The sequence below is a fragment of the Nomascus leucogenys genome, chromosome 16 (genome assembly GCF_006542625.1).
Source record: "Nomascus leucogenys isolate Asia chromosome 16, Asia_NLE_v1, whole genome shotgun sequence".
Taxonomy (NCBI): domain Eukaryota; kingdom Metazoa; phylum Chordata; class Mammalia; order Primates; family Hylobatidae; genus Nomascus; species Nomascus leucogenys.
Genome location: NC_044396.1, coordinates 21,701,408 through 21,773,496, shown reverse-complemented (window position 1 = coordinate 21,773,496; position 72,089 = coordinate 21,701,408). Strand labels below are relative to the sequence as shown.

The 72,089-nt window shown below is 38.3% G+C and overlaps 1 protein-coding gene across 2 annotated transcripts; it reads right to left on the bottom strand.

Moving 5' to 3' along the window:
* Positions 1 to 36,036: 36,036 nt before the first annotated feature.
* SLC7A13 (solute carrier family 7 member 13) lies at positions 36,037 to 52,299 on the bottom strand. 2 transcript variants are annotated; one of them, XM_004090746.3, is made up of 5 exons: positions 51,539 to 52,293; positions 44,805 to 44,936; positions 39,461 to 39,822; positions 37,550 to 37,677; positions 36,380 to 36,634 (listed from the first exon to the last, which is right to left on the bottom strand). In XM_004090746.3, exons 1-5 carry the CDS (start codon positions 52,194 to 52,196, stop codon positions 36,613 to 36,615), a joined length of 1,302 nt encoding a protein of 433 aa, XP_004090794.1. In that variant the 5' UTR covers positions 52,197 to 52,293; the 3' UTR covers positions 36,380 to 36,612. The 2 variants fall into 2 exon arrangements, with proteins under 2 accessions (XP_003268314.1, XP_004090794.1); XM_003268266.4 differs by lacking the exon at positions 37,550 to 37,677 and having other exon boundaries at positions 36,037 to 36,634; positions 51,512 to 52,299.
* Positions 52,300 to 72,089: the final 19,790 nt, after the last annotated feature.

The following is a 72,089-nucleotide window of genomic DNA, read 5'->3' as shown; positions in this document are numbered from 1 at the left end:
TTACTTTGTTAATAACCACTGGGTACGTGAGAGTTTTTATAATATTATCACTATTGTTGACAGGAAGTGGTGGAGCTGAATCAGCAGGCTGATGTGTCCTCTAAATCAGTATTAAATAATGTCTTGTGACGATATGTACAGACCTCGGGTACTGGAGATGCCAGTTGCCAAAATGCGTTACAAAACTAAGCCTTAAATTCCTTCTGATTATTAAGTATTCCACTGAGTGTGTGTGTGATAACAAAACAGTAGAGGATATTTTCTTCCCAGTGTTCTGCCAAATCTCAGCTTGAATTTAACACTTTGGCTGAGCACATTTCCCCTTTCTGTTTCATCTGGATAAATTTTGCTTTTTTGGCTTCCTGTCATAGAAGGTTATGTTTACACAAAGGCCATATCTTATAACATCTCATCTTTGGATAGAAGGGATTTCACAGTGTACCGTCAAGCTAATTAGGAAGTAAAGCTGCTTAGTGTTAGCTGCTATGGAAACATCAGATACACATACGTCAGACTATGTCATTTTAATTGGCATTGAGGAGAAGTGGACCTAACATCTAGGAACAATTGAAGCCAAAATTCTATGCTAACTTAACATGGCATTTTAAATTTGAAGTGAAAAGACTGTTTCTAGAAGGGGAAATATATGTTCTTTTATGAAAAACATGAAAAAAGGACACCTGAAATGAAAACAATATTTAAATTGAGTTCGTGTGGTTTTGTGAAAAAGAGTACAATGAATTTGCCTACCTTTGTTTCTGCTAAATCTAACCTCTTAGAAAGCTATAAAATCTGTATGCTCAAAGAGCTTCACTGTGTGCATTTATGAGAACCTAGTCATTAACCCGCAGAATAGTGAATCAGCCAATAGTGTTTGCAATCCTTCAGTATTTTTATAATTGGTGCTTTGGTTAAGATTCTTTTGTTTATAATCAAAAGAAACTGACTCTAGATCATCCTAGTGAAATAGGGGAGTGTGTGAAAAGGGCTGCTCACACAATCAAAGGAAGAGCAGTGTACATAGTCCTTACAGAGGACAGAAATGGGAGCAGATCCAGGGAAATCATCAGGGCTGGCTGCTCACAAATCCTCTCTGTAAGACACTCACATTGGATGACTCAGCTCTCAGAAACTTCCATTTCTGAAAACCTCAAGTCATTTTCAAATGCCTGTGGGGGGAATATCCTGTTGGCCCAGCTGGACTTAGAATTTCTGCTTTTGGATTAATAGCCAATGCAAAAGAAATGGGGGAAGCATAAAAGGAAGAGTGATACTGACAGGGCCATTCAGAGAATCATGTACTGAGTAGCAACCTGATTTGGGAATGCTATTTTTGATGAGCTCATAATCAGGTTCGAGATGAATTTAGTAATAAACAGAACTTTAGTTTTTTCCCAAATTTTTATCTTTATAAATTAATAATTTCAACACTTTATTAAATACCTACAGTGTACCAGGAAGAAGATGACACTCCATATATAAAAAAATAAGCTCTAGCTCAAGTCAAAAATGCAGATGTTTAACTAAAGTGATTAGCAACGTAGCACATGTAATGCAGGATTGCACCTATTTAGGTAGTTATTAGAAGTATTGAAGAAAAGCATCAATCTACATAGACCTGATGATGTCAGGGAAAATTTTATAGAGGAAAGAATGTTTGGGTTGAGTTTCAAAGGATAAGTGGGAATTTGCTATGAAATGGGAAGAGAGAAAAACTACAGAAAAACTGCATTTCAAAGCATCCCGCATCTACAAAGAGCATGGCTCAGGTGGGAGCTGCAAATGGTTCAGTGTTTTTGGAGGTTTGGAATCTGAAGAGGTTACTGAAAATGAATCTGGAGAGAGAAGCAGTACCTGAAATTTCTGTTATGCACATTAAGACATTGGACAATGGAGAGTCATTAAAAGATTTTTTATTTGGTAAAGTATCATGATTGAGTTGGTTTTAGAAAGGCAACTTTGGCCAGGCATAGTGGTTCATGTCTATAATCCAGCACTTTAGGAGGCTGAAGCACGTGGATCTCTTGAGCCTAGGAGTTTGAGACCAGCCTAGGCAAGTTGGCAAAATCTTGTCTACAAAGCATAAAAATTATCCATGCATTATGGTGCATGCCTGTAATCCCAGCTACTCTGGCAGCTGAAGTGGGGGGATTGAATCTGAAGTGAGCCGTGATCTCAGTATTGCACTCCAGTCTGGGCAACAGAATGAGACCTTGACAAAAGAAAAAAAAAAAGACAACTTTGACAGCAATGTGGAAAAGAATTTAAATAAGAGAAGACCAGCTATAAGACTGCTGCAATAGACCATTTAGGGAGGTCGAGAGAAATTCAGTCTTCTTTCTCAGGCAGCAGTTAAGATAGGGAGGTCACTAACTGATATAAGCAACTTAAGGAATGTTAAAAAGTTAAAATCATTCAGAGGCTGAGGCATACTTGGGTCTGCAGTCAGCAGAGGAGGGAAAGTCTAGAAACTTGTATTTCTGAGTCAACAACATAATATAGCAATTTTAAGTGTGAGTATTGATAAGGTTTCACATATAAAATATTTATAATATTCAGAGATCACCAGATAGAACCCTGGAGAAAAGGGATGGATCAAGGAAAATAAGTCTGAGTTAGAAAATCTAAAATAGTAGGAAGAAGACCAGTAGGGAGCAGAGTTACAGAAAGTAAACAGAGGAAAGGGAAGGGAGTTTCAAGAAAAAAGTATGTATCTGTTAGGATTATACTTAGCTGCAGGTTACAGTCCTTTCTCACATAGACTAGATGTATAGTTAGGCAGCCTACCCTAGTATGGGGCCTCTATTATCATCCAGTTCTTTCTACATTCTACTCTGCATCTTAATCATCCAAGATGGTTCCTCAAGATTCATCCCAGAAGGAAAAAGGACAGGCCGAGAAGAGCGCACCACTACCTTGAAAGACACTTACTCTACATTTTATACAACATTTCTAATTCCAATCCATTGGCAGAATTTAGCCACATGGCCACATCTGACTTCAAATGAGGCTGGGAACTGTAAATCTTATTCTAGACAGCCATAATTCCAGGTGAGAAATGGGTTCCATTTAATAAGAAAAAAAGGGGAAAAAGGATCCTGGGAAGCAATTGGAAGCCTTTGTCACATAGGAGTTAGTGAACAATGCCATAAATTGAAGACAGTTGTTGTAAGAAAAAGACTGAAGAGTGTTTATTGAACTAACTAGTGACAATCTTGGCAAAAGTAGTTTCTTGGAGTAGTGAGAATGTAGGTCAAACTGCAGTAGATGAAGAATTGACTTTAAGATAAAGAAAATGAATATGAGCTGAAAATAAGCTGGGCTGTGAAAAGGAAGGTGAGAAGGAAGAGTGTAGTTAGCTCAGCACCTTCATGAGAATAGAGCTCATGGATAAGACTTTGATGGGCCATATGCAAACTGAAGCAGAGGAAACCAGCCATCAGGAAGATGAGAATGGAGCAACCTGCTTCTCCTGGAAACTTCTTCCAAGGTCCTCCCAAAGCAGTTCCACCAACATCGGATAGAAGAATGAGAGATATCATATTTCTTGTTTTTGTTTTTGTTTTGAGATGGAGTCTTGCTCTGTTGCCCAGCCTGAAGTGAAGTGGCACAATCTCAGCTCACTGCAACCTCTGCCTCCCAGGTTCAAGCAATTCTCCTATCTCAGCCTCCTGAGTAGCTGGGACTACAGGTGCCTGCCATCACACTGGGATAATGTTTGTATTTTTTAGTAGAGACGGGGTTTCTCCATGTTGGCCAGGCTGGTCTCCAGCTCCTGATCTCAAGTGATCCACCTGCCTCACCCTCCCAAAGGGCTGGGATTACAGGCATGAGCCACTGCCCCCGGCCAAGAGATATCATGTTTCTTATATGATCCATTTCCTTGTCAGAATTAATTGGTAGTTAATCTAATCCAAATTGGTCTAAAGAATCCATACCAATGAACCACCTGAATGAATGAGGAGTGGCTAATGTACTCAAATGAGCCAGTTTCCCCACCATGGGATTTTTAGATTTTATACTGGAGAAATACCAAATCAATTTCATTTCAGTGATTGAAACTATAAACTGTAAAATTCGTTGGCAGTCATGTTTTCCATCGTGTTTTGAAAAGCAACCTGCAATAAGGAAGACAAAAATATAGAGAAATGCGAAGATGAAAGACTAACAGAAAGAAAGAAAGATAAGAGAGCTAGCAACATTTCAATCCTTACTTATTTCTGATTGTTCCTGAGACCCAGAAACGTTATTTCTCTCAAGATCTGAGATAATCAGTATTTCTATAATAAAATTTCTCTTTCTGCTTAAATAAATTGTAGCTGAGTTTCTGTCATTTACCATTAAAAATGTCTGATTAAAACTGAGAGGAACATGTTTATATGTTTAGAAAAAAGTCAGAAGAAAGGTTGAAGATACAAAAAGACTGAGAATTTGAGAGTATGTGTATCCAGGACAGCAATCCTGTTTCTGCTTCCCTCTGAGGTAACAGTCCCTGCCCCAAATCACTACTCTCTTTATACCTCAATCCCTGGACATAGCTGTTTGAATCATGAGGGGACACCTGCCTTCCTTCTACGTCCTAGATGAACTAGTCTGAGCACATTCCTCTGTGAAGTTTATAATTGAGATGTGTAGACACTAAGCTCATAAAGAATCAGGGCTAAGACTAAGATGGGTCATATGCAAGCTGATGCTGAGGAAGCCCACCCTAAGAATAGAGAATGGAGCATTCTGCAGAGAGCAGAGGTGACTGGGCCTCTAAATGGGGTGGGGGTGATCGAGGGACTAGACAATTTTTGTTTTTTTAACAGAGACAGGGTCTCACTCTGTCACCTAGGCTGGAGTGCAGTGGTATGGTATCATAGCTCACTGCAGCCGTGACCTCCTAGGATCAAGTGATCCTCCCATCTGAGCCTCCCAAGTAGCTAGGACCACAGGCATGTACCACCATACCCAGATAACTTATTTTATTTTATTTTTGTTTTAGAGACAGGGTTTTGCTATGTTGCCCAGGCTAGTCTTGAACTTCTGGCCTTAAATGATCCTCCTGCCTTGGCCTCCCAAAACACTAGGATTATAGGTGTGAGGCCAGCATGCCTGGCTCCTGGGAATAGATGCCTTGATTCTGCCAATCTGCACATCGTTCAAGGGTATGAGCTTTGGAATCACTGAAACCTATCTCAGAGCCCTGGCTCCCCTGTCAACTTGTGTGACCTTGAACAAGTTACTTAACCTCTAAAACTCATTTTTCTCATCTGTAAAATGAAGCTAAGAGTAGTATCTTTCTCACAGGATTGTTAGAATCAAAAGAAAGATGCATGTGAAGTGCAGAGCAGTGTCTCACAGTAAACTCACAGTTAATGCTAATAACATAGCATAATTACATCCAATGCTACATATAATAATTATAATCAAATACAATCACATTAAAGGTAAGCTCTTTGCAGTTCCAATTCTCATCAATCTCAGATACTGTCTTCATTTCTCAATGAAATCTGCATATCCTTGAAATATCTTTTCTTTCTATTTGCTCTGATTAGACTAAGAATTTGTTCTTGACAAACACAGTGAGAATGTTTGCATTCCAATCCCCAGAGTGAGCTTGGACAAGTTACTTCCTTACCCGACATTCAGCAACATTGCCCCCTCCATCCATCCCCAGCACTCTCTTCTCTTGGCTTCCGTGACCAAGACAAGCCAAGGAGTCTCCTGGCTTTCCTCCTACCCACTGGCCATGGTGTCCCTCTCTTCCGGCTCAGCCTCTTCTGCTTGTCTTTAAATGCTGCATATTCTCAATAATCATTCCTAAGTGTCCTCATTTTTCTCACTTTGTATTTTCTCCCTAGGCTATAATATCAGTGCATGGTATCAATTATCATGTAATTGAAACTTTGACTCCCAAAATGTTATCTTCAGCCCAAAACTTTCCTAATCTCCACATCTGCATATCTCACCACCCACTCAACATTTTACCTGGAGATCTGAAAGAAAGATTCATCAAAATCTACAAATTCAAAACTGATCTCATGATCTTCTCTAAAACTATTTCTCCCGACCCAAGGGTTTTCTATCTTGATACCACCACCCATCCACTCTTCCAGTTTTGCAAGCCAAAGACCTGTAGACATCATCCTCTGCCTTGTGTCTTAGTCCATCACTAAGACGTGTTGATTTTACCATCAAATTGTTTCTTGACTTTGTCAACTGCTTATTCTCTATTGCCATCACTCTTATTCTAGCCATCATCGTCTTTCTCTTGGACCCTCACACTGTACTCAGAAATTGTCTCATTGTATCCCATTTTAATCCATGCTATAGTCAAAGTTTTATTTAAAAAATAAAAATATGTTCAATGCAATAGCTTTCTGTTGCTCTTTAAGATAATAATCAAACTCCTTATGGCATACAAGGATCCTCCGTGATCTAGCCTCTGGGGAAGAAAAGGAATGTGTTGGATCTGGCTCATACTGGCTGGCACCTGCGTGCAGATGGTTAAATATTCCGGAATTTTGCAAGCTGGTTGCTGAATCATTGGATGTGGGGAGAGTATGTATCCTGTGGAAACTGGCAAATGCTACAAAGGGTTTTCTCCACACTTCCCCTCTCTCCTCCATGCAGGAGAACCAGTTTAACAGCACTCGGTTCTCTCTCCAGGCCTAACCATTCTTCCATTCCGTACTTTAACCACATTGACCAACTTTAAGTTTCTCTGACATGTCATAGTTCCTTATATTTAAGAACTATCAGATATATTGGCTGCCTTTCCAGGAAACTATAAACTCCAAGAAGTCAGTGACTCTCTGTTTGCCCAACATAAAATCCTCAGTGCTTTTCAGTGCCTGGCACATAGTTGGTGCTAGGTAAGTACTTATTGAATAAGTGCCTGCTCTCACATGGATTTTACAGATCTCAAACAATGTGATGTCTGTGATAATGCCCTAAAAATGATGAAATAATACATAGATATGATTATGGATATGAAAATGTTTCCAGAACAAATAGATTTTTTCTATTTTTATTAGTTTTTTCTATTTTCCACTTAAGATGGTATCACAATTTATTTTCTAAATGATGAAATGTTTGTTTCTCCAAAGCAGTCATAATTGAATCATGATATTAACATGTATTTAACTTGAATTAGATATGACTTTTGTTATAACAAAATTATGTTCCCTAGCAAGAAGACTCAGGCAAAAAAAAAAATGTTTTTAATTATGTCAGAGTAAATGAGGGTGATATTTTCAATGGAGTCCTTAAAAATTCTTCTTTCCTATTTTAATAGTTAGCTTTCCAGAAACACACACTCTATTCTTTATATGCTGATACAGCTCAAACCTAATAGTAAACTATTTTCTCACGAAGAGATTTGTTTAAATTACCAGAACTCTCTTGGAAAACACTTCCAGTAACTTATTTAACTTGAATTCTAATGAAGTGAAAATTGCATCATCATCGTAATTATTAAGATTATATCCACTGGCAAAATTTTCCATTTATATGGAAAAAATACGTTCATTGCTATATTGGTATTTTTAACCATTCATACATTTTTCATTCTTCTCTCTTCCCCTCCAGTGAATTTTTTTTGGTCTCTATGGTACTCAAGGCAAATTATATTTAGTTTAACATGTGAACTAATTAGTAAAGGCAATACTTTTTGCAAACATCATATTTTACTTGATATATCTATTTCTCCCACATTATTGCATCTTAATTTGAGGATACTAAAATTCTCCACCATGGGACAATATGGGGTAAGAGTTGCTACTATTTTCCATAATTAGTGGTGGTTGTTTTTTAATTTTTATACAAGGTGTGATTTAGTAGATATGTTTTAGATTGACATTGAGGATCTAGTCAATCTCCCATGGTTTCAAGTCCAAATTATCTCCATATTAGGCATAACAGAAACAAAGATGCTACATAGAATAATCAGACTAAGTGGTCAACTCTCAGTTCATGAGTTGGCCTCTCCCACTGGTTTTCTTATTCTTGTATCTGGATGTCATCCAGTGATGCAATGTTCCTTGCTTGTAAAATTGCACATTTATGCATCACCTTATTAAATTTGCTTGTGTGTCTATCATTCTGAAAGTGCTTCTTGTTCTTTAGTGAAGCATTGTTCTAGTTATGTGTTGTCTTTTCCTGTCAGTACACACTATTTGTTGTAATTAGTCTCTGGCTTCAAGTCTATACAAAATGAGCAGACATTTGCACAGTCTTTCAGTTTCATTTGATCATTGTGGACAATAAGCCAATGATTTAGACAAAAAATAACCTCATTCTTTTCCTTAATAAAAGAAATAGCTTGTACTTTTTGCTTGGATCTTATTTGTACTTCATCTGTCCTTATGTTTGTGTAGATAGATTTACCTTATATAAACATTTTTCTCTTTTATTTATTTATTTTGAGACAGGGTCTCACTCTGTCACCCAGGCTGGAGTGCAGTGGCGCAATCTCGGCTCACTGAAACCTCTGCCTCCCGGGTTCAAGCAATCCCCCTGCCTTAGCCTCCCAAGTAGCTGGGATTACAGGCATGCGCCACCATGCCCAGCTAATTTTTGTATTTTCAGTAGAGATGGGGTTTCACCATGTTGTCCAGGCTGGTCTCGAACTCCTGATCTCAGGTGATTCACTTGCCTCAGCCTCCCAAACTACTGGGATTACAGGTGTGAGCCACTGTGCCTGGCCTCCACCTTTTATTTTTAAACCAAGCATTATAATATAAACACTAGTAATGTTGTTCTGTTCAAAATTTAGTATTTTTCCTTTTTATATGACTTACAGCTTGTACATCTTACTAGACTTTCTCCCTCAAGCTCATGGACTACACCAGGCAGAGAAATTGATGAAGATAAGCATTTAGGTAATGGCCCTCAAAAAACAAAACTGGCTTAATGTAAAATCGTTGTTGTTGTTGCTGTTTTTTAATCTTCCCCAATTTAAATCTTTTAATTTAAAACTAAACTTTATTGTCGAAAATGCAAACTTGGGGAGGGCAGAACGATCACACACAAGGCTGCCACTTCACACCTGGAGGGTTGCAGGGCAGCCAGGCAGAGGAGCTCCTCACTTCCCAGTTGGTGCGGCAGCTGGGCAGAGGTGCTCCTCACATTTTTTTTTTAATTATCATTAGGTACATGGTTCACGTTTGTAATCCCAGCACTTTGGGAAACTGAGGCAGGAGTATCACTTGAGCCCAGGATTTCAAGAACAGCCTGGGAAACATGACAAGACCTTGTCTTTACAAAAAATTAAAAAATTAGCCAGGCATGATGACATGCACCTGTAGTCCTAGCTACTCAGGAGGCTGAGGGGAGAGGATTGCTTGAACCTAGGAGGTTGAGGCTTCAGAGAGCCATGATTGCACCACTGCACTCCAGCCTGGGTGGTAGAGTGAGACCCTCATCTCTAAAAAAAAAATTAAAAAATAAATAAATAATACATTTTCAAATACTATGTCCAACACACCTCTGGCATTTACACCACTCTTGCTTTCTCCAATATTCCCTAAGCCCCTCAGATTAGGCCAAATCTCTTCATTAAATGCTCTTTTTTTTTTTTTTTTTTTTTTTTTGAGACGGAGTCTTGCCCTGTCGCCCAGGCTGGAGTGCAGTGGCGCAATCTCGGCTCACTGCAGGCTCCGCCTCCCGGGTTCACGCCATTCTCCTGCCTCAGCCTCTCCGAGTAGCTGGGACTACAGGCACCCGCCACCACGCCCAGCTAATTTTTTTGTATTTTTAGTAGAGACAGGGTTTCACCATGGTCTCGATCTCCTGACCTCGTGATCCGCCTGCCTCGGCCTCCCAAAGTGCTGGGATTACAAGCGTGAGCCACCGCACCCGGCCTAAATGCTCTTATAATACAATTTTCTTTTCTTCTTTTTTGAGACAGTCACACCCTGTCACACAGATTAGAGTGCAGTGGCGCGATCTTGACTCACTGCAAACTCCACTTCCCAGGTTCATGTGATTCTCCTGCCTCAGCCTCCTGAGTAGCTGAGATTACAGGTGTGCACCACCATGCCTGGCTACATTTTGTATATTTAGTAGAGATGGGATTTCATCATGTTGGCCAGGCTGGTCTTGAACTCCTGGCCTCAAGCAGTCCACCCGCCTCAGCCTTCTAAAGTGTGGGCTCATGTCAGCATGAGCCACTGCGCCTGGCCCTTTACATACGTAACTTTTAACTCAGTTTGTAATTATATATTTATTTTGAGATCAGTTGATTACTAAGTTTCCCTGTAGACTGTAAGCTCAAGGAAGGCAAAGCTTGCATTAATTAAGGTACAGGCTAAAATGCTTTAACAAATAGAACTCCAAATAATGTCACTTATACAAGCTGCACATACATATTTTTTTCATATAATCTTCTAGCACTGATGGGATTGCTCTGCTGCCCTCAATATGTAGCTTCCACCTCTCAGTCAAGCTGCCAAGTTCTTGCTACCTCTTTGTCAATAAGAAGAGGAAAAGGATGAGAGGTGCACAAGTTGAATACTTTAAAAGCTGAGCTCTCTAAAGTAGCAAACACTGCTTCCACTCACATTACATTAGCCACAACTTGGTCATGAGTACACCTAATAGCAAAAGAACCTGCACACTGTAGGCTCTAGCTGGCAATTATCAATACTAGGGAAGGAAAGGAAATTAAATATAGGGAGACAGGCCAAGCACGGTGGTTCACGCCTGTAATACCAGCATTTTGGGAGGCTGAGCCAGGCAAATCACCTGAGGTCAGGAGTTCGAGACCAGCCTGGCCAACTTGGCGGAGGTTGCAGTGAGCAGAGATTATACCACTGCACTCCAGCCTGGGTGACAGGGCAAGATCCTGTCTCAAAAAATAAATACATAATATAAATATAGGGAGACAACCAGCTGTCTGCCACAGATCTGTGTCTTATTCATGAACACAGTGTCTCTGGAGCCTACCACAGTGCCTGCTCCAGAGCACCTGCTCAACAAATACTCATAAGATGGATTGATGAATGGACCTCACATCTTCATGCCATCACTGACATCACCAATACCTTATTCTCACCCCTTCCCTCTCCTCTACCCAAGGCAGCTGTGGATCCAGGAGAGCAGGAGACCCAGGAGATTTCCAGAAGCACGAGAGTAACTGTATGTACAGGTTACGTTGGCTTTCCTGCAAGGGTGAAGCTCGTGAGATTGACTAGTATCTGTGCTATGAGAATCTTTATGGGCTTTTTGTTTTTGTTTCTGTTTTTTCTTTTTTTTTCTTATTTTTGAGTTGGAATTTTGCACTTATTGCCCAGGCTGGAGTGCAATGGTGTGATCTCGGCTCACTGCAACCTCCGCCTCCGGGGTTCAAGCGATTCTCCTGCCTTAGCCGCCCAAGTAGCTGGGATTACAGGCATGCACCACCATACCCGGCTAATTTTGCATTTTTAGTAGAGATGGGGTTTCTCCATGTTGGTCAGGCTGGTCTCGAACTCCCAACCTCAGGTAATCCGGCCTGCCTCGGCCTCCCAAAGTGCTGGGATTACAGGCATGAGCCACTGTGCATGGCTGAGAATCTTTAATTCCTGAAATGAAGACTTTTCAGAAGATATCCAGGTGGGTGGGTTTTCCAGGTCCAGTCATCTTTGCCTCATCATCCACCACTCTAAGTTGAAAGTGTGGCAGTTGCCTCTTTCAGTTGAACAGAGAAGTTGTTGAAATGAAAACACACACATACCACACACATCTCCAAAAACCCAACATTAATTCTGAGTGATGGTCCTGTGCAAATTCAGAAAAAAGGGAAAAAATTTCATTTTTCACAACTGAGCTACACTTCTCATTATCAATGAAAACAGATGGGAAATAGGACAATGACTCTTCAAGGAAAATGTAATTGCAACTGTCTCTATGCCCACCTAGCACTTTCCATAGCACTTTTCACGTGGTATTATAGTTAATGACATTGTGAGATATTTGTGAACTGAAAGCATATCTTGTTTTTATTTATATTTTCCCAAGCATTGAGTAGCACATACTAGTACTCAACAAATGTCTGTTGAATGAATCAGTGAATGAATGGAGAATTAATGAATAAGTTAATGAATCTCCTGGGTTATTGTGTTAAAAATGTAACTGCGGGAATAAGAGGTAACTAGAATAAAACTTCCGCCTCCCTCCTCTTGAAAGAAACTGATCTCAGCACCTTGGCAGGGCCTTTGGGAAGAAAAGAGGTTGGCCATTGTAAGAAATATTTGGAAACAAGGGAAGAAGAAAAAACTATTTTTTTGCTTAGCCTAAAAAATGTGAAATAGTAATTCAGTTATGGATGAAAAAGATATTTCCCAACTTTCTTTTAGAACTGGAATTCACTGTCTCTCAGGATTAACAAATAGCTTTGGAAGGTGGTGTGTGTGTGTTTTGTGTGTGTGTATGTGTGTGTTTTGTCTGTGTGTATCATATGTGTTTTGTTTGTGTGTGTGTGTTTTGTCTGTGTGTATTGTTTGTGTTTTGTCTGTGTGTATTGTTTGTGTTTTGCTTGCATGTGTGTGTGTTATGTGTGGTGTGTATGTGTGTGTTTTGTGTGTTCCTCACTGCACAGTTGGAGGAATAAAGTGCCCTTCCTTCCACTTACAGTGTTCTCACAGGTTGACTTGTCCTGGGGAACTCATGACCACTCTGGATATTGCCAAGCTGTTTGGGGAGTGTCAGCACAGGTTATGGACTGCTCTGTTGACAGGGTCTTTGGCTGTCTCACTGCCCCCCACCTCAAGAACATTACTTCAAAAGCAAGGACTCAGAGTTAGGAAAATGTACTTCTGTGGAAGAGAATAGCATGGAAACAGGTCAATCTCTCTGGCTAAAAGGCATTGTCTCTGTCTTAGCCCACTTGGGCTGCTTATAACAAAATACCATGGACTGGGTGGCTTATAAACAACAGAAATGCATTTCTCACAGTTCTGGAGGCTGCGAAGTCTGAGATCAAAGCACCGGCAATTCAGTGCCTTGTGAGGGCCTGCTTCTCATTGTATCCTCATATGGTGGAAGTGGCAAGGGGTCTCTCTTGGGCCTCTTTTATAAGGGCACTAATCTTATTTACAAGGGCTCTGTCCTCATGACATAATCACCCCTCAAAGTCCTTGCCTCCCAATGCCATCACCTTGCGTGCATAGACATCAACATATGAATTTGGGAATGGGGAACATAAGCATTCAGAACATAATATTTCCCAAAACAGTTTCCCAAAAGGAGGGTAGAAATCTGCAGAGCAGAAGTCAGAAACATGACACATGGGGTGGAAGAAGCCAGATTAGGAACATGAATGAGCTCAAGAGGAGTTCCCTTATGAATGTTGTAGCTTCTTGTGTGCTGTCCCTATGGCAGAGGTCCCCCATTTTTTGGGCACCAGGGATTGGTTTTGTGGAAGACAATTTTTTCATGGACTGGGGTGGGGGTTGACAGTTTCAGGATGGTTCAAGTGCATTATGTTTATTGTGCACTTTATTTCTATTATTATTACCTTGTAGTATATAATGAAATAATTATACAACTCACCATAATGTAGAATCAATGGGAGCCTTGAGCTTGTTTTCCTGCAACTAGATGGTCCCATATGGGGGTGAGGGGAGACAGTGACTGTGTTAGTCCATTCTCATGCTGCTAAGAAGAAATACCCAAGACTGGGCAATTTATTAAGAAAAGAATTTAATTAACTCACAGTTCCACAGGGCTGGGGAGGCATCAGGAAACTTACAATCGTGGTGGAAGGGGAAGCAAACACATCCTTCTTCACATGGGCAGGAAGGAAAAGTGCCAGGCAAAGGGGGAAAAAGTCCCTTATAAAACCATCAGATCTCATGAGAACTCACTCACTGTCACGAGAACAGCATGGGGGTAACCACTGCCATGATTCAATTGCCTCCCACTTGATCCCTCTCACAACACATAGGGATTACAGGAACTACAGTTCAGGATGAGATTTAGGTGGGGACATAGCCAAATCATATTGTTCTGCGCGTGGCCTCTCCCAAATCTCATGTTCTCACATTTCAAAACGGAATCATGCCTTTCCAACAGTTCCCCAAAGTCTTAGCTCATTCACACATTAACTCAAAAGTCCAAGTCCAAAGTTTCATCTAAAACAGGGCAAGTCCCTTCTGCCTATGAGCCTGTAAAATCAAAAGCAAGTTAGTTACTTTCTAGATACAATGGGGTTACAAGCATTGGGTAAATACATTTCAAATGGGAGAAATTGGCCAAACAAAGGGTCTACAGGCCCCATGCAAGTCTGAAATCCAATAAGGCAGCCATTAAACTTTTCAAAATGCTCCTTTGATTCTATATCTCACATGCAGGTCACACTGATGGAATAGGAAGGCTCTGAAAGCCTTGGACAGCTCTGCCCCTGTGGCTTTGCAGGGTACAGCCCTGCTCCTGGCTGCTCTCACAGGCTGGTATTGCATGTCTGCAGCTTTTCCAGGTGCACAGTGCAAGCTGCTGGTGGATCTATCATTCTGGAGTCTGGAGGATGGTGGCCCTCTTGTCACAGCTCCACTAGGCAGTGTCCCAGTGGGGACTCTGTGTGGGGGCTCCAACTCCACATTCCTTTCTACATTGCTCTAGCAGAGGTTCTCCATGAGGGCTCTGCTCCTGTGGCAAACTTCTGCCTGGACATCCAGGCATTGCCATACATCCTCTGAAATCTAGGTGAAGGTTCCACAACCTCAATTCTTGACTTCTGTGCACCTACAGGTCCAATGCCAGGTGTACGTCACCAAGGACTGGGGCTTGCACCCTCTGAAGCAACAGCCTGAGCTGTACCTTGGCCCCTTTTAGCCACAGCTGGAGTTGAAGTAGCTTGGATGCAAGACACTATGTTCCAAGGCTGCATAGATCAGGGGTGCCTTGGGCTCAGCCCATGAAATAATTTTTTTCTCCTAGGCCTCTAGGCGTGTAATGGAAGGGGCTGCCACGAAGGTCTCTGACATGCCCTGGAGACATTTTCCATGTCATCTTGGTGATTAATATTCCACTCCTCACTACTTATGCAAATTTCTGCAGCAGGCTTGAATTTCTCCCCAGAAAATTGGTTTTTCTTTTCTATCACATCGTCAGGCTGCAAATTTTCAAAACTTTTATGCTTTGCTTCCTCTCAAATGCTTTGCCACTTAGAAATTTCCTCCACCAGATACCCTGAATCATCTCCCTCAAGTTCAAAGTTCCACAGATCTCTGGCACAGGGGCAAAATGCCACCAGTCTCGTTGCTAAAGCATAGCAAGAATCACTTTTGCTCCAATTCCCAACAGGTTCCTCATCTCCATCTGAGACCACCTCAGCCTGGACTTTATTGTCCATATCACCATCAGCATTTTGGTCAAACAAAGTCAACAAGTCTCTAGGAAGTTCCAAACTTTCCCACATCTTGTCTTCTGAGCCCTCCAAGTCTCTAGCAAGTTCCAAACTTTCCTACATTTTTTGTCTTTTTCTGAGCCCTCCAAACTGTTCCAACCTTTTCCTGTTACACAATTTCAAAGTCGTTTACACATTTTTGGGTATCTTTATAGTGGCACCCCATTCTCTGAGGTACCAATTTACCGTATTACTCTGTTCTCACATTGCTATGAAGTAATACCTGAGACTGGGTAATTTATAAAGAAAAGAGGTTTAATTGACTCACAGTTCCTCACGGCTGGGGAGGTCTCAGGAAACTTACAATCATGGCAGAAGGGCAAGCAAACACGTCCTTCTTCATATGGTGGAATGAAGAAGAAGTGCCAAGCAAAGGGGAAAAAGTCCCTTATAAAACGATCAGATCTCGTGAGAACTCACTCACTATCACGAGAACAGCAAGGAGGTAGAGGTAGTCACCCCCGTCGTTCAGTTGCCTCCTACAGGATCCCTCCCAAAACACATGGGGATTATGGGAACTACAATTCAAGATGAGATTTGGGTGGAGACACAGGCAAACCATATCAGTGACAGATCTTCAAGCATTAGCTTCTCATAAGGAGCACGCAACCTAGATCCCTTGTGTGCAAAATTTACAACAGGGTTCACGCTCCTGTGAGAATCTAATGCTGCCATTGATCTGACAGGAGGTGAAACTCAGGCAGTAATGCAAGCCAAGGGGAGCAGCCGTAAATACAGATGAAGCTTCACTTTCTTACCTGCTGCTTACCTCCTGCTGTGTGGCCCAGTTCCTAACAGGCCACAGATCTGTACCTGAGGCCACAGATCTGTAACTGCCCTGTGAACTTGGGAACAGTCATATTTGAAGTATATTTGATATCACTCTTGAATTACACTGAGCAATGTAATAAAGTTTGAGGAAACAGTTCTGCATACTGCAATGGTGGGTGGTGGTACAGGAGAGTGGGCCTTTACATCATCAACCTTGGTGCCCCTGGATAGGAGCTTATAGCTTTTTACCAGGCTTGCAACTGAACCAGAGTAGGGCAGGTGTGCTCTCAGGCGACCACTCTCGCACAGAGGGGAGTCAAGATTTCAAATGGAAAATAGCAGCTCCCTTCCCCAAAAGGCAGATAATTTTTTTCTGACCTACTCCTTATTTGAATCTCTTTGGGTTATTTTGACAAAGAGCTAATAGACACCAGAATCCTTAAAAGAATCATATCTGTAGTTAATCTTGTCTTTCATATTCCCATTTATAAAGAGTTTGCCTATAAGTAAGAGGCCAGAAAGCCTACAGATATTACGTAACTTAAATCTGTCATTGCTATCTGAGTGGTTCCAGTGATTCATGGGTCCATTGGTGGGAATGAAGGTGGCATAATAAGACTGTATTTAAAAAACACAGTACTTTAAGTACGTGAAATAGTTTTATAACTGATTCCTTATTAAATAGAATTTATCTCATAAGCTTAATGCTAAAGTAATTAGTTAACTATTGAAAAAGCATATAAAATGCTTTTATAACATATTGTTTCCAATATAAACAGATTATAACCTGTTCTCAATTTGAATGTATCATCTCCAATCTGAACACATTAACTCAAATCTAAAATAGCCATTCAGCTGTTTATATGGACATGCTTTTAGATATAATTTTCATGTTTAATATGTGACCGCAGATTTCTCTGTTAAATCCTCCAGAAATTATCCACCCTTTTTCCATGGTTTACAATGATTCCAGATTTCCTATTTAAAGGGCATCCACCCAGCAAGCACTCAAGAATTAATGATGACATTAATTATGGCCATGCTAGCAGTAATGTAGAATGTAAGGTGGACTAAATTAAACATTTTCTAAAACCATCCATCATGCATTAGATTTTTTTTCCCATGATAGAATTTCAGTGGCAGTGATGAAATCTCAAGGTTTTCACCGGGGAAATTTGCCCATGATTTTGCCTGCATCTCCCTTCCTTTTGCACCACATCTTCTCCCAGGGCTTCCTCCAGTAAGCATCAACATTTGGCCCTAGCACCCTGCCTGCCACTCCTCTGCTGCTGTTGGGAGGGGAAGAGCCACCTACAGCAGTCGCCTCAGGACTCCTCTTCCTCCCAACAGACCCTGTGTGGGAGCGCCTCTCCAATCTCCTCCAACATCTATGAGAAACAGCTTCCAAGACTCTTGCTGTGGATGTGACATATGGCCCTAGCTCTTTGGAATGTTCTCTGGCCCTTGAAGTGATTAGGAAGATAAATTAATGCAGTGCCAACACTGATTACAATGAGAGGAATGCAAACCAAATTGCCCACGGAAATTGCCATTTTAATACCTGATCTGGTCTTCACGTCCGTCAATCATTTGGCAAAAAGTCAGTTGTGACAAGTTTCTTGGACCAGAAACCAGTTAATCTGAATTTTTCTCTGAAAGCCTAAAGTCAGTAACCTTAGATTGTCTTTTAATGAATTAATTAAGAATATTCATTAATTAAGTAATTTTAGCTGGACTAATTATAGAGATTCGTTTGGTCCTACATAGGCACAAAACTGACCTGGTTTCTTTAGTGTCTTTAAGCTCAACTGAAACTGCGTCATGTAAATTCTACGTTGATTCATAGCCTTTCCTCCAGGTACCAGGAAAGCATCACTGTGTAGAGATGATTTATCACGGTAAATGGGCCATGATGCTGCAGCTTCCTACTTATTAGATTATTTTCCATTTCCACTCTCAGAACACATTTCAAGTCCTGAAAAGTTTTTTCTGGCAAATAGTAGGCATATGAATAATCCTTGAATGAAAAAATAATCTTAGTTTCCTTTTTAAATTATCAGACAAAAATTTTTAATAAACTTCTCATGTATTATTTTATGTGTAGGTTTTCCAAAACGTGTACTATTTGTTAATGAAATCCCTATAATACTACTACCTATCAAAACAAATAATACACAATTTGGAAAACCTACACATAGTACTACCTATCAATATATATACACATACATATATACATATTACATATATATAATATATATATATAATTACATATATATAACATATAATATATATATTACATTTTTTACTAAAGAGACAGGGTCTCATTATGTTGCCCAGGCTACTCTCAAACTCCTGAGCTCAAGTGATCCTCCCACAATGGCCTCCCAAAGTGCTAGGATACAGGTGTGAGCCACCACACCCAGCCTATTAAAGGATTTCTATTGTCAAATATTTTTAGAAGGTTTAGATAAAATGTAGTTAGGATTAGTTTACTCCCATTCTGTAGGTTGCCTGTTCACTCTGATGGTAGTTTCTTTTGCTGGGCAGAAGCTCTTTAGTTTAATTAGATCCCATTTGTCTATTTTGGCTTTTGTTGCCATTGCTTTTGGTGTTTTAGACATGAAGTCCTTGCCCATGCCTATGTCCTGAATGGTATTGCCTAAGTTTTCCTCTAGGGTTTTTATGGTTTCAAGTCTAACATTTAAGTCTTTAACCCATCTTGAATTAATTTTTGTATAAGGTGTAGGGAAGGGATCCAGTTTCAGCTTTCTACATATGGCTAACCAGTTTTCCCAGCACCATTTATTAAATAGGGAATCGTTTCCCCATTTCTTGTTTTTGTCAGGTTTGTCAAAGATCAGATGGTTGTAGATGTGTGGTATTATTTCCGAGGGCTCTATTCTGTTCCATTGGTCTATATCTGTTTTGGTACCAGTACCATGCTGTTTTGGTTACTGTAGCCTTGTAGTATAATTTGAAGTCAGGTAGCATGATGCCTCCAGCTTTGTTCTTTTGGCTTAGGATTGTCTTGGCAATGTGGGCTCTTTTTTGGTTCCATATGAACTTTAAAGTAGTTTTTTTCCAACACATTGGGGCCTGTCGTGGGGTGGGGGGAGCGGGGAGGGATAGCATTAAGAGAAGATACACCTAATGTAAATGATGAGTTAACAGGTGCAGCATACCAACATGGCACATGTATACATATGTAACAAGCCTGCACATTGTGCACATGTACCCTAGAATTTAAAGTATAATTAAAAAAAAGATTAGTTTACTTACTGAATCATTTAGGAGAACTAAGTTGTTTGAGGTAGTAACAATCAAAATAACATATTTTGGGAATGCCCAGAGCATAATTGATTTCATTCCCTAAAAATTGATGTTAAGTTGTATTGATCATTAAAATTAAATATGTCCTGGGTAAGCTAATTAAAATTAGGTGAGTTGGGTTTGCCTACACCCCAGAACTAGAAGAGTTCCCAAATAGTACTACTAAAATTGTTCTGAAGTTAAAGCCCTGACAATCTTAGAATTCATTAAATGGCCTAAAGTTTAGTAGAAAATGTAACAAATGTGCTTGTAGGAGTTACCTAATTGTGACTTTTTTCATATTTCTAGTTTGTTTTATATTTTCTAAATAATAGTAATAATACTTATTCAATGGTATATTGTTTTTCCAATATAAGATTCACATTCTTGGCCTTTTGTGATAAATGAAGATGGGTAATATAAGGAAAATTTGTCACTGACTTAGAGATGGCCAGCACAGACTACTTGGCATCCTTTCAGTGGAATCCTGGGAGTTAGCAGAAAGATCCTCTGGAATTATGTGATTCTACAGGGATGTGACCTTTGATTCTTTTAGGCTGACTATGCTTTTGGCAAATCTGTGAGGATAGAAGTTAAGTTGTAGAAAACTGATAACAATGTAAATCATTCCTGTTCATGATGATATAAATTAATTTTGTCCCACAAGGAAAATAAATCTCTATAAGTCAGATGTGAACCTGTTTTAGCATCATACTAGTTCTCTCACTAATTAATGACATAATCTTTGATATATGTTTATTTTACATTTGTATAAGAGTCATGATTTTACCATTTTGAAACTTACACTTTAACAATGAAATATGTTCCTGCCTCTTAGAAGTCTGTAATCTGAAATGAGGAAATACATATGCATCATATCTGTAATACGTATCAGAATTTGTTAAATTCTCTGTAGGAACTTGGGAGCTCATTAGAGAGAAGACTCCTACTGCTTAGGGAACAGAGATTTCAAGGAAGGATTCAGGCTGGTGTCTTGATAACAAAGATGGAGACAAAGGAAAGCATTCCAGGTGATAATATTATACACAAATAGACTGAAATGAAGAAGTAAATTGAATGTTGAAGGAACAATTAATCAGTTTAGGTTAGTTTAGTCAGAACGTATACTGGGAAGTTGTAAAATTTAAGGCCAGAAATGAGGTGATGGTTGTTTATCAGAAGAAGAGATAGGAAAAGGAGGAGCAATTGTTTTTCTTGGGTGCTTCCTCTAAAACTGTTATTTTAGTTTTTAAGGTAACATGGCCACATGATGATTTTTAAGGCTATAATAAAAATATATTAGAGAAAGAAATATGAAGCAGCAGCTTGAGACACTTAAAAGTCAACGATCAGTGCCATTTTTATACACAACATACCCCTACCGCCACTCTTGATTCCTCCCCACCGACAGTGCATCTCTCCCTCCATCTGGCCCAGGCAGTCCCTAGATGGGAGACTTTGACTATCTCTAGGTAAAAGGTAATGGGATGGTGGAAATAGTATGAGTGTTGATCCAGACAGATTTAGGTTCAACTCTTGGCACTGCCACTTACTAATTCAGACTTACCTAGATGACATCCCACACAGTCAGAATAGGCATGTCTCAGCCATGACTTACATGAAAGACTTAGGAAGTTTAAGTGCATAGTGGTGCCAAAACAGTAAACAAAACTAGAATATTTAGGACAAGGGAAGTGATAGTTCTGCTCTGCCCTGCCATAGTCTGGAAAGACTGCATTGTTTATAACATTAAAAATTAAGAAACTTTTGCATTAAAATGGGCCTGGCAAAGGGTGGAGGGTCTTCTTATGGAAAGTAGTTGTATCTAGGTCGTATGGCCCTGACATTGGCTTTGGGGGTGGCAAGGTTTGGGTATAAGGTGGCTGGGGAAGGAGAAGATGGGTAAGGAATTCAGTGTTCTTACAGAAAAAAAAAAAGAGTCTCAGGTGCCTAGTATTGCATTGGCCCCTGGAGATGGTGAGAAGTTTCTATGACTTCACACAGGAAATTTCAAGGAAAGTTCAAGACTCCCTCTCAAGATCTCAGTGATAATCCAAATAACACAGACTTAGGGAGAAGGGGAGAATTTTACCCTCTATTCTAGTTATATGAGAATATGGAGTTGGCCAAGTATTTGTCACAGATGAATGGATAAACAAAATGTGATATATGCACACAATAGAATATTATTCAGTCTTAAAAAGGAAAGAAATGTAGATACAAGCTACAACATGGATGAACCTTGAAGACATTATGCTGAATAAAATAAGCCAGTCATAAAAGAACAGATATTATGATCCCACCTATTTGAGGTACCTGGAGTAGTCAAATTCATAGAGACACAAATTAGAATGGTGGTTGCCAGGAAACAGCAGCGAGGGGAGATGGGAATTAAGTGTTTAAAGAGTACGGAGTTTCAGTGGGGGAAAATGAATAAATTCTGGAGATGGATGGAGGTGATGGTTGCACAACAATGTGAAATATACTTAATGCGGCCAGGCATGGTGGCTCATACCTGTAATCCCAGCACTTTGGGAGACCAAGGCTGGTGGATCACTTGAGGTCAGGAGTTCAAGACCAGCCTGGCCAACATGGTGAAATTCCGTCTCTACTAAAAATACAAAAACTAGCCAGGCGAGATGGAGTCTCGCTCTGTTGCCCAAGTTGGTGTGCAGTGGTGCAATCACAGCTCCCTGCAACCTTGACTGCCTGGACTCAAGAAATCCTCCCACTTCAACCTCCTGAGTACCTGGGATCACAGGTGTGTGCCATTACCCGTGGCTAAAAATGATGGACATTTAAAAGATTAGAATGATATGTAAATATTGTGGAAGAACTTTAAATGCTGCTCTAATCTTAGTGAGATAACACACTGTAGGATTTTGAACAGGAGAATGACATGTTCGTAGCTCTGGTTCAGGAAGATGAAACTAGCACCAATGAGAAAGATGGATTGGAAAAGAATGCAATTAAATGCAGGATGAATAATTACAAAGATAATGCAGTAACTGCTAGAAAAAGATATTAAGGACTTTTTCTAGAAAAGCAAATGTGGCAATAGGAAGGAAAGGATCAGTGCAAGAAACCTGTCAAGGTAGAATAAATGGAATTTAGATCACCAACTGACTAAGGGAGGTGGAAGAAGAGAAAGCTCAAACGTGACTGTCACCTATGAGTCTACATTGCTAGGAATATATTGGCCACTAGCTGAGCGGTGAAAGTCTACACTGCTAGGAATATATTGGCCACCAGCTGAGAGGTGAAAGTAGAGGAGATTTGGTAGAAAAGATGTTCAATTTTTTACATGCTGAGTTTAAAATTCCAGTGAAACATTTCAGTGCACCAGCTCAAGTAGGCAGATGAAAATGTCAGGGTTCAGTTCGGTAACAATATTAAACTGTATTGAAAGAATCGCTTCTTGGAGATCAGATCAACCAACATAAAACTTAGGGACATATTGACATTTTATTCTCTCCATCAGATAACTTTCAAAAGAAACTCAAACATTTGGAAATCATTTTCACTACCAAGAAAGCAAGTTGAGAAAAATAGTTATTTCCAAGGTAAGAAGAAAATATAAATTATAAATAAATCCCTGAGGGTCTTGCCTTTAGAAACTGTATAGAAAATGTGCTATTACTGACCTCCAAGCCAGAAAATGCTTTTATCTGTGTAGTTTGCTAATTATATTTCTGTGTCTGAAGATTGGTTTCTATTTCCTTTGCTTCTTCATATAGTTTTAAAAGGCTTTCTTTTCTTTCTGATTTTTCTATATTCTGAAATGTACCCTTTCAAAATGTGACAATAATACACAGCTTAGCAATTTCCTTTAATATGTATATTCAACTTTTTCACATGTAGCTGACTGTATCTTATCCTTGTTTGAAATATTGAAAAGATGTGATAGAAAATTGGCAAGAGACAGTGAGAGAGGGAAGAGGTTGTGAGGCAGGCGAGGCAGGCAGGTTATTTCTGCACTGTCTCAGACACATAATTTGGCAAAAAGCTCTGATTCTAATAATCAGTATTATCATTTTCATTCAGCTTTACTGAAAATTTTCCAGTAATTTTTTGAGGAGCCTTGATACCTGTAGGATAAAAGATAATTCTCTCTTAAAACATCAGAAATTATTTCATCCATTCTATCTTGTTATAAAAATAAGAATCAGTAAGGCATGGATGTCTGAGATTGAATGGCTGACTTGCTCATTTTATAGTCACCTGATTCGGAGTAGCATCTGAGATAATCTATAGAGATATTGTCTCTGTGCAATAGCTATTTTGTACAGCACGTATAATAATGATACCCACTAACGTTTCCTGAGCCCTTACAATAGGCTAAACAATTGCTACATATAATTTTATTTAAGCCCCACAACAATCCTAGGAGGATGATGTATTGTCATAGACAACTCCATCGTCACTGGGACCCCGCAAACAAAATCTCCATCTCCAGTGCAGGAGAGATAATTGTCATTCTCAAACTTTTCATATACCCAAATTTAGAAACACTTTGGCTGGATATCCTCTCCGACTGGAGTTTGAGCCTTCATTTTACTGCTTTCACCAGAGCTGGAAATTCCTTCAATGCAGTAGGTTCTACCCAAACCAGACACCCTTTCTCTTCTATCATGACTGATTCATCAATTTGTGAATGAACGTGTGCCCTCATCAAACCACAAGCTGAGTCTTCCACTGAACTTGAAGCCTAATCATCCCTTAGGACTCAACAAGAGTCATTTTTTTCAGCTGAGATCCAAGGTAAAGAAAGCATATGGCACTGTCTCATTAGTGGCTTTTTTCTCTCAACCACATATGTGCCCATAATCTTTCAATAGCTTTCCGGAAGAACAACCAAAGAAACTAGATCATTAATTCTTCGATGGCTTTGGTTTTTTAAAACCATAGCTTTAAGATTCAGCCTTTGGGCTCGTAAAATATTCAGAAATAAATCATTTCCAGAAAACTTTACACAAATTTAATAAATGGTTTAAGTCACTTTCTTTATATTGATCTGAGGTAACTTGGATTCTGTTGAATCAGCTTCAAAAACATCACGAAATTTTGAGATCTTGCTTTTTAAATGCTGATTTCTACAGAACTTGGAATGAGGCTTTTAAAAAATTCCAAAACAAGAATGGGCTTTGAGTTCAGATGTGACGTCAAGAGGTATGTGAGCCAGAAGTTTTCAACAAAAAGCACAATGCATGTTTCCTGTGAGCAACAGAAAAACATATTATTTTCCAATGTCATGTATTTCTTTTTAAAATACAAACTGTTGTGATAAGATTGAGACCAACAGATGATGAAATTCTAGCTGGAATTCTGCTTGGTGCCCAGAATGAGTCCATCAGTTCAGAAAAGAAAGAGAATTAATTATAGAGGCCACAGGCTTCTGTGAGGAACACCTTGTTCTGTAGAAACCTCTCCAGCACATTTCATTTGTTTTATTGAGTCTTGTTTATGGCAAAATGCTCTACATATATTATATAAATTGAAACTTGATGCTACACAAGCATGTGAGATTCCCAGATAAAATCCTAGAGAGAGTGAGAGACAAGGTCTGTCTTTAGTACAACTCAGAGAGATTTCCCATGAGGGGCTCCAGGATAATTTTCCACGGTACAATGCACTACTTTATCAGTAGTAAGTGACACTACACAATGCCCTATGCAGGGTTTATATTTTGCTACTTATCATGCTATCCTGTTTTCCAGAAGAACTGTATCTATTATGCTTTCCACAGAATTTATTTGGATACCATGCTACTGTTTCTTCTAGCTATTTAAAGTAATCAAGTCACTTGAAACTGTTGACACTTATTAGTTCATTCACTTACCCATCTATTCTTTTATGTATTCATTTAGTAAAAATGTATTGCATAGCTATTATGTTTACTTGTTTTTGAAATTTTATGGAGTACTTACTATGTGCCAGATTGGGCATGAAAAATAAGCTGTGTATGTATCTAATTTGCATACACTCATTAGGCCAAATCATGGGTGTTATGAAGACAGTTATTAAAATCTTAAAAATAGAAGTCTTAATTTAAAATAATTGTTAACTACCATTTCTTTAGCGTGCCAGACACTGAGAAAAACACTTTTTCTCTCTTTTTAAAATTTTTCCTTTTTTAAGACAGAGTCTTGCTTTGTCACCCAGGCTGCAGTCACAGCTTACTGCAGCCTTGACCTCCCAGGCTCAAGTGATCCTCCTGCCTCAGCCTCCTGAGTAGCTAGGAATACAAGCATGTGCAACCATACCTGGCTATTTTTTTTTTTAGAGACGGAGTTTCCCAAGTTGCCCAGGCTGGTCCTGAGCTCAAACAATCCGCCCACCTCAGCCAAAGTGCTGGGGTTACAGGTGTGAGCCACTGCACCCCACCCCTTTTTTCATTTTTAACATGTTATCTCATTTAGTTTTCATTTTTAAAAACCCTAAGTGCTAGGTATTAACTCTAATTGACTAGCTGGGTGTGGTAGTGCTCGCCTATAGTCCCAGTCACTCAGTAGGCTGAGGCCATCAGAGTTCAAGTCCAGCCTGGGCAACATAGCAAGATCCCATTGCAAAAACAAACAAATAAACAAACACGAAACTATTTTTGGCTTGAAATAGAAAAATTGAGCAACAGTGTCTTAAACCATAGCCATATTTAATTAAGTTACGTAATAAAAAGTCTGGAAGCAGGCAGTTTCAGAATTGGTTAAGTTTGCAGCAAAACAATACGTTGGCCCTGTCTGTTTGTCCCTGGTTCTCCTAACTTTCACCTCAGGGTCACAAGGTGGCCAGCACGGCTTCAAGTATCACATCTTTACATGATAAAAATCCAAGAAAGGAAAGAATAGAGAACTTTTTTGGATTTTTGTCTTTTAATAGGGGAAGATAGTCTTTCCTATAAACTCTACATTAGACTCCTCTTTACATTTTATTGGCAAAAACTGGGTCCCATGCCTACACCAATCACAGGCAAGGAGCCTAGGGTTACAGTGATTGGCTAAGATCATTTATGATACATCTCCTTAAGATGGGAGTGATTTTGCCTTTTATTTGTATAAAATCAATTTTCTCTTATCAAAGGCGAAAGAGGCAAACAATTTCCCTCATCCACTAAAGTGCTCATAGCTGCCATGTGATAAAGAATTTTCTTGCTTGCTACAGACAGGCTTCTTCCATAATACTTTAACTCAGAAATTATTATATTTTTGTTTTAGAACAATTTGGATCACTGAGACAGAGATCTATAAGTCAACTCTCTTTCAACATTTTTCCTTTAAACTTTATTGAGAGTAGTTAGTATTATCAATCCAGATTTCTCGACTGGCATTTTATTTGTTAAAAAAAATTTTCAACATTTTAAACATTCTTAAATTATTCAAACTTTTTAAACATCCACATTAAGACAGTACATTGAAGAAACATCTATTTTAGCCACCCTTCTGGAATCCCACAAAAATGGTAATAAGGGAATTTTAAAATAAATAACCCCACAAAGAAGAGAGCAACAAGATATTGGAAACTAGAAAGTGAATGGATAAAAGGTAACTGATTTAGCAGTCTCAAGACAGTGACTCCTCAAACTAAAAATAAGACAAACTGAGAAACAGCTGATTTATACCACACAATGCTCAAATGCATTATACACCTCAATATTAAGCATACCTGGGGAAGGCAGAGAGGTTGCGATATTTAAGAAGGATTGGGGGCCAGGTACAGTGGCTAACGCGCCTGTAATCCCACAACTTTGGGAGGCCAAGGCAGGCAGATCACTTTGAGCTCAGGCCCAAGACCAGCCTGGGCAACATAGCAAAACCCCGTCTCTACAGTGGTGGTTTGTGCCTATAGCCCCAGCTACATGGGGGCTTATGTGTACTGATTGCTAAATGCCAAGACTGCCCTCTCTAGCCCCATTCCTCAGCCCAGATCCCAGCAGCCAGCAGTCAGAGCCTTGTCCTTCAGGGAGAAGATTAGAAAGCTTCTCTGGGCAGCATGACCAGCCAAGATAAAAGATTTACAGATACTGACTTTGGGGGTTTCTTAGCAATCAGTCCATCCAGATCGCCATAGAGCCCATTTTAAAGTCCATAAGCCTAATGCATACATTCAGAGTTTCTCATCAACTTTTTAGTCCTTTCCTAGTACTCATGAGTGGATCACTAAGGATTACAAAACAGTTGAGGAAAGCCTCTAATCCAACATGGAAAATAGAAGCACAGCAGTTTAAAAGCATATTGGCAGAAATAGAGACCATACATTTTTAAAAACTGAAAAAAAAAATTTTTCTCCTCAAAGAAAAGGGAAGATATTGTATCCAAGGGCCAAAAATAACAGGCTGTTACAAAGTAATACAAACAAGACCTTGGAAATTAAAAGTATAATTAAAATGGGAGGGAAGGGAGCCATGAGGAAATCTCCAGACAGTAAGAGAAAAAGGAAGGAAGGAAGGAAGGAAGGAAGGAAGGAAGGAAGGAAGGAAGGAAGGAAGGAAGGAAGGAAGGAAGAGAGGGAAGGAGGGAGGAAGGGAGGGAGGAAGGGAGGGAGGGAGGGAGATGGTTTGGATGTTTTGTCCCCTTCAAATCTCAGGTTAAAATGTGATTCCCAATGTGGAGGTGAGGGCCTGGTGGGAGGTGTTAGGGTCGGGGGGGCAAATACCTCATGAATGCTTGATAGCGTCCTGGCAGTAATGAGTTCTCTCTCTGTGAGTTCACGCGAGATCTGGTTGTTTAAAAGAGCCTGACATTTCCTCCTCGAGCTCTTGCCATGTGATGCTCTTATTTCCCTTTCACCTTCTACCATGATTGGAAGCTTCCTGAAGCCCTCACCAGAAGCAGATGCTGACATCACACTTTCTGTACAGCCTGCTGCACCATAAGCCAAAATACAACTCTTTTTCTTAAAACTTATTCAGCCTCAGGTATTCCTGTATAGCAATGCAAATTGACTAATACAGGAAGGAAGGAAGGAGGGGAGGGAAGGGAAAGGAATTGGAAGGGGAGGGGAGGAGAGGAGAGGAGAGGGGAGTGGGGAGGGGAGGGGGGTGGGGGAGGAAGGAAGGGAAGGAAATTAAAAAGAAGAGAAGAAAGATAAGAAAATCAGAAGATCAGTCCAGGAGGTCCAATATAAAACTAATACAAATTTTAGAAAAAGAGAGCAACACAAATAAAGAAGAGGAATTTATCAAGGAAATGATTCAAGAAAATTTTCCCAAACCAAAAGAGAATATTTTCCATTTTGAAAGGGCCCACTGAAGGTCCAACACAATAGGTGAAAGTAGAGTCACAGAAAGTTGCATTATTATTAAATTTCAAAATACTGAAGACAATAAAGTTTTAACCCTGAAAGTTTTAAGAATAGATGGAAAAAAGAAATTACAGGCCATCTACAAAAGACTAGGAATCAGAATGTACTAAAAGGTCTAACTAGAGCAATTAGACAAGAAAAGTAAATTTAAAAATTAGAATAATTTTGATTTTCTCAAAAAAAAGTTAGATGTCAGTGGAGAAATGCCTTTAAAATTTTGAAGAAAAAATATTTCCAAAGAATTGTATACATTGCTCAAGTAGCAAGATAAAATAGATACTTTTATATATGGACTATCTCATAAAATTTGCCTCTCATTTCCTTTTTTATGATGTCATAAAAGAATAAGCTCTTTCAAAACAAAAGAGTAAAGCAAAAAAGAGAAATACTTGGGACAAAGGAAACAGGAGAAGGAAAGGGAATTCAGAGAATCCTGGCCAAGGTAGAACCCAGGATAATTGCTGTGCTTGAAGCATAGAGAGTAATCAATTCAGATAGGATTATGTTAGAAAAAAAATGTTTTTTGAGACAAGGTCTCACTCTGTCACCCAGGCTGGAATGCAGTGGCGTGATCACAGCTTACTGCAGCCTTGACCTCCCAGGTTCAGATGATCCTCCAGCCTCAGCCTCCCAAGTAGCAGGATTATGGGTGCATGCCATCACAGCTGGCTAGTTTTCCTATTTTTTGTAGAGATGGGGTTTTGCCATGTTGTCCAGGCTGGTCTTGAACTTCTGACCTCAAGTGATCCACCTGCCTCAGCCTCCCAAAGTGCTAGGATTACAGGCATGAGCACTGTAATCCTGGCCTACCTTATTTTTTAAAAAGATAACAATAAGTTTGAGTGGTTCACCTTGGACCTATTAAATTATATTTTCCAGGGGCCTCAAATCTATGGTCTTCAAAGTCTTCCTTCATGATTCTAACAATAGGTTGGGTTCTGGAGTCACAGAGTTTGGAGACTGTTTCAGCAATACAGATGAGAAATGATGGTTGTCCAATCAGTACTATGTCAGTAAAAGTGGAAATAAATGGGGAGATTAAAAAGATATTTATTTTACAGAAGTGGAAAGAAGTGCTCATTAACACATCCATTAAGTAAACACTAACTTATTATCTGGTATCAGTAATGAATAGTATGAATGAGCATACTATCTGGCTCTTACATGGCCTATATGAACTATGCTCTTTTAATGTGGCATTTAGCAATCCACATTCAGGAACACAGAATGCTTGTCATTTGTTACACCTGCAATTCAGGGTCAAGAATGCTTGTCTTCAAACTATACATAGGGCTATAATAACCAAAACAGCATGGTACTGGTACAAAAACAGACACATAGACCGATGGAACAGAACAGAGAACCCACAAATAAGCCTACATATGTACAACTCTGTGATGGTCTTCAACAATGTTGACAAAAGTAAGCAATAGGGAAAGAACTCCCTATTCAATAAACGGTGCTGGGATAACTGTCTAGCCATATGCAGAAGAATGAACCGGACCCCTACTTCTCATCATATATAAAAATTAACATGAGGTGAATTGAAGATTTAAATGTAAGTCCTCAAAGTTTAAAAATCCTAGTAGAAAACCTAGGAAATACCCTTCACGACATCAGCTTTGGGAAAAAACTTGCAGAGAAATTACCCAAAACGACTGCAACAAAAACAAAAATTGACAAGTGGGACTTAATTACACTAAAGAGCTTCTGCACAGCAAAAGAAACTATCAATATAGTAAACAGACAATCTACAATATGGGAGAAAATATTGGCAAACTATGTATCTGACAAATATCTAATATCCAGAATCCACAAATAAACAAATGAACCAGAAAAAAAAATCCAATTAAAAAATGGGCAAACGACATGAACAGATGCTTCTCAAAAGAAGATGTATGGTCGAGCGCAGTGGCTTACACCTGTAATCCCAGCATTTTGGGAGGCCCAGGCGAGTGGATCACCCAAGGTCAGGAGTTCGAGACCAGCCTGACCAACATGGAGAAAACCCGTCTCTACTAAAAACACAAAAATCAGCCAGGCGCGGTGGCGTACGCCTCTAATCCCAGCTATTTGGGAGTCTGAGGCAGGAGAATCGCTTGAACCCAGGAGGCGGAGGTTGCAGTGAGCCGAAATCATGCCATTGCGCTCCAGCCTGGACAACAAAAGTGAAACTCCGTCTCAAAAAAAGAAGAAGAAGAAGAAAATGTACACTCAGCCAAGGAACATGGAAAAAAATGCTTAACAACACTAATTATCAGAGAAATGCAAATCAAACCACAAGTACCATCTCACATTAAGCAGAATGGTGGTTATTAAAAAGTCAAAAAATAACAGATGCTGACATGGCTGTGGAGAAAAGGGAACGCTTATACACTGTTGGTGGAAATGCAAACTAAGCCACTGGGGAAAGCAGTTTGGAGATTTCTCAAAGAATTTAAAAGAGAACTGCCATTCAACTCAGCAATTCCACTATTTGGTATATACCCAAAGTAAAATAATTCATTCTATCAAAAAGACACAGGCATTCATATGCTCTTCACAGCAGTATTCACAACAGCAAAGACATGCAATCAACCTAAATGCCCATCCATGATGGAATGGATAAAGAAAATGTGGTACATATACACCATGAAATACTACACACTCCTTAAAAAGAATAAAATCATGTTCTTTGCAGCAACATGCATGAAGCTACAGGCCATTACCCTAAGCAAATTTATTCAGGAACAGAAAACCAAATGCTGCATGTTCTCACTTATAAGTGGGAATTAAACAATGAGTACACATAGACATAAAGATAGGAACAAGAGACAATGAGAACTACTAGATGGGGAGGGAGAGAGGGGAGCATGGGCTGAAAAACCATCTATTGGATACTACGCTCACTACCAGCATGATGGGATCATTTGCACCCCAAACCCCAGCATTATGCAATATACCCATGTAACAAACCTACACATGTACCTCTTAATCTAAAATACAATTTGAAATTTTTTAAAACAAGAAGAATGCTTGTCATTTGTTACACCTGGGAAGGATCTGAGAAATTACCCACTTTTGCTTTACAGCTAAATAAAGGGACACTTATTTTTTTCTTCACCTTAAAGTAATAGAAGTCCATTACTTAGAAATACAATTCTGAAACGTTGCTCCCTGTAAAGTTACTGTGACTTCTCTACATTCAGGTAGTTTGTTTCTCATGTTTGAAAATAAGCATACATGCTGTATTCTGGGAAATACTCCAGTATTCCCAACCCTCTGGCACAAAGCTGACACTTAAGCAAAGTGACATTTTTTCTTCCTACCAGCTTCATATACGAGATACTGAACAAGCAGCAACTTAGAGAAACCATCTGAGAGAGGCCTAGGTCTAATGGAAAGATGTGAACAGATTCATTGCAGCACAGTTATTTCCTTCACAACCACATCATTAGTCAAGATAAGAAAACCTGACGTAAACAGCAACATCCAGGTTCTTGCTTGTCAAGAATTCCCAAAACTCTCTCTCTGTCCGCTGGGACGCCCTGGCATCAGGATCGGAATAATCCAGCTCTGGAGATTACCTGGCTGCTTCTCAAGTCTAGTTTAAGGTTTCTTTTGAAATACTGATCTCATCTTTTTGGGAGACATTGCTAATAATGGAGGCTCATAGTACTACATCTTGAAGTTTGAGACTTTTCCAGATTTCATATTTTAGTTCCAACTCCAACATGCAGATGAGTTACTACCTACAGAGAGAAGCAAAATCAGGGTGGCCTTCTCAAGAATCAGCCTCTATAGCTGGAAGAGGTCACGAACTGGGAATGGAACTGGATAATGAGGAGACCTAGCTTCGTGGGTTGAATCATGGCCTTCTTAAAAACAGATCTACAGGGAACAGCAGAATGTGACCTTACTTGGAATAAGGGTCTTTGCAGATCTAAGAAGTTCAGGATTTTGAGAGAGGAACATCCTGGATTTGGAGTGGGCCCTAAATCCAATGACTGGTATCCTTATGAGAGAAAGGAGAGGGAGATATTTTATTTTAATTTTATCTTTTTCTTTTTCAACTTTTATTTTAGATTCAGGGGGTACATGTGCAGGTTGGTTACCTGGGTACATTGCATGATGCTGAGGTTTAGGGTACAAATGATACCATCGGCCAGGTATTGAGCATAGTACCCAGTAGTTAGTTTTTCAACCCTTGCCCTTCTCCCCGCTCCCTCATCTAATAGTCCCCAGTGTCAATTGTTGCCATCTTTCTGTCCACAAGCACCCAAAGTTTAGCTCCCATTTATAAGTGAGAACATATGGTGTTTGGTTTTCTGTTCTTGCTTAGGATGATTTTGGACTTCTGACCTCCTGCAAGAGAACAAATTTCTGTTATTTTAAGCCAGTTGAATTTGTGGTAATTTGTCATGGCATCTCTAGGAAATGAATACAACCTCACAAAGCTATTTAAACATGTTCTGGGCTGGGCTCAATGGCTCATGCCTATAATCCTAGCTCTTTGAGAGGTGAAGGCAGGCTGATGGCTTGAACTCAGGAGTTCAAGATCAGCCTGGGCAACATGGAGGAACTCCGTCTCTACCAAAAATACAAAAAAATTAGGCAAGCTTGGTGGCATGCATCTGTAGTCCCAGCTACTTAAGAGGCTGAAGTGGGAGGATCACTTGAGCCTGGGAGGCCAAGGTTGCAGTGAGCAAAGATCGTGCCAATGGACTCCAGCCTGGATGACTGAGACTCCGTCTCAATAAAAAAATAGAATAATAAAAATAAACCTATTTTGAATAGAGAGGAGGTAGAAGCTTCTCAGGTAGTGTCTGCTTTGCAAATTTCATGATACAAACAAGAGATAACACCTTGGAGGCCCTATATGTACAATAAGAAAGCGATTACTGTTCAACTTCAAAGTATGTCACACACAACTCATTAATCTTCACAGCACACCTGTGTCAGATAGTTAAGTTCCATTAGCCTCAATTCAGAGAGTATAGCAAATAAGTCCTTGCCTGACGTCATCAAAGGAATTTTTGTTTTGTTTTTTGCTTTTTTTAAACAGAGTCTCGCTCTGTTGCCAGGCTGGTGTGCAGTGGTGTGATCTCGGCTCATTGCAACCTCCACCTCTCAGTTCAAGTGATTCTCCTGCCTCAGCCTCCCAAGTAGCTGGGACTACAGGTGCCTGCACCCACACCTAGCTAATTTTTGTATTTTTAGTAGAGACGAGGTTTCACCATGTTGGCCAGGATGGTCTTGATCTCTTGACCTCGTGATCCACCCACCTCAGCCTCCCAAAGTGATGGGATTACAGGTGTGAGCCACCACACCCAGCCAGGAATTCTTGATACATGGCTTCAAAATAGACTCTTCTTAAAGGAAACATAGCAGGAAGATGAATTCCTTCCTACTCAGGTGGTCCTGAGTAGAACAAAAGGAATTGCCAAGCAGAAAATTTACTACACAAATATTTTGTAAGGCCTTATTTCCAAAAATAATATAAAATATAAAAACTATAATGAAATTCATGTTGCAACTTTCCTTGAAGTCCTGAAATTTTATAACCCCTCTCTTGCTACCATCAGACAATTTCTTGTTATCTTGCTGTGGAACAAAAGTTTCCCTGAGAAATCGTATTGACCTATTAGACTTGCCGACGTAATGTCCCACACAGTCTTAGAATAGGCATGTCTCAGCCATGACTTACATGAAAGATGTAGGAGGTTTAAGTGTATAGTTGTGCCAAAACAGTGAACAAAACTAGAATATTTAAAAAAAGGGGAACGATAGCTCCACTTTGCTCTGCCATAGTCAGACCACGTTCAGAAAGACTACATTGTTTACGGCATAAAAATTTAAGACATCTTTACATTAAAAAGGGCCTGGCAAGGTGTAGAGGGGTCAAGGTTTTCAAAAGCGGCAACTTTGGACTACTGGGGGGTTTTGATCTGGAGAAGGCACAGAGCCACAAAATGGTTATCATCAAATATCTAAAAGGATATCATGTGAAAGATGATTAGACTTATCCAATAGACAGAAATTACATTGCAGCTTCATATTATTAGGAAAAGCTTTTGGAAAGCAAAGCTGTCCAAAGATAGGACCAGCATCTTTAGCAAGTAGTGATTCCTCCATCCCTGGGAGTATACAAACATAAATGAGCAAGTTACTTTGTGGGGCTGCTGTAAACATTTAAGATTTCTTCTAAATCTAATGTCAGTCAAATCATTAGTTCTTCTCACTTGTAATTTAAATATCTTCCAGGTCTCCAGAATCTGAAGCTCTGCTCCTGAATTTATAAAATGTGGATGATGTCTATGAAACTAAGCTCAGGAAGTATTTTGTCACATACTGTGTTGAAAGCTCATAGGAAGAGGAATTGGGCAGTTGTCTAAGTGTAGTGGAAGTTTATGTAAAGGGAATGTTGAACCATGAGGCCCATATAAGGCAACTGCCTTAGGAATAAATAAGTAGCATGCTATAAATAGATTATCTACCATGCTAACTTAAATATGTTATTGGCTTCTCCAAAGAAACAGACCCATGGATGTGCATGTGGAGAAAGAGAGAGAGGGACAGCAAAAGAGACAGAGAGAATTTATTTTTAAGGAATTGGCTTGGCTCACAGAATCATGGAGGCTGGAGGCTGGCAAGTCCAAAATCTGTAATGTGGCCTGGTGGCCTGACAGGCTAGAGACCCATGGAAGAGCTGATGTCGCAATTCAAGTCCGAAGGCCATCTGCTGACAGAATTGCCTCTTGGGGAAGTCAGTCTTTTTTCTATCAAGCACTTCAACTTATTGGATGAGGCCCACTCACAATAGGAAGGCAATGTGCTTTACTCAAAATCCAACTATTTAAATTTTAATCTCAGCCAGACGCGGTGGATCATGCCTGTAATCCTAGCACTTTGGGAGGACAAGGCGGGTGGATCACGAGGTCAGGAGATCGAGACCATCCCAGCTAACACGGTGAAACCCCGTCTCTACTAAAAATACAAAAAATTAGCCGGACGTGGTGGTGGGTGCCTGTAGTCCCAGCTGCTCGGGAGGCTGGGGCAGGAGAATGGCATGAACACAGGAGGCGGAGCTTGCAGTAAGCTGAGATCATGCCACTGCACCCCAGCCTAGGCGACAGAGTGAGACTCCATCTCAAAAAGAAAAAAAAAAAAAAGTGGTACATTCTAGAAGGGAAAAGCCAACTGGAAAAATGGAATTATTCTTTTCATTTTCAAATCAGCATCCTTCCCGACCCCACCCGCCTCACAAAAAAAAAGGACTCAGGAAAGATGAAGAGAAGGAATGCTTTTAAAATTTTTAGTCATTCACTTTTATTATAGGATCCCCACAAATTCAGTAGAAAAGGGGTGGGATACAGAAAAAAAAAGTGAGAGAATGGGAGATGTATAATCACTCTATCAAGCTGTGCAAACCAGGACTTAAATTTTTTACCATGCAAAGCAGAGCTTTAGTTATGCATAACAATTTCTTAGTGACTCTGAAGCCAGGTACTGTCTTAGGCACTTTTGTATATATTACTTATTTCATTTGAGAAAAAAATAGTTACTATAGGAATTTCACCATGAATGTTCTATCATATGTTTAACCTTGATTTGGAATCTGATATATGTTTTTTAGAAGGCTATGTTTTTAAGAGTTTGCGCTTCTGACATCTGTTCTTCAGACACATCAGGGAGGCAAATATTAAATAGTAATTGTAAATAGCAAGTCATCTTCTCAAACCAAGCCAATCTTATTTTAAAATGTATTAAAGGTATGTAAAATAGTAATCCGCTGAGAACTAACAGAAGCACGTAGACATAATGCACATTTGGAGACTTTACCAATGGTATCACAACCAAGCCCACGTCGATGACTATTGTTGCTAATGGAAATGGCAAAAACACCTGAAAAGAGCAAAGTTTGAAAAAATATTAGATACGAACATCCATGAATGATACCTGCATATTTATATAAATAAAAATGCAAAGATACAAACTAATTAAGGAAAACAGGCTAAATTAGCTGTAAAGTTGAATAAACCTGGCTTAGAAGTGAGATAAATGCCTGAGTGAAAGGAGATGTTGAAGACTGCCATTGTCAGGCTGGAGGGAATGGGCATCTAGCATTTGACTGTTCATGAATGAAAATAACTAGAACCATTTGCTGATAAGATCACTATCTACTGATCCGGGTACCATGAATCTGTTAAGAGGGAGTTTCTAAGGCCCAGTGTAAGTAACAACAATCTTCTCTGGAAAATATCTCAAGGCAGTAAGAAATTCATGACAAAACAGAAAGACTATCCTCAGACTCTCTGTTACACAGGTAAATACTGACAGGTAAATGTTGTAACTTTATAGGCTCAGCATATTAAAAAAAAAAGCAAGACAAAAATTTTAGCTAAAACAATTTTCCCTGTTTTATGTTTTGTTTTTGCTTTGCCAAAAGCCTTAAAGACCAGTCCCTGGTACCTGCTTTGTGTTAGAATTGTAAGAGTTCTCTACAATATTACCCAATCTAGGGAGAAAATCGATATAAGATGTAACTGATATGAATCTATATTCCCCAAAGATATATATTACACAGCTAGTCATAATTTATTAAACAAAACCCTTTAATTAGAGGATCATTTGTTGGGATTTAATCATTGAGAATGTCTTCTTGGCCGGGCCACAGTTGCTCACGCCTATAATCCCAGCACTTTGTGAGGTCAAGGCAGGTGGATCATGAGATCAGGAGATCGAGATCAGCCTGGGCAACATGGTGAAACACCGTCTCTACTAAAAATACAAAAATTAGCTGGGTGTGGTGGCGGGCACCTGTAATCCCAGTTACTTGGGAGACTGAGGCAGGAGAATCTCTTGAACCTGGGAGGCGGAGGTTGCAGTGAGCCAAGATCATGCCACTGCACTCCAGCTTCTCCAGCCTGGACGACAAGAGTGAGACTCTGTCTCAAAAAAAAAGAAAAAACAAAGAATCTCTTCTTAGTTTATAAAGCATCCCTGAAAAAGGTACTTTATCATCTCATGGCTCAGTATCAGTTATCAAATAACTGAGAGAAAAGAAAAGAGCACTCCTGGGGGCATACAAGAAAAATTTCAGCCACTTGTACTTAAGGCTGCCCTTGCCATCCTTTCTGATGCAAATGGAAGTTGAATAATAATATAAGCAATAATAGCCATCAATGTCAGACCTTGGATTGTTCGCATGCCTTAGCTTACTTAATACCTCCAACGTAAATAGGAGGTAGGTATTATTTTTTCCCATTTTAGATCTGAAGAAACTGAGGTTCAGAGGTTCAATAACAAGACTAAACTCAGCTACTAGCCAAGCAACTGGGCTTGAGTCCAAAGCTCTTAATGATTATCTTACACTGTTATTTGTGTATAACAAATTTATCCTCCAGTTCATAACTTCTTTATAGTTGTATTTATTGGGGTCAGTGATCTAACAAAAGTGTGGATCAGAAGACAGCAAAAGACATATTAAAAAGATGCAGCATGTGAAACTATACAGAAAGCAGATGTCAGGGAGGCACCTCCAAGGGGGACTATGGCCATCAGCCCTGCTCTAGATTAGATCTCTCTCCCTGTGTGTTCTCTGAGCATCCTCTGCAGACCACTAGGTAGCAATCATCACACCATGACTTTTGGTGTACATGACTGTCCAGATAGATTATAACCTGCCTAAAAGCAGGAGCCAAGTCTTAATTCTTTTTCTACTCAGCGTACCTAGCAAGGTGCTTAAAATATAGTTGCTTCTTGACAACTAATACTGAAACACACAACGATTAAGAGATGACTGGATGGAAGAAGTTGGAAAGAAGACTGGAAAGGAAGGACATAAATCAACCATAGTTGGTGATGAGAACATTGCTTTCTTTCTCTCAACATTTCTTTCTTATATTTTGTATTTAGTGAGCGTCAAACACTCCAAAAAGACTGCCTAGATTTGAATCTTGGCTCTAATCCATGCTGTGTGAGCTTGGGCAAGTGACTTAACGTTTCTAAATCTGTTTTCTTATCTGTAAAATGGAAATAACAATTGAATCCACCTTTTTATTACTAAGAGGATTAAAGGTGATCATCCAAGCAAAGCTTTGAACATCCTACCTAGGCAACCAAGATTATTTTATTATTCTGATAATCAGAGCGTCAGGGTCATCTTTCTCCAATAACATTCTTATGCTACCAAGTTTTGCTGCTTCTTTCATTTTCTACAATTAAGTGGTTGTCTCCTCTCCTGTGAAAAGTTTTTTTCATCCAGACTGAAAGTCAGTTTAAAATAAGTAAAGTTGAAAAGATGAAACTTGCCAACAAAGTAAATTGATGTTTCAGAACAGTGGATGTTATCACTTGTGACCTCACCTTGCCTCTTCTGTTTCCCATCTGCTAAATCTGACCCTGACTGTGAAGACATTCATATGCATAACTAGTTACATAAGTAGACAAAATAACATCTGGTCAAAAGACTCATAACGATCTGCCCAAACACCCAGAGAACTATTTTTCTCTCTAATAAACCATTAAATGGAATCTAAGAGATTTTTACATTGTGTAACCTAGCCAATTAAAATGAAAATTAAAACCAAGACTAGATTATTCTTATGTGTTTCACAGTAACTGAGTATTCAGAAGATCTACTTATAGATGCTCTGATTATAATCTTAAATACAGTTATACTCAATATCTGTTATTTCACACAGAAAAGAATTAGAAATCCAATTTTACCTTATAAGGTATAGACAGATTGGGTTCCTGGTATCTCCGCCTTAGTAGTCCTATCATTAATAATATAGACCATAATGAACCCGTGAAAAAAATATAGTTTATCAAATCAATTAGACTTGTTAAGATAATTGCAAGGGATCCCAAAGTGACAAGTAGTAGTACAGCTGTAAATGGAGAGGAGTGACTATTAAGTGTATTAAATAGCAAAGGCAGCTGGCCCTCTTGGCTTGCAAGATATATTGGTCTCGATGATTTAAATATAGAAATCAGAAGGTTGCTAAATAATGAGGTAGAAATAGCAAAAGGCATAATCCATGCTAATGAGGGAAAAACTCGATCAGCCCATGTGATAGCTACAGCATCTGCAGAAAAACAAAAATATACAAAAGAAAATGTGTTAAAAAAATACTAATGATAAACCTTTTAATATTATTTTAAAATAAGAACAGAAACTTAAGTAATTAATAACATTTAATTTGCTCAATTTTATTGTTTATTTCCTTAGTTGCACCTACATAACACCTTATAAATGTGTCTATTTGATCCCATCACACTGTATTGTAAATGGTTATCATATTATATGTCTTCCCCAATAGACCAAGAATGTTTTTGAGGGCAAGAATAATCCATTTATTTTCTATAAAACTAGTGGATCACTCTGTGACAGACATACAGTAGGCCTTCAATAAACACTTGTGAAATAAATTGATTTTGTTGCATGGATGATTGAATCCATGCTTCTTTTCTAAAACTAGTTTATAGAGTCTTGTAGTTACATTCAGAGTCCAAAAAGCACAGTGCAGCACTACTGACACCAGAATAAGACTTTATCACATCATGGTGCAATTTGAAATACTTAACAGAAAAAGGAACCATGTAGATGAAGAAAATAAGTTACACACCATTAAAAATATGTATGACATTTGGGACTTTTCTATAGACCAGTAGTTCTCAATTGGAGTTGAATTTACTCCTCAGGGTCATTTGGCAATATCTGGGGACTTTTTTGGCTGTCACAACTGGGGAGGTAGGAGGTTGCTGCTGGTATCTAGTGAGTAGAGGCCAAGGATGTTGCTAAACATCCTATAATGCACAGGACAATTCTCTACAACAAAAAATTATATAGTATAAAATGTTCATGGTACTAAGATTAAGAAACTAACCATTAGAGAATATTCTTTTTTTTTTTTTTTGCTTAAAGATAAAGGATCTTATGAGTACTAATTTAATATAAGTCCACAGGAAAAAAACACAACTGTGAAGAAAAGCATCCATTGTTTGTGAGAACCCACTTGATTCAGTTCATATTATGTGGATATATGCTAGGACAGATCACTCAGTCAGAGAGAAACAAATTCTCAGTTTTTCAATGGAATGAGCACAATGGGGCCTGAGGTCCCTGGGGGCAGGTGTCCTTGGAGCCTATGCTCTTGTGCCAAGGTCGGTTTCCAGGGGTACTTTTGGGACATCAACATACTGGCTTAGAACACAAGGTAGGACTTCCCAAATGTGACAAAATTAAAATATCATTAATAGCTCTTGTTCTTAAAGATACTTATTTTTTGTAACCTTTTTTAAATAACCTCAACTGCCATTTCACTTTTTTCCTTAGTGCTATTCTACAACTTTGGATCTTCCTTCAAAATATCTCCTGTCTCATTTATTGTTCTTCTCAGGAAGATATTGTTGGTTGTTTCTCCTGGACACCCATACCTCCACAAATTCCACATTTTCAGTCACATTTCCAGAATATTTCTTTCCAGTAATGCAAAGGAAATTCCCCTTCAGTTTCCCAGTGTGCATTCTACAGACGTGGTTAGTTATAACTGGAGGAGGATCAGGTGCAGCTCTGTCAGTGCTGGCTGGCAAAAACTATACATCTTTCTACATCATCTTTAGCTCTATGCCACAAGGGATGTTTTTTCTTTGTTATTCTTTCCACATGTTGTTTCTTTTCTTTTAAAAATTATTTCGTGTATGTTTTGGGTGAAAAGTAAAATAAATGGCACTGAAGCACATGAAGTGAAAAGTAAATGTCCCTCTCCTCGCCAGCCTCCCATTCATGCGGAGCAAATGTAACCATCATTAACAGCTGTTTGGATCCTCTTCTAGAAATTTTATATGAATGTATAAACATCTATTAGGGTTGTATATGAGTGTGCATGTATGTGTATGCTCACTTAGGCTTGCTTTTGCACTTTCATCTTGCTCTTATTAGTACATTTGCATGCATCTAATTATTCTAGCAAATTCTCAATATTCCATTATATAACTGTCAATGAGTTTATCTACCCATTCCATATTGTTTTATTTGTAGTTTATTTTCAATTGCTTGCTAATATAAAAGGGGTTTAATGAAAACACTCATGCCTCCTATTCTTGATAGTTGTTCAAGTCTCCTTAGAGTAAATTCTTAGAAGTGGGACTTGTGAGTCCAAAGGTATATACATTTTAAAATAAGGATGATATTACAAAATTGCCCTCTGAAAATAATTGCATCAATTTACCAATAAACGATTCTAAAATTCTCACTTTCTCTTCGAAATTCTTTTATTATTATTTTTAATTTATGTATTTATTTATTTATTGCCTATCACTGGCTATCTTTTCAAAATTCTTAACCATATCTGGGTACTTGGGACCAGCTACTTTTAGGCTTCATCTGGACAGGGAAACCTCAGCTTCTGCTTCCATAAAATGTATTTACTGTTTTAGATTATCTTATCCTATGCCAGTTTTCTCTAGTTTTAAATATGGCATGGAATTCTCAAGAAAACCAAATGTGAGCACCCCTGTCAGCAGTGTGTGGCAGGACTTTAGGAACAATGAAATCCTCAGTTTTCAAAGCTGGGACAGGGCTCCTCACTAAGGCATTTCCATACAACTTGTTCTAGAAGAACACCCTTCCCTTCTCAGTTATGAAACTTATTGATAATAAAGGCTATTTTTTTTCCTAAGAGAAAAATAGGTGAAGAAACAAGTCAGAGCTCTGACACGGACACAGACAAAAACATTACATAATTAATACCATTGTTTCTTTTTTTATCTAAACCACAAATATTAGAATCTAATTTTGTCACAGCCTGGTGTAGTTCTTTCAATGTTCCTTAAATAAAATGTAGCATCCAATTCATGCCACATCATAGATAGTCTATATTCATCTGGAAATTTTTCGTATTTTTTACATACACCTGTTTGATTGAAAAAATGCATCCCTTAATCGTTAAAATTTCTTAATTTAAGAACCTATATTTGGGCCTTGTGGCTCATGTCTGTAATCCCAGCACTTTGAGAGGCCAAGAGAGAGAATCACTTGAGGTCAGACCAGCCTGGCCAACATGACAAAACCTTATCTCTACTAAAAATACAAAAATTAGCCAGGTGTGGTGGCCCATGACTGTAATCCCAGCTACTCAAAAGGCTGAGGCACAAGAAGCGCTTGAACCTGGGAGGCGGAGGTTGCAGTGAGCGAGATTGTGCCACTGCACTCCAGCCTAGGCAACAGAGCAAGACTCTGTCTCAAAAAAAAAAAAAAAAAAAAGAAAACAAACAAACAAAAAACAAACAAAAAAAACCTGTTTTTTATTATATAAATTTTGCACTTTAAAGAAAATTTAAAATATTCAGTGCAAACAATAAAGTAAAAATCACATACAATATCATTCCCATTGATCACCATTGTTAACTACTTATTTACTGTTGTATATCATTATATACATCCTGACTTTTTCCTTATTATTGAATTATAAACATTGTCCCTTTTCTTCAAGTATCCATCAACAATATCATCTTTTACAAATCACAAAATGTTCTATTATATAGATTTCCCATAAATTTTTTATTTGTTTCAAGCTTATTGGATATTTTTATGGTTTTTAATTTTTTGCTATCATACATAAAGCTATGATTACTATACCTATACATACATTTTTTCATGTATGACTGATTATTTTCTTAATTTAAATTTCTTGTACAATAAACATGCAGCTATTTGGACTCAAAAACATTAATTTAGAATTTAAACAAAAAGTCTAAAGATGATACGCCTAAAAAAGTAAGCATTGTAGCCAAATTACAAGTGATGATGGTCAAAACACTTCATGAGTCTTCCACACATGCCAAAACCTTTGTGCCACCTACAAAATTGCTATAACCATTATGACACCAAAGGAGATATTCATGACTTTTTAACAATCCGTATGGACAGAGCACTGGTAGTCATATCAGATGCCAGCTTCAATGAACCGTAACAACGGTGCTAGCTGACCAGCAGCCCCAACCACACCCACAATTAACTTTGTAAATTTATTCTTTACATAATCAAGGTAGTTAATAAATCACTGCTTGTTCTGATCTGAATTTGCATTTGGCTTGTTCCCACAGACACTCAGAAGCTTGATTCATCTAGTTTATAGGTCCCTAAGATACCTAGACCATTATGAATCAGCACTGATACCATATGGCAGCACCCTGCAGGGCAGTAACATAAGAATTGAGGCAAAGTTTACCAGAATTTTATATCAAAATCTCCCTTAGGTTTGCCTCCATGCCTCAAAGATTCACCAAAACAATAATAGCTGCTCAAAAGAGATTAGTCCTAAAGGTATGGGGTGATAGGTTTATCTCGTGAGGTGGTATAATGCTGGCTTGAGGAAATTACTAGTCTTCCACTTTCCCTGTTTCTCATTTCTTTCCAAATTTCCTTTTATTCCTTGAATCTGTTACTCATTTTTCAATGTATATTTATTTAAATTTTTCTCATTCTTTTATTCTTTATTCTACAATTTGGTCTCTAATATAGCTATTTTTTGGTCAGATTTCCAATATGTTCAGCACCCTTTGCCACCATAAATTTTAGAGTTGTTCATGGTAAACCGTATTGTTTTAACATCAATATTAATTATATGCATCAATTGAACATTAGCATCTACTCTTTTAACCGCCATATTCTCCATTTCAAATTGATCATTTTTTGTGACACCTAGAAAAACATTGAGACTCAAACAGTTTAAAAGTTTTAAAATAGATGTAAACAGTGATTACACAGTGTCACTCTGTTGAGATGAGATCATGAAAGGAATACCAATATTTTGAATCTGATCTACACCATACATCAACATTATATACGTCTTTCCATATTATTAGAAAAGGCGTAACCGTGCTTAAAGATGAATCTCCTTTCTAAGACAAATCATTCACTTTGGCCCTCTGTTATTTTAGAAAGTTATAAGTTGATTCTATATATAGAATAATGAACAGTAAACAGTGGTCCTGACTGGTGAAATGATAGTTATGTTGAAAGGACCAGCGCTTTATTTATTGTTTTAGCCATTTGCATACAAACCTGAAGAGAGAATTTCCCTGGGTGTCAGAACAGTCAGATAGGAAATGTTAACCAGTAAGTAAACTACAGTCACCAGAGGTAACGCAGTAAATATGCATTTGGGAATTGTTGTTCTGGGTTTCTTCAGCTCCCCTATAACACAAAAGAGGACACAACCGTAATTGGTAAACATTATTTCTAAAATTCATTATTTTTAGATTATTATTTTTGTATTTGTATAAATTAATGGGGTACAAGCATGATTTTATTACATGGATAGATTGTGTGGTGGTCAAGTCAGGGTTTTAGTGCATCCATCACCTGAATAACATACATTGTACCTATTAAGTAATTTTTCATCATCCACCTGTCTACTCCCTCTCCCTTCCAAGTCTCTGTGGTTCATCATTTTACTCTCTACATCCATAAGTACACATTTTGTAGTTAATTATGAGTGAGAAGGTATAATATTTCTCTTTCTATTTTTGAGTTATTTCACTTAGGATGATGGTCTCCAGCTGCATTCGTGTTGCTGAAAAAGACATGATTTCATTCTTTTTTATGGCTCTGTAGTATTCTGTGGTGTACATACACACACACACACACACACACACACACACTAGTGTTGTGATAAACATGAATGCAGATATCCTATTGATTTATTTTCTTTTGGGGAGATACCCAGTAGTAGGATTGCTGGATCAAATTGTAGTTCTATTTTTAATTCTTTGAGAAATCTCCATACTGTTTCCCATAGACATTATACTAATTTACATTCCCACCAACATCGCTCCATGTGTCAAGAATTGGGCTAGGCTCTTCCTATTCATTCAGCCACTACCACTACACATACACTAAAATGCACACACACACACACACACAAGCACACACACTGGTGGACTGCTACACACCAAGCTGCCTAATATAGTTAAATGAAGAAAAATATGAAATATGCTTCATTTTCTCCATAGATGGTAAAATTTTTGAAGAAAGACTAAAAATGAAAAATGAAATCAGAGCCCATAAATCCTGTACCATTTGAAGCCCACTTATGTGTTTAGCCTCATCTATTAAGGCCTAGGCACTGAGTTTGGATAGTGGGAATACAATGGTGAGCAGAAACTACATGAAATTTGACCTCAAGAAGAAGAGCTACACATGAGTTAAATAATTGCATAAATAAAGGGTTAAAATAATAGTGACTATGGTAAGTGTCTATATGAAAAGAAGGTGCTATGGAGATATATTATGTGACAATGTGATAGTTTCTCTTCCTATCTGTGTTTTATATATAGACAGATATAGACAGACTGGCCTTTGCAGTTCCTCAACAATGTCCTATCCCTTCTTGCCATAGGTCTATTCTCTTATGCGGAATGTTCTTTTCTAGTTGCCTAGTTGACCCCTACCCTTCCTTCAGATCTCAGGAAAATAATTACTTGTGGGAAACTAGGAGAGGTAACTCTCTCCCTGGCTAGCAAAATTTTCCTATTATACATTTCTCATACTGTATATTGAAGGGAGTTAAAGAGCCCAACATAAATTATTTCTCCCTGTATGCTCTTGACCATTCCTTTATGCCAATATTAAGTGCAAAAAAAGGCCAAAAAAGTAATCTAGCATCATATAGAGTGGACTTTCTAGGACAGTTTTATTTTTAAATATTGTTCCATTCATCACACCATTTCCCCAAATTTTGTCCTACCCTGAGAATTGCTCTATGGCATGAAGAAACGGTCATCTATAACCATAATATACAATGGCACCCTGTGCCCTGCCCAGTGGTAAGGAACAAAGAACAGACATCGATCCACTGGAAGCCAATCATTTTCAGTACACAAGAAAATCTATCTCAAGAATTTGAACCAAAGGTCAAGAGAAAAGCAACGTAATGGTGTTAAAAAAGAAAGGAAGATGAGAAAGTTTGTTTCTTTTTTTTAATTTCTAGACCTTCCCTATTTTTTCATATTTATTTATTTATTTTATAGAGACAGGGTCTCACTATGTTGCCTGGACTGGTCTTGAACTCCTGGCCTTAAGCAATCCTCCAGTCTAGGCCTCCCAAAGTGCAGATTAAAAATGTGAGTCACCACTTCCAGTCTGCTTCCCTATTTTTTGTTGCTTCCTAAGATTGGTTGCTCAAATCTTCCTTAAAATATAGCATTATCCTTCCAGTAAGTTCCCCTTTTATTGTTTAAGTTAATGTGTGTGGGTTTCTGCTACTTAAAACCAAATCCCCTTTACTAATAAATATCTATCATTTGGCTATATCAAATTTCTTCCATCTGTGTCTGCCCAGGGGTTGGATCTAATGCCCATAGGGTACACTAATCTGAGCTGATTAAGAACTTGAATGGTAAAAAATTAGAAGGTTTTAATTTTAAGCCTGCCTGCACCACTTACTAGTTGTGGGACATCTGGACAATGTATTGGCTGTCAAGGTTTCAATCTCCTTATAGTGAAAACTGTAGGGACAACAAAATTCCAATCCTAGTGTTTAGCATATAATAAGTGCTGAATAAATGGTTGTTGTTAATTACTATAGTTATTAAAGCTTTGGAACAAACAAAAGGGCAATTTTTTGGATTAACTGTTCTTTCTTCTGAGCCTTTTACTTGTTCTCATTATGTACTTGATTTGTAAAGAGGAGATGGAGATTACAATTTAATTTATAATAAAAAGTTATAATAGCCAGACAGGCGACGAATATCCTTGACTCTTGAACTTAAAAGATGGGTATTCCGGCTGGGTGTGGTGACTTATGTCTGTAAACCCAGCAAATTTGGGAGGTCAAGGCAGGTGGATCACTGGAGCCCAGAAGTTCAAGGCCAGTCTGAGCAACATGCCAAAACCTCATCTCTACTAAAAATCCACACACACAAAAAATTAGCTGGGCATGATGGTGAGTGCCTGTAGTCACAGCTACTCAGGAGGCTGAGGTGAGAGAATCAATCAAGCCCAGAAGGTCAAGGCTGCAGTGAACTATGATTACACAGCTGCACTACAGCCTGGGCGATAAAAAATAAAAAATAAAAAATTAAAAAAAATTAAAGATGGGTATTCCTACACCTTGCAAAGTCGCCTGTCTACAAACCACTATTTTGCAGGTAAAAGGGTTACTTAAAACTTAAATGTACTTAAGACTTATTTTGTAAATTAACAACTCCAGCACACACTGAAATTCCTCCAACTTTTGTTCACCCCTAGCAGCTTGTGAGGAACTCCATAATAGTTTATAGGTCAGTATGAATAAATTCTGTAAATATATATTCAGCTGACAATAATTATCTAACAATGAAACATCTCTGCAATGGGATACAATGAAACTGGCTCAAATAAAAATCCAGAAATATTGCTTCTAGCCTTGAAAGCAAGAAACAATGAGAAACTTTTGCTCGTTATGCCAGCTGCTGAAATTGGCCCATTTAATCACAAGCCACACAAAACAGTAATCTCCTCATAGCTTTCTTTTCTCAATACCTTATTTTTAACTCAATGCAAACTGACTTCCTCTCATGTTCAAAATTCACCAATGACTTCTTACACTGTAAATGATGGCGCTCCAACCAGTCCTCATGCTCCTTGACTTCTGAAGCGTTTAACCAGATAGATTATTCCCCACTTTTTGAAACATACTGCGATTTTCCTCTGTAACACTCTGAGCCTCCTCTGGCTTCCTCACTGAATCTTCTTTCTCTACCTCCTGCTTAAAAGTTGGCATTGCCCAGTCATCTGTCTCCTTCCAACCCTATGCCATTTTGTCCTTCATCTCTCTATGTACTTGCCTTAGTAATCAATCCTATGTATTTTGTCCTTCGTCTCTCTATGTACTTGCCTTAATAATCATATCTAATACCAAGACTCTCAGATGGAAACCATTTTGTAGTCACCTGAGGTTGCATGCCTTGTCTTATATCTACACTGCATGCTTCTATTCTCCACGGCTTCACTCATATTTTTCTGGAATTTTGTGGATTCAATTCAAATTGCCACTTTTCCACTCAGTGACAGCAAAAAGTGACCTTTCTGTTGATTTCCAAGGTAATTATATTGTTCCGTTACAGCTATCTATTAAATACTGTATCAAATTATTTGTTTATAAGGCACAGAATTATAGTGATTTTAAACCATGATGTACATTTTTCAGATAATAAAAAAGAGGCTAGAAAGGAGAAAGTACTTGCTATAGTTGGCAATGGCAGACCCAAATCTAGGTATTGCCTCTCCTACTAGACTGTAAGCCTCTTTGATAAAGACTGTATCTTACTCATCTTGGGGCACCAGTACAGGGTTTTAAAAATAGTCTTTGAAAAGATAGTGGCTACTCCAGTGATTTCACAAATAATAGATAAATTAGTGGTGGGGGACCTGAGATTAGAAAAAGTTTTGTTCAGTAGTTACGAGTCTGATACATATATAAATAACAAGGAAAAGAACTGATTTTTTAGAAAAGATTGAAAGTGAGAAAAAATGAAATAAAAGAATGTGAAAAGTCCTTAAGGGGATGGGAGGGAAAAGACAAAGAATTCAAGGGAAAAGACCGACTTTGAAAATGAAAAGATGAAAACTTCTGTCTAATATTGAAGGGAAGGGTATATAGCCTCAGAGCAATCTATAATATCTATGCTTCTCTACTCTTTAAAGATACTTAAGAACCTACAAAGAACAAAAAACAGAACTACCATTTGACCCAGCAATTCCACTACCGCATCTCTACCCGCAAGAATAGAAATTGTTATATCAAAAAGACCTCCGCACTAGCATGTTTATTGCAGGACTGTTCGCAATAACAAAGTCATGGAATCAACCTAAGTGTCCATCAAGGCATGATTGGAGTTTTTAAAAATGTGATGTATACACACCATGGAATACTATGCAGCCATAAAAAGAATGAGATCATGTCTTTTCCAGCAACATGGATGCAACTAGAGACCATCATCCTAAGAGAAATAATTCAAAAACAGAAAATCAAATACTGCATATTCTCACTTATATATGGGATCTAAACAGTGAGTACATATGGATATACAGAGGAAATTGTGACACTGAGGATTCCAAAAGTGGGCTGAGTGGGTGGGGGGTAAGGGTTGAAAAATTTCCTATTGGGTACAGTGTTCACTGTCAGGGTGATGGCTATACTAGAAGCCCAGACCTCACTATTATACAAATAAATCTATGTAACAAACCTGTACGTGATCCCTGAATATGTAAAAATAACAATGCTTAAGAGCACAGTAAAAGTGCAAGGCAAAATCCAGCACTTGTTGTTCTGCTCTGATGTCCTGAGTGAACCAAGAAGGTGCTGTTCCACTTCGGCACCCACTTCAGTCAGCTGCCCAGTGCTGTCATTGCAGACAAGGGGTCTGAACTGCTGGAGAAGTTCCTGTTTCGGGTGTCCAGGGACTACTTGTCTGGAGGGTAGGGGAAGGAAGTGAGCCTCTTTCAGGCTCTTATAATCCTGCTTACAGTATCTTTGCATTGTTGGCTAATTTATTACTTATTTATTTATTTTTCTTTTTTTGAGACAGGGTCTCACTCTGTAGCCCAAACTGGAGTGCAGTAGTGCAATCATAGCTTACTGCAGCCTCAAACTCCTGGGCTCAAGCGATCCTCCCACCTCAGCCTCAAAGTAGCTAGGACTAAAAGTGTGCACTTCCACACTCAGATAATTTTTTAAGAAATCTGAGGAGGTGTCCAGGTGCAGTGGCTCATGCTTGTAATCCCAGCACTTTGGGAGGCAGAGGCATGTGGCTCACATGAGGCCAAGTGTTCCAGAACAACCTGGCCAACATGGTGAAACCCTGTCTCCACTAAAAATACAAAAATAAGCCGGGCATAGTGGTGCACACCTGTAGTTCCAGCTACTCTGGAGGCTGAGGCAGGAGAATCTCTTGAACTCAGAAGGAGGAGGTTGCAGTGAGCTGAAATCATGCCACTGTACTCTAGCCTGGGCAACAAGAGGAAAACTCTGTCTCAAAAAAAAAAAAAAAAAAAAAACTGAGGAGAAGGATCTCACTATTTTGCCCAGGTGGTCTCAAACTCCTAGACTCAAGTAATCCTCCCATTTCGGCCTCTCAAAGCATTGGGATTATAGGCATGAGCCATCACACCCAGCCCTATTTTAGCTTTTAAATGCATCCAAGGTTGCTGTAGGGTGACTGCTTTTATAATGCACACATGAAAATTATAGCTTTATTATTAATTAGAATGCTTGATGTGAAAATGGTCAAGTGCAAGTAAAATCAATTTGTAGTATTACATTCATCAATGAAAGGAAAAAATTATAATAAAATACAAAACATAACTCCAAAAGTAAGTAAATAAAAATACTTAGAGCCTCAATGCATCATACCTACCTACAACACAAACATAGTCTGGCATTGGATCATTTCTGGATTTACAGTTTCATGGGTGGGGAATATTTTCACAACCCCAGCATTCATCCATTAACAGAAATGAAACAGATTAACACAGAAGTCCCGTATCTGTGGTCCCAGAAAGGAAAGTTGAAAAAGAGAAGTCGTTCAATCAAATAAGTGCCTTAGAATAAACAGGAAAACAATTAAGAGTAGGTAACAAGTGCCAGGCTGGCGTGATCTGATTCAGAAAGTCACAAAGAAGAAAGAAACATTAAATCATTTAAGACTCAAAATACAACAAATGATATGCATTTCATATTGTATGCAATAAGTCATCATTTTAGATTTTTTTCCTCAATGGATTGTTACCTGCTATAAGCGTAAAGCATGCCCCGCCTGAATATGCAAAATATCCTTGGAAGATGGCTTGTATAAGGTGAGAAATATCTGGAAATTCAGCATCAAAAGCATTCTGAAACCGTTCCACGTTCTCCTTTTTCCCTCTTATCAGGAACACTACTCCAGTTAGGGAAATGAAGCTAAGTATGGACACTTTCAGCACTGAGCTAGCTATCTGAAGCCAAGTCACTTCTTTCACACCACGAGAAATCAGAATTCCTACAATCCACAACATGGCCAATGCCAGACATTTCTTAGGCAGCTTTGGGGCAGAGCAGCTGGGAAAAAAAGGCTGAATGCTGTACTCAGCGAGGAGCAGAGCTTGGCCAGCAACTACCCCTGACCCCAAAAACAAGGATGTCCAGAGATTCAAAAAAGCAACCGTGGAGCCAAAGTATCTCTTGAGAAAATAGTATTGAGCTCCACTGCATGGGAAGCTTATACTTATCTCTGCAGAGCAAAGAGTTGATGTCATGGCCAGTATGGCACAGCCAGCCCAAACGCACAGGGAGACTCCCACGTTCATGCAAGAGTATGCCAACACACCTTTGGGGGACACAAAAATTCCTGCACCAATGATATTAATAAGCAAAAAACTCGTGCCCCAGCAATATCCAAACACTCTCTTGAGCTGTATTTTCTCCCCTCTATCCATTGTAATTGAAGAGTTTTAAAATTCTATATAAATTACAATTCTAGATTTTCCTGCCTATGTAGCTGCAAAGGATGTTGATGGATTCCTGAAATAAAATAATGCTGTCCTTTCTGTTCCATTTTCGTTAAGTACAGCCTGGTTTTAATAATTAACAAAATAGAGGTGGAAGGTGGGGACAAAAAATAATAAGTAACAAAATATATGTGACACATTCAATAAAATAGACTAAGGTGTAGAAGGATTTGGTCTGACTTGTCTTTCAATTATTATCAAAAGAATGCATTCAGATTTTTTTTAAAAAAAGGAATTTCCAAGAAGACATGGATTACAGTGCAAAGTTGGGGCTTCCTACTCTATTTCACTGCTTCCCAAATGCCTTCCCAGTTCCCTCCTCTGGAAACAATCATTTTATTTTATTATTTTATTTTATTTTTTGAGACAGAGTCTCACTCTGTCACCTGGGCTGGAGTGCAGCCTTGACCTCCTGGGCTGAAGTAATTCTTCCACCTTAGCCTCCCAAGTAGCTGGGACTATGGGCATGAGCCACCATACCTGGCTAAGGTTTTTGGTGGTTGTTGGTTTGTTTTTGGTGGTTGTTGTTTTGTTTTTTGGTGGTTGTTGTTTTGTTTTTTGGTAGAGATGGGGGGAGTCTCACTTTGTTGCCCAGGCTGGTTTTGAACTCCTGTGCTCAAGTGATCCTCCCACCTTGTCTCCCAAAGTCCTGGGATTAGAAGCCAACCATTTTAAAGTATGTATGGTTTTAGATCTTTTTGGTGGTTGCCTTCATAGCTCTAAATAATATAAAAAGACTTTTATTTCTAAATATCTCAACTTTAGAAAGCAAATACTGACCTCCTCCCATAAGCACTGAGGAATTAGCTCGCTGTCCGTTTACTGCCTTGACTCCCTCTTCTTCACATTTTTTTAAATCACTAAGCTTTCAGGAAGCAATTTTATCAGGCTTGTATTACCAAAAGCTAATTAGCAAGGCAAGGGAGGGAAATGCTCTGAAACATAAGCCTGTCTTTTAACCAGTCACCTATCATTCTGGTAGCCTTAGTCACATACAGAAAATTGTGAACAGAAAGTACAAGAGAAAGAAGACCTGGCCCCAGGGGCAGAGGGAAGGAGGGTCCTAACCATCTTGTCCTAACCTATAAGTCTAGGGCCTTAGTAGCTCCCACATTTGTTGACTTTATAATGCAAAGCCCTGTCCTGAGAATTTCCAAAGTCTCATAAGCCTGGAGCACATATAAGCCTAGGAAATAAATATTTCTGTCTCCCTCTCTCTCTCTGTCTGTCTGTCTCTTTTTAAGCTGGGACTAGAGGGGTGCGCCATGACACCCGGCTAACTTTTGTGGGTTTTTTTTCAGTAGAGATAGGGCTTCCCCATGTTGGCCAGGCTGCTCTCAAACTCCTGACCTCAGGTGATCTACCTGCCTCTGCCTCCCAAAGTGCTGGGATTACAGGCATGACCCACTGCGCCCGGCCTAGTAAAGTATTTCTCAATTGTCCCCTAAGAGTAAGTGAAAGTGAAATTGCTTGGTTTTGCTTTGGTTTGGGAAAACTGGCTATTTTCTGGCAGATTGCATCCAAGAAAATTCACTGACAATACTACGTAGTGATATAGGGCTGGGTGCAGTGGGTGGCTCATGCCTATAATTCCAGTACTTTAGGAGGCCGAGATGGGCAGATCACCTGAGGTCAGGAGTTTGAGACCAGCCTGGCCAACATGGCAAAACCCCATCTCTACTAAAAATACAAAAATTAGCCGGGCACGGTGGTGCCCACCTGTAATCGCAGCTACTAGGGAGGCTGAGGCAGGGGAACTGCTTGAACCCGGGAGGTGGAGGTTGCAGTGAGCTGAGTGGACCACTGCACTCCAGCCTGGGAGACAGAACCAGACTCTGTCTCAAACAAACAAACAAATAGAAAACTATATAGATTTCAGTAAACACAACTAGATCCATGTCCCAAATAAAACATGCCTTGTTTCTTCTCTCAGAGAGCAAGGACCTGGGAGTGTGAAAAGAATACCAGAAAGTTCTCCATAAGATAGTGTTACTGAACCAGGCCTATTTTGTTCACAGCACAGTATGCCAATGACCAAGATGATGAGTTTTCCGAAAAAGAAAGGATTTATTCCTTTCTTTTTAAGCCAAGTGAAGAGATGGGAGTTCAGGTCTCAAATCTGCCCCCCTAAAGATGGGGTTTAAGAATATTTATGGGATTGAGGAGCAGGGTGGTCTGAGGCATGGAGAAAGGTGACTGAGGATAAGGAAAAGTGAGATAATTGATGTTCTGCGCAAGCACAGTCAAACTTCATGGCTCCTCATAGGATGGATGTTCAGAAAATGATGATGTTATCATGATATGAGGGTGCAGCTTATAAATGGCATCTTATAAATGGCACTCTGATGTCAAAAGATCACACATCGGACATTCGTGGAGGCTCACCCAGGCGGAGGGGTGGTGGTCTCACCTAGTTTAAACTAGACAGGAGTTGACTCTAGTTTCCTGAAAAACAATGTAGGCAACTGCTACCATTGTGACCCATACGTACATCAGAGATGATATCTACAGGGAAGCTCAAGGGAGTCTTGTGATGTATTGCTTAGCTATGTGACATCCGTTTAGAGTTAGTAATCTTTTAAAACAGTGAAACTAGCTAAAAGCAAGCAAAGTGGGTTAAAGTTTGACAAACCTACTCAGTTCTGCCCTTGGCTGCAATAGAGACAAAGTAGAAGCATGGGACAAAGGTGGCCATTGTCCCACCAATAAATTCCCCACCTAACAATCTACTTTTAAGGAAGATAGTGAGGGAATCCACTACCCAAGCCTTGGATCTCACAACAGGAAAATAAATAAGTCCAGAAGAACCAGGGCCACCAAATGGGAGTGTGGTCATTTTGTAGTTGTTTCCTTGGCTAGACTGAACCACATTTTCCCAAATTCTCAATCAGAATGTATCATAAGGAAGATGTTTGTGTGAGATTTGGAGTGCAGAAGTGAAACAGCAGTTGTATTGGTAGTTCACGCTGATAAGAAATTTCCCCATGACCAAACTTCAGTCAGGCTCCTTTGAGCTCTCTTCCTGACCAGGCCTCATCCTTGGCCAGCTGAGCTCAGCTTAGCAAGAATCTCCTCTCTTCATATGTAATCAAGCTCTTCTTGGTAACTGTCTATCCATTAACCCCCTCATTCTGTTCATTGGCTACAAATCCCCAGCTGTCTTTGCTGTATTTAGAGTTGAGCTCAGTTCTATACTGAAGTCTCTCTCCCTTATTTCAGTAGCTCAAATGAAATCTATCTTACCATTTTTAACAAATAGTGCAGGTTTTCTTTTACAACATTCATTGTTTAATATGTGATGACCCACATAATTGCTATCATTGTCATGTATCTGCTAGCTTTCCTCATTAACGTGGGGTTGTGACTGAGCATACAATTCCTCCACCTTCTGTGAGATCCTCCTTCAGCTTTTCCAGCTCCTGGGTCAAGCATGTATATTTAGTTCCATGATAATGGACCTCAACTTCTGCAAGATAGCCATACCATTGAGGCCAGAGATAATGAGAACTGGCACAGATTTCAGTCCATCTTCTTGGTCTTCAACTCATGCCTATGAGTTTCAATTTGTTTTTGCTCTCCCTCACTTTTGCATATATTGCCCATTCTGAATTACTTGTACTTCAAGTTCCCAGCATCAGACTTGAGGACAACAGCCTTGTAGAGACTGCCCAACTACCTCCCATATTTGCTTAAGGTCAAATCTCTGTAACAGAGTAAATCCTGTTAACTCTTATAAATACCTGAAAACATGATAAAGATAGAGATGATTCAGATATAGGTATAGACATAGATATAGAAAGACGTGCATATAGATTTAGAGGTTCTGCTTCTAAATCTCCTTGATTCCTGACTAATATATGGAGCAAAAGGCTATGGCATGTTCTGCATCCCTGGTGCACTACAGTATTCAGGTAAGTCCATGACTCTGAAAATGAAGAATGTAAGACAAGAGATAGGCTAGGAGATCAATCCCCATTTCTGTTCACTTTCAAGAATATCGGAGATTCTCCAAACACAGGAGATATATTCCTTGAAGCAGTGCCCTCTAGTCTAAGGAGGATATTCTTGGACATTCTGTGTGGGGCTACTATTATACATCAAAGAGGAAGATGTGTAAGTTATCCAATATTAGACTCAGCTGCATAGCTCCTTCAGTGCCCAGATGAGTATCTTTCACAGAGCATGTAGGTATGTTCAGCTTTTGGACAGGAGCTTTAGAAAGCTAACTGAAAAACTGTCATGTTCAGATCATCTTGTAAATGACTTGTGAAACAGGAGACTGCAGACAAAAGAGAGGAGACATATTGAAGGGCATTAATTGTTGCCACCTGAAGGTTTACAATTATATTTCTTTTTATCTTTATTTTTCTTTTTCTATAATTACAGTACTAAGAGAAGAACTGTCATGATGACAGGCCCGAAAGTGTCAATCTTAGAGAGTATACATTACTAACTCAATTGTACAGCTATGCAAAAAAATGTTTAAGGGTTTTAGGGAACTTGTCTATTTCATCTCTCTTGGAAGTAGAAGAGCCAGGATTTGCATCTAGTCCTGGGTTATCCAAAGCTCATGTTCTTTATAGGTGTACCTCAAAAATTTTGCGGGTTCAGCTCCAGACCACCACAACAAAGTGAATATTGTAATAAAACAAATCACAGAAATATTTTGATTTCCCAATGCATATAAAAGTTACGTTTATTCGATATTGTAGTCCTTTAAGTGTGTAATAGAATTATGTCCTTAAAATGTACATTCGTTATTTTTAAAATGCTTTATTGCTAAAAAAAATGCTAATAATTATCTGAGGCTTCAAGAAGTTGTAATGTTTCGCTGGTGAATGGTCTTACCTCAATGCTGATGGCTGCTGACTGATCAGGGTGGTGGTTGCCGAGGCAGAGGTGGCTGTGGCTATTTCTTTTTTGGCTTTTTGTGTGGTTTTTCTTTGTTTGTTTGTTTGTTTTATGTGTTTTGCGTTTTTTAGTTTTTATTTTTATTTATTTATTTTTTTTTAGACAGAGTCTTGCTCTGTCAGCCAAGCTGGAGTGCAGCGGCACAATCTCGGCTCACTGCAACTTGCCTCCTGAGTTCAAGCAATTCTCCTGCCTCAGCCTCCCAAGTAGCTGGGATTACAGCCACACTCCACCATGCCCAGCTAATTGATGCATTTTTAGTAGAGACGGGGTTTCGTCATGTCGGCCAGGCTGCTCTCAAGCATATAACCTGAGGTCACCCGCCCACCTCAGCCTCCCAAAGTGCTGGGATTACAGGAGTGTGCCACTGCACCTGGCCAGTTATGGCAATTTCTTAAAATAAGACAACTATCAAGTTTGCCTCATTAATTGATTCTTTCCTTCATGAAAGATTTCTCTGTAGCATGCTATGCTGCTTGATACCATTTTACCCACAGTAAAACTTCTTTCAAAATTGGAGGTGATCCTTTCAAACATTGCTGCTGTTTTATCAGCTAAGTTTAGGTAATATTCTAAGTCCTTTTTCATCATTTCAACAATGTTCACAGTATCTTCACCAGTTATAGATCTCAAGAAACCATTTTCTTTGCTCATTCACAAGCAGCAACTCCTCATCTGTACAAATTTTATCATGAGCTTGTAGCTCCACTTCTAGTTCTCCTGCTATTTCCACCACGTCTTCAATTTCTTTCTCCACTGAAGTCTTGAACCCATCAAAGTCATCCATGAGGGTTAAAATCATCTTCTTCCAAATTCCTGTTAATGCTGATATTTTGATCTTCTACCATGAATCACAATGTTCTTAATGCCATCTAGAGTGATGAATTCTTTCCAGAAGGCTTTCAATTTACTTTGCCCAGATCCATTAGAGGAATCGCTATCTATGGCAACTATAGCCTTATGAAATGTATTTCTTAAATAAGAAGACTTGAAAAGTCAAAATTCTCTTTGATCCATAGGCTGCAGAATGAATATTGTGTTAGCAGGTATGAAAACAACATTAATCTCCTTGTACATCTCCATCAAAGTTATTGTGTGACCAGGTGTATGATCAATGATCAGTAATCTTTTGAAAGGAATCTTTTTTTTCTGAGCAGTAGGTCTCAAGAGTGAGTTTAAAATATTGAGTAAAACCATGCTGTAAACAGATGTGCTGTAATCCAAGGTGTGTTGTTTCATTTGAAAAGCACAGGTAGAGTAGAGTTAGCATAATTCTTGAGTGTCCTAGATTTTGGAATGGTACATGAACATTGGCTTCAATTTAAAGTCACCAGCTAAACTAGCCCCTAACAAGAGTCAACTGTTCTTTGAAACTTTGAAGGCAGGCCTTGACTTCTCTTCTCTAGTTATGAAAGTCCTATATGACATCTTCCAATAGAAGGCTGTTTCATCTCCACTGAAAATATGCTACTTAGTGTAACTGCTTTCATCAATGATCTCAGCTAGATCTTCCAGAAAACTTACTGCAGGTTCTATATCAGAATTTGCTTGCATTTTTATGTTATGGAGATGGCTTCTTTCCTTAAACCTCATGAACCAACTTTTGCTAGTTTCAAATTTTTCTTCTGAAGTTTCTTCACATCTCTCACCCTTCACGGAATTGAAGAGATTTAGGTCCTTTCTCTGGATTAGGCTTTGGCTTAAGGGCATGTTGTAACTGGCTTGATTTTCTATCCAGACCACTTAAACTTTTTCTATATCAGTAATAAGACAGTTTTGCTTTCTTTTCATTCATGTGTTCACTGGAATAGCACTTTTAATTTCCTTCAAGAACTTTATTTTTGCATGCATAACACAGCTAATCATTTGGCTCAAGAGGCCTAGCTTTCAACCTATCTCAGCTTTCAACCTATCTCAGCTTTCAACATGCTTTTGTCACTAAGCTTCATCACATCTAGCTTTTGATTTAAAGTGAAAGACATGCGACTGTGCCATTCACTTGAACACTTAGAGCCATTGTAGGGTTATTAATTGGCCTAATTTTAATATCATTGTGTCTCAGGGAACAGGGAGACCTGAGGAAAAGGAAAGAGACAGGGAAATAGCCAGTTGGTAGAGCAATTGGATCACACACATTTATCAATTAAATTCACTGTCTTATATGGGTGCAGATCATGGTGTAAAATGTAAGTGTAGTTAAACTATAACCAGCCATTGTTCTGAAGGTCACAAGATTTGTAACTTCTCCAATTACTCCTGTAAATAACATCACTACTAGAACCTAAGATTGGCCTTTTGAGTTGTCTTTTCAGACTTTTGCATTTCTGATGACTGAATGACTCTACCTGGAGCTGGGATTCATGATTCAACTGGTCCTGTGGCCCTGATCCAGAAGTGGATTTGGCACATTAGGACCATTTTCCACACTCTGAGGTCTGTCCCATAGACCCTGGCCAACGGGTGAAATGAGTACTCAGACACAGGTAGGTATGCAATATAAGAGCATCTAGGTGACTGCCTGGCTCTAGTGGCCAGAGAGCAGCCCCGAGAACCTGGAGCTGCTTGCTTTTGTTCAGTGCAGGCACAATGCCAAAAACCTGGAGCAAACACAACCTGCAGGTAATTAACATTTATTGTTCCCCTTTCAGGGAATGTCACACACACAGATGATCAAAGGTCAGTTCCTGATCAATATAAATAAACAAGCCTGTTTAAGATAAATTCCCCTATACTCCCTTGTACCTACTCCTTGCCCTCTGCCTCAGGGTTATAGAACAGCTGCCTTCAGCTATTCTCCCCCAGGGCTATGCAAAATCTTCCAACCTTTCAGAAGGTTTGCGTCCTTTCCCTATAGTTTTTCCCACCATGCCAACCGATCCCCTACACCACACCCCTATGATTACATTCCCAACCAATCAACAGCACTTATTCCCTAACCCTTTGCCTGCCAAACCATCTTTTTGAAACCCTAGCCTCCAAATTTTCAGGGAGGCTGATTTGAGTAGTAATAAAACTTCGGTCTTCTGTTTAGTTGGCTCTACATTTACTAAATTCTCCATCACAAATCCCCTGTCTTGATAAATTGGTTCTATCCAGGCAGCAGACAAGACGAACTAATTGGGCTGTTAGAAAACCAGCAGCCTCTCAGCCACTAGAAAGTGGCAAACCAGGAACTTCTCAAAAGTTCCCATTTCCAGAGCATTTTTTTTTTTAAGGCAGATCTCACTCTGTCACCCAAGCTGAAGTATAGTGGTGCAATCTTGGCTCACTGCAGCCTAGACCTCCAGGGCTCAGCTTATCCTCTCACCTCATCTTCCTAAGTAGCTGGGACTACAGGCATACACTACCACATCTGGCTAGTTTTTTGTAGAGACAGGGCTTTGCCATGTTGCCCAGGCTGGTCTTGGACTCTTGGGCTCAAGTGATCTTCGCACCTCAGCCTCCCAAAGTGCCAGGATTACAGGTGTGAGCCACTGCGCATAGCCAATAGCATTGTTTTTATTTAACGTATCTCTTAGCTATTTGAAGAAGTCCCATTTGCAGGGCACTGTTTTCATTTGACATGACTCAGATATTGCTCTGTGGGAAAAAATCCTATATGCAGAGCATTTGTCTAAAACAGTCAGTTGTGATTATCTAACACAGCAGTTGCCTAAGGCAACAATACTAGTATAGGAAAATAAAATCCCAGCCTGGAATATCTGAAGGAAAGGATCTTTATAGGGCCTTTTAAAGGCACTGGCATATCCCTGAAAACCTAGAAGGCCATGTGCATATTCAGGGCTGTGCAAATGCTCAGGAAAGAACTGAAAGGGCCCCAGTATCTCACCTCTGGCTTACTTGAGACCCTGTGGAAACAGGAAGTGAAGCTTAAGGCTAACTGGAAAATTGCCCGAGCATCAGAGTGCCTCAACACAAACACAGAGAGCTCTTTGGCAAACAATGGAAGATTTATTGATTCAAGGTATTTGTGGAAATCTCTAATCAGTCAATAGCTGAATACTAGCCCTTCTTAGTGGAGAATTCAGAGGCTGCACACTACAGAAAATATAGATTGTAGTGGTTCAAAGTGCCAAAAACTAGGTGGCTTTAAACAAAAGAAATTTATTGTCTCACAGTTCTGGAGTCTAGAAGTTCAAAATCGAGATGTTGTCAGGGCCATGCTCTCACTGGCAACTCTAGGTGAGAACTTTTCTGTCCTCTTCTAGCTTCTAGTGATTTCCAGCAATCCTTGGGCTTCTTTGATTTATAAATATACTACTATGGTCACATTCTGTTTTTTCTCTGTGGGTCTTCATATTTTCTTCCCACTGTGCCTATATGTCTCTGTGTCCAAATTTTCTTTTTATAAGAACAACACTCATATTGAACTAGGGTCGACCCTAATGACCACGTTTTAACCCAATAACCTCTGTGAAGATCCTATTTCCAAATCAGGACACATTCTGAGGCAGTGAGGATTAGAACTAAACATATCTTTTTGAAGGGACAGAATTCAACCCATAATATAGACTTTACAAATTAGTCCAAGAAAGTGATTGAACGAACACAGACACACAAACACACACACACACACACACCCCAGCAGCAGCAATAAAACAGTAACAACAACAAACTCTGGGGAGAAGGAACCTGATTTTGAGAGTCACCATATTGTATTACCCAAAATGTCCAGTTTTAAATAAAAATATATGTGGCTCATTTAAAAAAAAATATGGCCCATACACAGGAAAAAGGTACTCAATAGAAACTCTCCCTAGGGAAGCCAAGATGTTCAACATAGCAGACAAACATTTTAAATCAGTTCAAAGAATTAAAGGAAACAGAGTGTAAAAAATTAAAGTATGACAGTGACATCTCACCAAATAGAGAATATTAAAGATAAATCATTATAAAAAAAAGAGCCAAATATAATTTGTGGAGTTGAAAAGTACAACAACTAAAATGAAAAACTCACTAGAGGAGCTCAATAACAGATTAGAGCTGGCAGGAATAAAAGAATCAGTGAACTTGAAAATAGATCAAATAAGATTATCCACTCTGAGAAACAGAAAGAAAAAAGAATGAAGAAAAATGAAAAGACCCACAGAGACCAGTGTGATACCATCAAGCAGATCTAAATAAATAAAAAGACATTTCATGTTTGCTCATTAGAATAATCAATATCGTGAAGACAGCAATTATCTCCCAAATGCATTTACAGATTCAACACAATCCCTATCAAAAATTTCAGTAGGCATTTTTTGTGTGTGTAAACTGATAAATCCTGAAAATTATGTGAAAATGAAAAACATCCAAAGTAGTCAAAATAATTTAGAAAAATAAGAACAAATTTGGAGGACATTCACTTCTCAATTTCAAAACTTATTATAAAAGCTATAATCTGATACTGGTACATAGCCGTATAGGCATATGGATTTTTTTTTAATTTTTAATTTTTGTGGGTACATAGTAGGTGTATATATGGGTACATGAGATGTCTTGGTACAGACATGCAATGTGAAACAAGTGCATTATGAAGAATGGAGTATTCATCCCTCAAGCATTTATCCACTGATTTGCAAACAATCCGATTACATTCTGTAAATTATTTTTAAATGTACAGTTTTTATTATTGACTATAGTCACCCTGTTTTGCTATCAAATAGTAAGCCTTATCCATTCTTTGTATCCATCTTAAGTAAGCCTTATCCATATTTGTATGCAAGGATACAAATCAGCTAGAAGTAAAAAGATGAATAAGAGATATATAATGCAAACAGTACCCAAAATAGAGCTGGAGAAGTTATACTAATAAAAGACAAAAGATATATACATAGTAAGAGTACCAGAAGAAATGGAGAGGAAGGGATAGAAAGAATATTTGAGGAGATAACAGCTGAAATCTTCCCAACATTGATACAAAAAACAAATGAACCCCACGTAGAAAATCTCAAAGAAAGCCACATATAAATACATCATAGTCAAACTGTAGAAAGACACAAAGAGGGAATCTGGAAAGCAATAAGAGAAAATTAACACATTATGTACAAGAAAGTCTCAATAAAATTAATGCTGACATTTCATCAGAAACTACGGAGATCAGAAAGTATCAGGATGACATAATCGAAGTGTTAGGGGAAGGAGCAACCACTGACCAAAAGTTCTATATCTAACACAACAATTTTCAAAACTGTGGAAGAAATATATTCCAAGATAAACAAAAGCTTACAGAATTTACAACCAGCAAATTTGCCCTAAAGGGCTTCCTTCAGCCTAAAATGAAAGACAAATAAAATTATAATTTTTGTACTGCTTTTCTTCTCTGAATTAGAAGACAAGTGCACAAAGGAATAAACATAAATCTGTGTTGATGGTCTAATGTATAAAGATGTAATTTGTTTAATAATATTACATAAGAGGAGGGAGGGAATGGAGTGATACTGGAGCAAAATTTCTGTATTTCTGTGTACTATTGAAATTAAGTTAGTATTTATCCAAACTCGATTGCTTTAAGATGGCAGTTGTAATCCTGAGGATAACCACTAAGAAATAACATTTTTAAAAAGAGTAGAAGAAACAACATGGGAATTTAAATGATAAAATTGAAAATATCTATTTAACACAAGAAAAGTGAGTAATGAGGAAAGAGATGAACAAAAAAGACAAAAGACACACAGGAAACAAATAGCAAAATGGCAGACATATATCCTACCTTATCAGTAATTAAATTAAATGTAAATAATTAAATGCTCCAATCCAAAAGGCAGAGGCACGTTGAATGGATAAAACTATATGATCCAATTATATGCTGTCTACAAGAGAGAACTTAGATTCAAAGATACAAATCAGCTAGAAGTAAAAAGATGAATAAAAGATACATAATGCAAACAGTAACCAAAATGGAGTTGGAGAGGTTATACTAATAAAAGACAAAATAAACTTTAAAAAACTGCTACTAGATGGGAGACATTTTATAATGATAAAAGCATCAACTCAGCAGGACTACATAAAAATTATAAACACCTAATACCTAATAACTGATCCCTAAATATACAAAACTAAAACTGGAAGAATTCAAGGTAGAAATAGAAAATTCAACAATAGTAGTTATAGACTTTAATATTCCACTCTCAAAAACTGATAGATAAGTCTCAAGCCTAAGCAACAAAGAAAAAACTTGATAGAACAACTAGAAAAAAATTTCAGCAAGAATACATAGAACTTTAAAAACATTATCAACCAACTTGACCAAAAGCCCATCAACACCAAGAATATACATTCTTTTCAAGCACATATGGGATATTCTCCAGGATAAATCATATGTTAAGTCATGAAATAAGTATTAATAAATTTAGGAGGAGGAAAATTACACAAATAAAGTTAAATTAGAAATTTTTTAAAAAAGAAGGAAACTACAATAACTGAGAAAGTACGGTATTGGCAAAAGGTTAAAAAAATAAATCAAAGGAACAGAATAGACAGCCCAGAAATAGGTCAACACAGATATAATCAATTAAACTTTGACAAAAGAGCGAAGGCAATTCAATGGAGAAAAGAGAGTCTTTTCAATAAATGGTGCTAGAACAACTGGAAATTCATATGCAAAAAAAAAAATGAATCCAGTCACAGACCACACACTTTTCACAAAAATTAACCCCAAATGGATTAGAGACCTAAATTTAGAACAAGAAACCACAAAACTCTAGAATGTAACCTAAGATAAAAGCTAGGTGACCTTTGGTTTGGTGGTGACTTCTTAGATACAACACCAAAAGCACAACATATGACAGCAAAAATTGATGTCATACTTCATTACAATTAAAAATTTCTGCTTGCAAAAAATCACTCTTATGAGAATAAAAATATAAGCCACAGACTGGAAGTAAATATTTGCAAAACACAAATCTGATGAATCATTATACCTAAAATATAGATATAACTATTAAAACAAAACTCAGCAATAGGAGAGTAAACAACCCAATTAATTAATAAGTGAGCAAAAAAAACCGAACAGACAGTTCACCAAAGAAAACATATAGATAGCAAACAAGCATATGAAAAGCTGTCCTGCATCATATGTCGTCAGGGAATTGCCAACTAAAACAACAGTGAGATCCCATGACATACCTATTAAAATGGCTAAAATCCAGAACATTGGCCAGGCACGGTGGCTCACACCTGTAATCCCAGCACTTTGGGAGGCCGAGGTGGGCAGATCACGAGTTCAGGAGATCGAGACCATCCTGGCTAACACAGTGAAACCCCGTCTCTACTAACAATACAAAAAATTAGCCGGGCATGGTGGCAGGTGCCTGTAGTCCAAGCTACTCGGGAGGCTGAGGCAGGAGAATGACGTGAACCCAGGAGGCGGAGCTTGAAGTGAGCAGAGATTGCGCCACTGCACTCCAGAGCCTGGGTGACAGAGCGAGACTCCGTCTCAAAAAAAAAAAAAAAAAAAAATCCAGAACATTTACAGCACCAAAGGCTGACAAGGATGTGGAGCAATGGAGTTTCTCATTCATTACTGCTGGGAATGTAAAACTGGTACAGTAAAATTGAAAGAGACAGTTTGGAAGTTTCCAACAAAAATAAACATACGCTTACCATATGATCCAGCAATTGTGTTCCTTGTTATTTACTCAAATGAGCTGAAATATATACACAAAAACCTGCACATGAAGAATTATGGCAGCTTTATTCACAATTTGCTAAAACTTGGAAGCAATCAAAATATCCTTCAGTAAGTAAATGGATAAACAAACGGTACATCCTAGCTGTGGTATATTCCAATATACAATGGAATATTATTCAGCAATTAAATGAGCTATCAAGCTACAATAAAGCATGAAAAAAACCTTAAATGCATATTGTTAAGTGAAAAAAGTTAAACTAAAAAGACTACATATTGCATGATTTCAATCATATGATATTCTGCAAAAGGCACAACTCTGGAAGGAGAAAAAAGATGTGTTTTCTGGAGACTTGAGGGAAGGAGGAAACAAATGAAGTGCAGGGGATTTTTTTTTTTTTTTTGAGACGGAGTCTCACTCTATCGCCCAGGCTGGAGTGCAGTGGCACAATCTCAGCTCACTGCAAGCTCTGCCTCCCAGGTTCATGCCATTCTCCTGCTTCAGCCTCCCGAGTAACTGGGACTACAGGCACCCACCACCATGCCTGGCTAATTTTTTGTATTGTTAGTAGAGATGGGGTTTCACCATGTTAGTCAGGATGGTCTCTATCTCCTGACCTCGTGATCTGCCCACCTCTGTCTCCCAAAGTGCTGGGATTACGGGTGTGAGCCACCACGCCCGGCCGGGGATTTTTAGGGTAGTGAAAGTGTTCATACATGATACTATAATGGTGTACACACATCATTACACATTTGTAACAACCCACAGAATATACACTATGGAGAAACTCTAATGTAAATTATGAATTTTAGTTAATGATAATGTATCAGTTTTGGCTCATCAAGGGTAACAAATGTACCATGCTAATGCAAAATGTTAATAATAGAGAAAACTGGGTAGGGAGCATGAAAGGGGAGTGGTAGTGGGTGGAGGGAAAACGTGGACATTCTCAGTAGTTTCTGCTCAATTTTTCTGTAAACCTGAAACTGCTTTTAAGATAAAATCTATTGCTTTATTGCAAGATACAAGATAAGTATATAAAAATCAATTGTATTTCTAAATAAGAGTGAAATTGAGAAAAAAATGCCATTCATAATAGCAACAAAAAGAATATAATAGGAATAAATTTAGCAGAAAAAACATAAAACATACACTGAAAATAACAAAACTTTGCTGAAGTCAGTTAAATAAGATCTAAATAAATAAAAACACATTTCATGTTTGTTCATTAGAAGAATCAATACTGTGAAGATAGCAATTATCTCCCAAATTCATTTATAGATTCAACACAATCCCTATCAAAAATTCCAGTAGACTTTTGTGTGTGTGGAGATTGATAAATCCTGAAAATTATGAGAAAATGAAAAACACTCAAAGTAGTTAAAATAATTTAGAAAAATAAGAACAAACTTGGAGGACATTCACTTCTCAATTTCAAAACGTATTATAAAAGCTATAATTTGGTACTGGTACACAGACATATAGGCATATGGATTTTTTTACTTATTTGTTTTCTTTTTCATTTTTAATTTTTGTGAGTACATAGTAGGTGTTTATATGGGTATATGAGATGTTTTGGTACAGACATGCAATGTGAAACAAGCACATTATGAAGAATGGGGTATCCACTCCCTCGAACATTTATCCATTGAGTTGCAAACAATCAAATTACGTTCTTTAAGTTATTTTTAAATGTTCAGTTTTTATTATTGACTATTGACTATAGTCACCCTGTTGTGCTATCAAATAGGAAGCCTTATCCATTATTTTTAACTATTTTGTTTTGTACCCTTTAACCATCCTCACCTCTGCACCAATCCCCCACCACCCTTCCCAGCCTCTGATAATCATCCTTCTACTCTCTATGTCCATGAGTTCAATTGTTTTCATTTTTAGATCTCACAAATAACGGAGAACATGTATTGTTTGTCTCTCTGTGCCTGGCTTATTTCAGTAAACATAATGATCTCCAGTTCCATCCATGTTGATGCAAATGACTGGATCTCATTCTTTATCATGGCTGAATAGTGCTCCATTGTGTATATGTACATTCTCTTTCTTTATTCATCTGTTGATGAACACTTATGTTGCTTCCAAATCTTAGCTACTGTAAACAGTGCTGCAACAAACATAGGAATGCAGATATCTCTTCAATTTATGGATTTATTTTCCTTTGGGTTTATACCCAGAAGTGGGATTGCTGGATAATATGGTAGCACAATTTTTTAGTTTTTTAAGTAAACTCAAAACTGTTCTCCTTAGTGGTTGTACTAATTGACATTCCCACTAACGGTGTACAAGAATTCCCTTTTTTTGCACATCCTTACCAGCATTTGTTATTTGGATAAAAGCTATTTGTCTTTTGGCTATAAGCCATTTTGATCGGGTGAAAGATATCTCGTTGTAGTTTTGATTTGCAGTTCTCTGATGATCAGTGATGTCAAGCACCTTTTCATATGTCTGTTTGCCATTTGTGTCTTCTTTTTAGAAATGTCAACTTAAATTTTTTGCCCATTTTTGACTGAATTATATTTTTTCCTATAGAGTTGTTTGAGCTCCTTATATATTCTATTAATCATTTGTCAAGTGGGTAGTTTGCAAATATTTTATCCCATTCTGTGGGTTGTCTCTTCACTTCGTTGATTGTATCCTTTGCTGTGCAGAAGCTTTTTAACTTGATGTGACCCTATTTGTCCATGTTTGCTTTGGTTGCCTGTGCTTGTGGGGTAGTGCTCAATAAATTGTTGCCCAGACCAATGTCCTGGAGATTTCCCCCAATGTTTTCTTCTAGGAGTTTCATAGTTTGAGGTCTTAGATTTAAGTCGTTAATCCATTTTGATTTGATTTTTGTATATGGCAAGAGATGGGGGTCTAGTTTCACTCTTCTGCATATGCATATAGTTTTCCCAGCACCATTTATTAAAGAGATTCTCTTTCCCCAGTGTGTTCTTGGCACCTTTGTCAAAAATGAATTCATTGTAGGTGTGTGGATTTGTTTCTGCATTCTCTATTCTATTCTATTGGTCTATGTGTCTGCTTTTATGCCAGTACCATGCTGTTTTGGTTACTATGCTCTGTAGTAGAATTTGAAGTCTGGTAATGTGATTTCTCCAGTTTAGTTCTTTTTGCTTAGGATAGCATTAGTTATTCTGGGCCTTTGTGGTTCCATATAAATTTTGGAATTTTTTTTTCCATTTCTGTGAAGAATGTCATTGGTATTTTGATAGGAATTGCATTAAATCCGTAGATTTCTTTGGGCAGTAATATGGACATTTTAACATTGTTGATTCTTCCAATTCATGAACATGGAGCATTTTTTCCATTTCTGGTGTCCTCTTCAATTTTTTAAATCAGCATTTTATAGTTTTCATTATAGAGGTCTTTCACTTATTTGGTTAATTCCTAGGTATTTAATTTTATGTTTGGCTATTGTAAATAGGATTACTTTTTTATTTCTTTTTCACATTGTCCACTGTTGGCACTGTTGTGTTTCCACTTTTCTGAATTTGTGTATCAGTTCTAATAGTCTTTTGATGGCATCTTTAGGTTTTTCAAAATATAAGATTCTATCATCTGCAAATGAGGATAATTTGACTTCTTCCTTTCCAATTCATGTCCTTTATATCTTTGGTCTGATTTCTCTATCTAGGTGGGACTTCCTATACTGTGTTGAACAACAGTGGTGACATACTTGTTGTGTTTCAGATTTTAGGGGAAAGGCTTTCAGTTTTTTTCCCATTTGGTATCATAATAGTTGTGGTTCTGTGGTATATGGCTTTTATTATGTTGAAGAATGTCCCTCCTATTTCCAGATTTTTTAGGTTTTTTATCATGAAGAGATGCTGAATTATATCAAATGCCTTTTTAGCATCAATTGAAATGATCACATGGTTTTTATCTTTCATTCTGTTAATATGGTGTATCACATTGATTGATTTGCATATATTGCATCCAACTTTGCATCCCAGGGATAAATCCCACTTGGTCAAGATGAGTGATCTCTCTCATGTATCATTGAATTCAGTTTGCTAGTATTTTACTGAGTATTTTTGCATCAATATTCATCAGAGATGTTGGCCTGTAGTTTTCTTTTTTTGGATATGTCTTTGTCTGGTTTCAGTACCAGGGTAATACTGGCCTCATAGAATGAGTTTAGAAGTACCTCCTCCTCCTCTATTTATGGGAATAATTTGAGTATGATTGGTATTAATTCTTCATTAAATGTTTGGCAGAATTCAACATTGACTCCATCAGGTCCTGGAATTTTCTTTACTGGGAGACTTTTTATAACCGCTTTGATCTCATTACTTGTTATTGGTCTGTTCAAGTTTTGGATTTCTTCCTGACTCAATCTTGGTAGGCTGTATGTAGGAATTTTTCCAATTCATCTAGATCTGATTTATTGGCATCTAGTTGCTCATAGTAGCCACTAATAATCATTTGAATTTCCTTGGTATCAGTTATAATGGCTCCTTTTTTATTTCTGGTTTTATTTACTTGGATCTTTTATCTTTTTTCTTAATTAACCTGGCTAAAAGTTTTTCAGTTCTGTTTAACTTTTCAAAAAAACAACTTTTGATGTCATCAATTTTGGGTTTTTTTTTTCACTTCAGTTTTTTTTTTTTTTTAATGGAGTCTCGCTCTGTTGCCCAGGCTGGAGTGTAGTGGCACAATCACGACACACTGCAACCTCCACCTCCCAGGCTCAAATGATTCTCATGCCTTGGCCTCCCAAGTAGCTGGGACTACAGGCCCCCACCACCACACCTGGCTAATTTTTGGTATTTTTAGTAGAGATGAGGTTTCACCATGTTGGTCAGGCTGGTCTCTAACTCCTCACCTCGAGTGATCCACCCACTTCAGCCTCCCAAAGTCCTGGGATTACAAATGTGGGCCACTGCTCCCGGCCTCATTCCAGTTTCATTTATTTCTGCTCTGATCTTTATTATTTATTTTCTTCTGCTAATTTTGGTTTTGGTTTGCTCTTGCTTTTCTAGTTCTTCAAGGTGCATCATTAGGTTGTTTATTTGAAGTGTTTCCTCCTTGTTGATGTAGGTACTTACAACCATAACTTTTTCTTTTAGTATTATTTTTGCTCTATCCCATAGGTTTTGATATGTTGTGTTTCCATTATCATTTGTGTCAAGAAATTTTTCAATTTCCTTCTTAATTTCTTCATTGACCCACTGGTCATTCAGGAGCATGATGTTTAATTTGCATGTATTTGTGTAGTTTCCAAAATTCCTTTTGTTATTAATTTGTAGTTTTATTCCATTGTGGCCAGAGGAGATGCTTGATGTTATTTCAAATTTTTTTGAATATTGTAAGACTTGTTTTGTGACCTAACATATGGTCTATCCTTGAGAATGATCCATGTGCTCTGGAAAAGAGTATATTCTGCAGCTCCTGGATAAAATGTTCTGTAAATATCTATTAGATCAATTTGGTCTATAGTGCAGATTAAGTCTGATTTTTCTGCCTGAAACATCTGTGCAATGGTGAAAGTGGGATGTTGAAGTCTCCAGCTATTATTGTACTGGGGGATGTCTCTCTCTTTAGGTCTAATAGTATTTTCTTTATATATCTTAATGCTCCAGTGTTGAGTGCTTATATATTTATAATTGTTATATCCTCTTGCTGAATTGACCTCTTTATCATTGTATAGTGACCTTCTTTGTCTCTTCTTACAGTTACTTTATATGACTCAAGTAAGCATCAGAACTTATTACAGTTTTTGTCTTGAAATCTATTTTATCTGATATCAGTCTAGTGACATCTGTTCTTGTTTGTTTTTGTTTCCATTAGCGTGAAAACCAATAGAAACCATCCATTTATTTTTCAGTTTGTGTGTGTCTTTATAGGTGAAGTGTGGTTCTTGTAGGCAACAGATCTGTGGGTCTTGCTTTTTTTCCATCCCTTTATTTTGAGTTTTTGTGTGTCTTTATAGGTTAACTGTGTTTCCTGTAGACAACATATCAGTGAGCCTTGCTTTTTCATCCATTCAGTCAGACAATGTCTTTTTATTGGAAAGTTTAGTCCATTTACATTCACTGTTATTATTGATAAGTAAGCATTTACTCCTGCCCTTTTGTTATTTGTTTTCTGGTTGTTTTGTGCTTTTCTCTTCCTTCCTTCTTCCTTTCATTCCTGTCTTCCTCTTGTGAAGATGATTTTCTCTTGTGACATGATTTAGTTTTTTGCTTTTTTATTTTTTGTGTATACATTTGTATTTTTTTGGTTTGAGGTTATCATGAGGTTTGCAAATACTGTCTTATAACCCATTATTTTAACCTGATAA

Coding starts and splice junctions, on each gene's coding strand:
- SLC7A13 (XM_003268266.4), bottom strand. CDS start 52,196: ATGGATAGAGGGGAGAAAATACAGCTCAAGAGAGTGTTTGGATATTGC. Junction 44,937..51,511: donor ATGCTTTACGCTTATAGCAG/GTAACAATCCAT, acceptor TTTGTGTTATAG/GGGAGCTGAAGAAACCCAGA. Junction 36,635..39,460: donor ATCTGTCTATACCTTATAAG/GTAAAATTGGAT, acceptor TGCTCTTTTCAG/GTGTTTTTGCCATTTCCATT.